A 53,405-nucleotide genomic window follows, 5' to 3' on the forward strand; every position below is an offset into this window, starting at 1 on the left:
TAAAAGACAACCTACAGAATGGGAGAAGATATTTGCAAATGACGTATCAGATAAAGGGCTAGTTTACAAGATCTATAAAGAACTTATCAAACTCAACACCAAAGAAACAAACAATCCAATCATAAAATGGGCAAAAGACATGAAGAGAAATCTCACAGAGAAAGACATAGACATGGCCAATAGGCACATGAGAAAATGCTCTGCATCACTTGCCATCACGGAAATACAAATCAAAACCACAATGAGATACCACATCACACCACTGAGAATGGGGAAAATTAACAAGGCAGGAAACCACAAATGTTGGAGAGGATGTGGAGAAAGGGGGAACCCTCTTACACTGTTGGTGGGAATGTGAACTGGTGCAGCCACTCTGGAAAACTGTGTGGAGGTTCCTCAAAGAGTTAAAAATAGACCTGCCTTACGACCCAGCAATTGCACTGTTGGGGATTTACCCCAAAGATACAGATGCAATGAAACACCGGGACACCTGCACCCCGATGTTTCTAGCAGCAATGTCCACAATAGCCAAACTGTGGAAGGAGCCTCGGTGTCCATCAAAAGATGAATGGATAAAGAAGTTGTGGTTTATGTATACAATGGAATATTACTCAGCAATTAGAAACGACAAATACCCACCATTTGCTTCAACGTGGATGGAACTGGAGGGTATTATGCTGAGTGAAGTAAGTCAATCGGAGAAGGACAAACATTATATGTTCTCATTCATTTGTGGAATATAAATAATAGTGAAAGGGAATATAAGGGAAGGGAGAAGAAATATGCGGGAAATATCAGAAAGGGAGACAGAACATAAAGACTCCTCACTCTGGGAAACTAACTAGGGGTGGTGGAAGGGGAGGAGGGCGGTGGGTGGGGGTTAATGGGTGACGGGCACTGAGGGTGGCACTTGATGGGAGGAGCACTGGGTGTTTTTCTGTATCTTGGTAAATTGAACACCAATGAAAAATAAATGTATTAATAAATAAATAAATAAATAAATAAATAAATAAATAAATAAATAATTAAATTACTATCTTAATGCCAGCCCTTAATTTTGGAAGGCCATCATTCTGCCTAACATACCATATAACACAAATTTGCCCAATATATGTGAACTGAAATCTGTTAGTGGAGGTTTTAGGGAAACACATATTTTCCTACTGAAAGAAAAATATATCTTCAAAATGGTGAAATAGGAATTTTCTCATATCTTTTCCCCAAAGAATACCTCTGTTGACAGTAACTCATGGTTGAAAGTACCTTTGGAAGTCCAGGGGTGTTACGAATAAACTGAAGCTCAAGGAGGTGCAAAACACACCCAGTATTGAACACACTGAAGAGAGTAAGAGGAACAATTACACTTACCCACATACCCTCTATCCCAAGGAAGCACACTCAGTGCCATGGGAGATGTTCTTGGCCAGAGACTTCTGTGGATAAATGTGAATGCTGTCAGTGGATGCCTGACTTCCCCATCTGTGCAAATGCTGCCAATGATACCCACTTCATTTTCGACTCACTCAGAAAAATGTCCCAGAGGCAGAGGAATCCCGAACTCACTTCCTGTCCAAGAGGTCTGTTTTGATGTCATCATGAGCTGAGGAAATGTGGAACTTAGATGATCACAATAGTCCCCGTGGATGAAGTGCCAGCTCCTGCTAGGGAATTTTCCTGTGAACTCTAAAATATTACTAAGTTCTCAGACAAAATCCTTAGATGGAATTTCTCCAGTTTACAGAAAAGGGAACAAAAACTTACAAGGTTCATGTCCTTCCCTGAGGGAAAAAGAAACACCTGTAAACTTGTTTGACCTTCTAAAGTTAGATATAAGGTGGGTGGGGGAATTCTGGGAGAAGAACACACCTGACACTGACACTGGACAACAGTCTTACCACACAAATATGTGTACAGACTGAAAAAGGCACCATCAATGCATGGGAACTTGTTATAGATGCAGACTCTCTGGGCCACCCCAGACATGTCAAAGAGGTAGTAGCGCTTCCCAAGCTATGATAGTAAAAAATTTCTCCAGATATTTTCAAGTGTCCTCTTGAGGCAAAATCTTCCCTGGTTGAGAACCACCTGGCTTATTTGTTGCATTCCAATCAAAGCACATCAGTTCATAATGACCCAGTTCATAATTCTGGATTGATCACTCTACTCCTCCAAGTCACACTTCTATAAATGTGGAATGAGGCTCATAATTTTACTATCCTCATAGAATAGCTTTTGCAAAAAATAAATGAGACAATCCATATAAGATTCTGAAGTCAGCCCATGGTGCATTAGAAGGTCTAAATAGATTTCTTATAATATCAAATATTTTTAAAGTGAAGGACTAAATGCCAACTGTTTTCCCCATCTTTTATTTTATTTTTATGATCCTTTTTCTTTAAGGAATCCTTATATGAATTTCCTTATAATAATCCACAGTTTTCTCACTTAGCTCACATTTCAAGATAGAGGAGCAAACTGTGGAAGGAGCCTCGGTGCCAATCGAAAGATGAATGAATAAAGAAGGTGGTTTATGTATATGATGGAATATTACTCAGCCATTAGAAATAACAAATACCCACCATTTGCTTCGACGTGGATGGAACTGAAGGGTATTATGCTGAGTGAAATAAGTCAATCGGAGAAGGAAAAATATTATATGTTCTCATTCATTTGGGGAATATAAATAATAGTGAAAGGGAATAGAAGGGAAGGGAGAAGAAATGGGTAGGAAATATCAGAAAGGGAGACAGAACATGAGAGACTCCTAACTCTGGGAAATGAACTAGGGGTGGTGGAAGGGGAGGGCGCAGCGGTTTGGCGCCCTGCCTTTGGCCCAGGGCGCGATCCTGGAGACCCGGGATCGAATCCCACGACGGGCTCCCGCTGCATGGAGCCTGCTTCTCCCTCTGCCTGTGTCTCTGCCTCTCTCTCTCTCTGTGACTATCATAAATAAAAAAAAATTAATAAAAAATAAAAAAGAATGACTCATGTCTTTGGAAATAAATAATTAAAATTAAAAAAAGAATATTAGCCACAACCCACTACGTATCATTTTCTATAGTGACTTGTAATTACGATAAATGCCAACTTTTTACCTTTATTAAAACACTAAACTTCTAATTGGTTTGTCAAAAGAATTATGAATTCAAGGACTGTTGTACGTGTGTTTTTATCGCGAAGGAACCCATTTTTGCTTGCAGAAGGAAGAGCAATTTCCTAGAGCTATCAGGAGTTGTGCTCCCACCACAAGCCAATGTTTTACAGACCCAGGGAACATGGTCAAGATAGGTTCCTCAATCTTAGATTTGGGAAAAAAATTTCACTCAGGGCTGTGGAAAATTTCAATGTTAGAGCTCTAGAAGCCAGGCAAGTTCAGGGAGGAGTACTAAACATTGGATGCACCTGAATTCTAGCCTGATCTCTTGGGAACAGAGATTCTACAGGAAAAAATTCCATTCTGTCCAGATAAGTTCCCATGGGGAGATGTGCTCAGGGGTTGGAGTAGTAATGGGAAATGTGTGTAATAAGCAGGGATGGGGAATAGATACAGCAAACAGAGGGAGCTGTAAATATCTCCTCTGCTGCAGCCCCTGGGCATGTTCAACCTTGAGCTGGAGGAGACATGGTTTTTGTATTTGTATTTCTAAATTGCTGGGAGATCCATGCTTCACGGATTCCTGCTCCTGTCTGGGAACAGAGCTTCAGTCTCTATCACCAACCATCCAGGAAGGAATTTGGACTTCCACCTGGAGACCTTCCTTTCATAGACTGTATCCAGATGAGGCTCAAAGAGCAGCAGGTATTTCAGGAAAGGTTCAGAGAGAATGGAAACTGAAAGCTTTTTTCTGAGGTCAACTGACAGCCTAACCAGCCTCTCCTGGAGCCAAGGGATCATTGTGCTTGTTGGTGTGGTGAACTCATTCATTTATAGTCAGTTTATTTAATACGTTAAAGAAAGAAATGTCTGTTTAACAGCATGAAAATGATTTACTATGCACCCTATGTATGACACACAAAACAAACCCTCATATTTTCTATATGCTTTATATATTCTAGTCTACCCTTTAAATATTTCTATTTAAATTCAATTAATTAATGTCTAGTGTATTATTAGTTTCAGAGGCAGAGTTTAGTGATTCATCAGTTGCATACAACACCCAGTGTTCATTACGTCATGTGCCGTCCTTAACATCCATCGCCCAGTTATGTCATCCACCCACCACCTCCCCTCAGCAACCCTCAGTTTGTTTCCTATAATTAAGAGTCTCCTATGGTTTTCTTCCTCTCTGATTTCATCTTATTTTATTTTCCTCTTCCTTTCACTAGGATCCTCTGTTTTGTTTCTTAAATCCACGTATGAGTGAAATTATATCATAATTGTCTTTTTCTGATTGATTTACTTTCCTTCCATATTACCCTCTAGTCCATCCATGTCATTGCAAATGGTAAGATTTCATTTTTCTTGATGGCTCAGTAATAGTTCACTGTGTGTGTGTGTATATATGCATATATATTACATATATGTATATTACATATATATTACATATTCTTTATCCATTCATCTATTTTTACAAACCACAGTCTGGCCTCACAAACAGTACCAATCTCAGAATCTGGAAAACATTCCTCTTCCACGTTCTCCATTTCTGTGTTAGTAGCTCCCTGCTTCTGTTTTCTCTCTCATCATTGGCAACTTCTGTGATCAAAGATTCTCTCATTCTTCATGCAAGTTGTATTTATTCCTAAAGTTACCAACCAAACTATGTCTTGGGGTAAAGGGCAGGAGTATTTATAACATGCCCCAGGAGACTCATGTTCTACCAGGGAAATATACATAAAATTCAATAAAAACTATATAATGATAACCCCTTGATCTAAATTATTGCAGAAAAACATGTTATTTTTCTATGGGAATATTAAAAAACAAAAAAAAAATAAAAAGGAGGAAGGAGATGAAAGAGATGAAGGAGATGACTCCTTGTAGTCTGAAAGAGGAGATGGGATTGTGAAGATAGGAGATGAATGATCCCAAATAGACCAGTGGGCAACTCCAAGCAGAGAGCAGCAGGTGTATGGAGGCTCTGAACCTGGAGACTGGGGCTTCAGGTGAAGATACAACTCAAGTTCAGTGTTTGTGACATCAATGTGGGTGAGGCAGCATGATTAGGGAGCTGGTGGGTGAGTCAGGGGAGGCAAACCAAGTGTTGGAAGCTATGGAACTGGGGTTCAGTCTCCAGGAGGGAGTCTCTGGGAAGGAGTTAAGGTGGGGAGTTGGATAGTAAATTAAGATGCAATATAGAAAGATCTCTCTGGGTGAATATTAATATGGCTAGAGGGCACAAGCCTGTAGTAGGTGGAGAGCTGATGAGGAACTGAATTAAGGCTGTGGAATTGGGGACCCGGGGTGAGGAAGTGATGGGGACTTTGGAGATAAGGAAAAAAATCAGCCACATCTCATCACCAGTGATAATAAGCACTCATTATCAACAGGGGGAACTATGCTAAACTCTGTCTACATATTCACTAAATCTGTCAACCACCTTAAGAGGATGAACACCTCTAGCCCTCCTATATTGCAGAAGATGCTAACATTTAGTAGAGGGTGGTTGCCCTCCAGGTGCAAACAGCAAATATGCAGACATCCAAAATTCAAAACCCTGCTTTCTAATTACAAAGTTTGGCATTTTATATCATTTAGTAAAGTTATTTTAGCACATAATCTTTTAAAATCCCACTCTTTTGTTGTACCCTGTATATTTCATTTTGTGAATTGTGGGTGTCTCCTTTTGCTTTTTTTTTTTGCCAATTTTAAATACAGTTTTATTTAAGACATTGCATTTTCCACTTAACAATACAGTGCTTATAAAGTTCAATGTTTAATTTCCTTTCCCTGTGCACATTTTCCATATTCAAGTATCAAGAATGCCCAGTATATTTACTATAGCAGCTTGAGTTGAAAACTGCCATGGAATTTGTTACAAATTTGGGTCCTTCAAATGTGTGGAACAATGCTAGACCTGTCATTAGGTTGGCTTAATCAACCTCTTCAATGGTAGGCCCAGAGGAGGCACCACCAGAGGGAGGAGCTCCACCACCAGGAAAGCCTCCAGGCATTCCTCCTCACATGCCTCCTGCACTCTGGTATAGCTTCGTAATGATGGGATTGCAGATTTTCTCCAGCTTTTTCTGCTGATGTTCAGATTCTTCCTTCTCTGCAGTCTGGTTCTTATCGAGCCAGTTGATGATTTCATTGCACTTGTCAAGAATCTTCTGTTTGTCTTCATCATTGATTTTGCTCTGAAGTTTTTCATCTTCAACAGTTGCTTTCATGTTGAACACGTAAGACTCAAGTGAATTCTTGGAAGACACCTTGTCTCTCCGCTTCTCATCTTCCGCTTTGTACTTCTCAGCTTCCTGGACCATGCGCTCAATGTCCTCCTTGCTCAAGCGGCCCTTGTCATTAGTGATGGTAATCTTGTTCTCTTTTCCTGTGCTCTTATCCACCACAGACACATTGAGGATACCACTAGCATCAACGTCAAAAGTGACTTCAATCTGAGGAACACTACGAGGAACAAGAGGTATGTCTGTGAGTTCAAACTTGCCAAGTAGGTTGTTATCCTTGGTCATAGCATGCTCACCTTCATAGACCTGAATAAGCACACCAGGCTGGTTGTCAGAGTAGGTAGTAAAGGTTTGTGTCTGTTTGGTAGGAATGGTAGTATTGCCCTTGATGAGCACAGTCATGACTCCTCCAGCAGTTTCAATACCAAGAGAAAGTGGGGTGACATCCAATAGCAGCAAATCTTGAACATTTTCAGATTTGTCACCAGAAAGAATGGCTGCCTGGACAGCTGCACCATAAGCAACGGCCTCATCAAGGTTGATGCTCTTATTCAGTTCCTTTCCATTTAAGAAATCTTGCAGAAGTTTCTGAATCTTGGGGATACAGGTAGAACTACCCACCAGGACAATGTCATGGATCTGAGACTTGTCCAGCTTGGCATCCCAAAGAGCTTTCTCTACAGGGTACAGGGTGCCACAGAACAGGTCAGCATTTAATTCTTCAAACTGGGCACGAGTAATAGAGGAATAGAAGTCGATTCCTTCATACAGAGAATCAATCTCAATACTGGCTGGGGTGTTGGAAGAAAGTGTACGCTTAGCCTGTTCACCTGCAGTATGGAGACGGTGGACTGCCCTCTTGTTTTCGCTGATGTCCTTCTTGTGTCTGCACTTGAATTCTGCAATAAAATCGGTTGACCATTCGTTTGTTAAAGTCTTCTCCACCTAAGTGGGAAGTCTCCAGCTGTGGACTTGACCTCAAAGATCCCATCTTCAGTAGTAAGGATCGACACATCAATAGTGCCACCTCCTAAATCAAAGATCAACACGTTCTTTTCAGCTCCAACCTTTTTGTCTAAACCATAAGCAATAGCAGCAGCAGTTGGCTGGTTGATGATTCGAAGTACATGAAGACCAGCAATAGTTCCAGCATCTTTGGTAGCCTGACGCTGAGAGTCATTGAAGTATGCAGGTACCGTGACAACTGCATTGGTAACAGTCTTCCCAAGGTAGGCCTCTGCAATTTCCTTCATCTTCGTCAGGACCATAGAGGACACCTCCTCTGGATAGAAACTTTTTGTCTCCCCCTTGTATTCTACTTGGACCTTAGGCCTGCCAGCATCATTCACCACCATGAAGGGCCAATGCTTCATATCAGATTGGATGACAGCATCATCAAATCTACATCCAATCAGCCGCTTAGCATCGAAAATAGTGTTGGTGGGGTTCATCGCAACTTGATTCTTCGCAGCATCACTGATCAATCGTTCAGTGTCCGTGAAGGCGACATAACCTGGGGTGGTTCGATTTCCCTGCTCATTGGCAACTGTTTCCACTTTCCCATGCTGGAAGACACCCACGCAGGAGTAGGTGGTATCAAGATCGATCCCGACTGCAGGTCCCTTAGACATAGTTGCTTATGTGGGGGCCGGACTAGGCTCTCGGAGACAACAGCCATCTGCAGATCCGGCGCCACGTGCAATCCCTTTTGCTTGTTATTATTGGGGGGGGGGGTGTTCAACGGGTCAGATGTCTTGATAACATAACGTCATCCCTACATTTTCTTTTGGATACATTGCTTTTTGCTGCTTTATTATTCTGGGTATCAAGGAATATAACTGGGGTTCGAGTGTTGCCAGAACCAAGGACGTTTGCTCCTCTTCCTCATCTCTAGGAACCACCTGAGCTTATTAGATCTTTCTCCCCATGTTCCTTCCTCAATGTTTTTGGAACTTATTTTTTATGTTTCTTTAAATACTGGACACAAAATGATCACATTAAAATGGAGACCCATGGTGACATGCTCATAGGAGAAGTAACTCCTGGAATTTGGATGCATTTTTATATTTTTAGAGAAAGGACAATCTATGTGGACAGCTGGCCTTGTATCATTGCTTGCCTAATTATTATGATTGGAGGTGAGAATAGCCTGGTGGTGATTTTTAAAACAATAAATGAGTAAATGAAAAACAGACTGGTGAAGGGGAGTGGGAGATATGGTTTCCAGGTAAGAAATGAATGGGAATAAAAGATAGCCTCGGGAATATAGTCAGTGATACTGTTATAGTGTTGGGTGGTGACAGATGGCAGCTCCAAATGTCGTGAGAGCAGTGTAATGTGTAAACTTGCTGAATCACTGTGTTGTGCGCCCAAAACTAATGTAACATGGTGTGTCAACCACAATCATCTTTTAGAAATCAATTTTAAAGACTCAAGTCATTTTTCAGAGTTTTTGCATGGTTGTTCTCTGACAGGCAAACATTTCCCCAGGTAACCTTATGTCTCCTGCTGTCTCCTCCTGAGGCCTCTGTGTAAATGTGTGCTGGCCTACCTGAGCAAACAGCAAAAAAAAAAAAAAAAAAAATAGCACCTCCATGCACTCTTTACTTTTTCCCAGCTTTTTCTTCATAGCATCTGTTACCTTCTGTATTCTATTTGATCTTATATTTGTTTATCCTCTCCATCACTGAACTGATTTGCATTAAAAGTATAAAACACGTGAGTACTTGGGGAAAAGGCCAAGTTTGGGATGCACATTCCTTTTCAGATATCCTATGGGGGATCCTGACAGGAGACAAGTTCCATACAAAACCTATGGATATTGACTTTTTGATGCAAAATAAAAAAGTGGGAAATATCAGAAAGGGAGACAGAACATGAAAGACTCCTAACTCTGGGAAACAAAGTAGGGGTGGTGGAAGGGGAGGTGGGCAGGGGGTGGGGGTGACTGGGTGATGGGCACTGAGGTGGGCACTGACGGGATGAGCACTGGGTGTTATTCTATATGTTGGCAAATTGAACACAAATAAAAATAAATTTATTAAAAAACTAATAGAATATAAAAATTGTAGAATTTCAATGATATTTGTAATGTTCATTATTGAGAATATTAGTCATATTTTTTCCCCTGGTAGTTACCTCCACCACATGGAACAAGGAAATGATACACAAATTTCAGCATTTCTTCTTCTGGGATTATCAGAGGAACCAGAAATACAGCCCCTCCTATTTGGGCTTTTCCTCTCCATGTACCTCATCACTGTGTTTGGAAACCTGTTCATCATCCTGGCTGTCAGTTCTGACTCTCACCTCCACACCCCCATGTACTTCTTCCTGGCCAACCTGTCCTTTGTAGACATCTGTTTCACCTCCACCACTGTCCCCAAGATGCTTCAGAACATCCAGACTCAGAGCAAAGTCATCACCTATGAAGGTTGCATCACTCAGATATACTTTTTCCTACTCTTGGCTGGATTGGACAACTTTCTCCTGGCTGTGATGGCTTATGACAGGTTTCTGGCCATCTGTCACCCCCTGCACTACACAGTCATCATGAAACCCCAGCTATGTGTATTATTGGTTCTGGTGGCCTGGATGATGAGTGCATTGAATTCCTTATTACAAAGCCTAATGGTGTTGTGGCTGTCCTTCTGTAGAGAGGTGAAAGTCTCCCACTTTTTCTGTGAAATCAATCAGGTGGTCCAACTTGCTTGTTCTGACAACTTTCTTAATGACAAGGTGATGCATTTTGCAGCTGGATTGTTGGGTGGTTCTTCCTTAGCTGGGATCCTTTACTCTTACTCTAAGATAGTCTCTTCGATACATAGAATCTCATCTGCTCAGGGAAAGTATAAAGCATTTTCCACTTGTGCATCTCACCTCTCTGTTGTCTCCTTATTTTATTGTACAATCCTGGGAGTGTACCTTAGCTCTGCTGCTCCCCAGAGCTCCCACTCAAGTGCAGTGGCCTCGGTGATGTACACAGTGGTCACACCTATGCTAAACCCCTTCATCTACAGCCTGAGGAACAGAGACATAAAGAGGGCTCTGAAAAGAATCATTGGGGCTCCAGTGATATAAGGGCCCATCATCCTGGGGCTGAAGAAGTGCTCATGATTGCAGGGCTCACAGCCTCCGAGCCAGGAATTGCCATTCTTTGATCGGGCTGTAAAAATAGAACCTTCTCCTTCTATTTATTTCCTGAAATTTCTATGTGCTTGAATTCAATTTCTCCACACATATAAGGAACTCACTTTGTCTGTTTTCCTTTTTGTCTGTATCTTACATGGGACAAATAGGATTTGGAAAGCCAATTTTATTTCAAATGATTTATAGCATGTGATGTAAATTTTCCCTACATTTCCCAAAAGAATAATAATTAGTTGTATAGTTTATATGGAAGAAACTACATTGACCACCAAGCCCTTCACATAACTTTATTGTAGAGGAGAATACAAAACCCCAATTTTCATCTTGAGTTTGCCAATCTTTTTCCATCACTACTTTCATTCCTCTTCTTGATAATGTGGACTCTAACTTTATTCCCTTTAAGTCTCAAGCTCCTGATAGGGATGCTCAGGCTAGGAGAGTCTAGGCACTCACCTGAATCCATGTACTTATGGACATTCCCATAGAAACTTCCTTGACCAGATCCTCTGCTGTGGCTGCAGCTGTACTGGCCCTTGGGTTCCTACTGCAATTTCAAGATATTCCTCAACAGCATGCATCAGAGAACTCTAACAAAACAAGATTTAGTATTTAGTATTTAGTCATAGGACCTTTCTGCCTCTGGTCCTGTAGGGCAGAGGCAGAAAGGTATAGGGGGATAGGGAGTGCAGAATTTCAGAGAGAAAGTGATAAAGGTCAGAACTGGGCCCTGCCTTTCTTGGGATCTATGGGAAGGTGGCTAGTGGTTTGCAGAACCACTCTTTATTTATGATTTTTAAACATAATAGTGAAATTATGGCACAGAAAGGGAAAGCAAGGTCACTCATGTCAGTTTGGAGGTTACCCAGGACTTTCTGAAGAGGTACTTCACAGCTGGGGGCAGCCTGAGTGCTTATCTGATAATAGTGTCACACACCTGACAATATGTGTATTAACATGGTTTTCCTTGAATTGGATGCCTCAGAAATCAAAAGCTTAGTGTCAGGCACTTACTCTACCAACATGCTACCATGTCTTATAACTACTCTTGTTTTATTTTATTATTCACCTAGATGTCCAGAATGTATATCTTAGCCACTTGCAAAACCTGTTAGCAAATATATACCTCCCAGTGGAGTCTACATGGAAAGATAAATTTGAATAAATAGAGTGACCTCATATGTTGTCAGTTACAGAGATGACCATAAATATGAGGATGCATTGTATGGTTAATGCCCAGTAGTGGAATTACTGGATCATATGGTAGTTTATTTTCAATTTCTTGAGGAACCTCTATACTGTTTTCCACAGTGGCTGCTCCAGTTTGCATTCCCACCAATAGTGTGCAAGAGTTTCTCTTACTCCACATCCCCAGCAATGCTTAATGTTCTTGGGGTTTTTGACTTTAGCCATTCTGACAAGTGTCAGGTGATCTGTGGTTTTGAATTAATTTCCCTGATGATGACTGCTGTTGAACATCTTTTCATGTGTCTCTTGGCCATTTATACATTTTCTTGGGAGAAATGTCTTCCTGTCTTCTGGCCATTTTAAATTGAATTATTATTAATTTTTTAGGTATTGAGTTGTATGAGTTTTTTACATATTTTGGATATTAAGCCCTTATTGGATTTTCATTTGCAAATATCTTCTCCCATTCAGTAGGTCATCTTTTTGTTTGTTGATTGCTTCCTTTGCTGGAAGAGCTTCTCACTTTGATGTAGCCATTTACAACATGGATGGATCTAGAGAATACAATGCTAAGTAAAATTGGAGAAAAAAATACCATATGATTTCACTCATATGTAGAATTTAAGAAACAAAACAAACAAATAAAGCAAAAAAGAGACAAATGAAAGAACAGACTCTTCAATACGGAGAACAGAGAGGTGGTTGCCAGAGGAAGGTGGTTGGGGGGAATGGATGAAATAGGTGACGGGGATTAAGAGTGCACTTAAAGTATTAAACACTGAGTAATGTAGAAAATTGCTGAATCACTATATTGCACACCTGAAACTTATAAAACTGTATGATAATTATACTGGAATTAATTTAATATGCCAGCCATTGTGTATAGAGAAGTGTAAATTTTCCAGATGATACACTTCGTCTGAGAGAATACCTTCTTTTTCTCATCAGGCAGATAGAATAAAGTGACTTATCATATTCAACCAAGGGTTGGAATTAAGTTTAAATTTTGGTAAAACTACTAAATTACCTCCAGATTACCCCTGTCCCTAAGCCATAGTGCTTTTAAATTTTATGTGGGAGCCTGGCAGATATGCAGCTCTGCTTTTCAGATGTTTCCAACTTAATTCTGTAGCTTCATTTCCTAAGGAGCTTCAATATTTGTCAAAAGTTTTAGGAGAAATATCAGCCATTTCTTTGAGATCCCATGAGTTTCCAATATTATCATGCTAGCTCTGCACAAAGTCTCTTCTGGTTTTTATATTCCATGGCAAAGACTTCTGCTATGTACTAGGCCTGTGAGCTATTAGCTTTCAGCAGTACTGGTAATTAGTAAGTGTCCATAGGTCAATAATGATTGTTTACCTTCGTCTTAATTCACCCTTCCCTTTAGGACAGTGGTTCTCAAACTGTGGTTTAGCAGACCAGCAGCAGCACCATTACCTGGGAACTTGGTAGGAATGCAAATCCTCAGGTGACATCTCATACCTACCAAATCAGAAACTCTGGACTTAGGTTCAAAAATCTGTATTTTAAAAAGTCCTCCGAGAAAAAAATGAGTGGGAAATATCAGAGAGGGAGACAGAACATGAGAGACTCCTAACTCTGGGAAGTGAACAAGGGGTGGTAGAAAGGGAGATGGGTGGGGGTGACTGGGTGACGTGCACTGAGGGGGGGTACTTGATGGGATGAGCACTGGGTGTTATGCTATATGTTGGCAAATTGAACTCCAATAAAAAAGAATAAAAAAATAAAAAGTCCTCCAGATGACTCTGATATACTTCAGAATTTTCCAAAATTTCTGCTTCAGTAGGTTTGAGTGGGGCCCCAAAACTCAAATTTTAAGCAAGTATTCAGATGATGATGATACTGCTGGTCTATAACCAAGCTTTGAAAACCATTGCAATAGAATTTCATGGCGTGTCTGATTTATTTTCAGATTCCCTTCCCAAGCTGGTCTTTGTTAGTTAGATGGAATAAGATTTTATTCTGTCTTTAAGAAATCTTTTTTTTTGTATAAATTTATTTTTAGGGGATCCCTGAGTGGCTCAGCAGTTTGGCGCCTGCCTTTGGCCCAGGGCGCGGTCCTGGAGTCCCAGGATCGAGTCCCATGTTGGGCTCCTGGCATGGAGCCTGCTTATTCCTCTGCCTGTGTCTCTGCCTCTCTCTCTCTCTATGTCTATCATAAATAAATAAATAAAATATTTTAAAAAATAAATTTATTTTTATTGGTGTTCAATTTGCCAGCATATAGAATAACACGCAGTGCTCATCCCATCAAGTGCCCCCCTCAGTGTCCATCACCCAGTCACCCCCAACCCCCCCCCGCCCACCTCCTTCCACCTTCCTAATTCCCTTCCACCACCCCTAGTTCGTTTCCCAGAGTTAGGAGTCTTTCATGTTCTGTCTCCCTCCCTGATATTTCCCACTCATTTTTTTTCTCCTTTCCCCTTTATTCCCTTTCACTATTTTTTATATTCCCCAAATGAATGAGACAATACAATGTTTGTCCTTCTCCGATTGACTTATTTCACTCAACATAATACCCTCCAGTTCTGTCTTTCAAATTTTGGCCTAGCTCTTTATGATTTTGTACAACCTCAGAATTAAGCAATGTCATTGCAGAGAAACCAACGTCTATTTGAAATTCTTCCTTTCAAATGTTGTCATTCTAGTCGTGTTCAATTGCTTAAAGTTTTGTTCATTTCTCTTTTCCTGGAAAGCTTCCTTCTGCCAAGATCATAACTAGCTCACTCCCATAATTGACAAAACTCCTCAGGGAATATAAGAGTTTCCCTGAGTCTTCAAATCATCCTTAATGTTTGTCCCCTCTGGGGATTTTAGCCCATTGGTCTCTGTGGTTGACACAGCTCTCTGGTACTTTGTAAAAATAAGACTTTTATAATATATTCCATTTTTTCTAGCTGTTTTAAGCAGGAGTATTGCTCTGTCATGACCTACATGCTATTCAGAAAAGGAGCCAATTCTTAAAATTTCAAGTTTAATATTTTTTTATAAATTTATTTTTTGGACTTCTTATTAAAGAGGAATTTTAAGAGCCCCCCTTAAAATTTCTTGCAGAGCTGGTTTGGTGATCACATATTCTTTCAGTTCCTGCCTATCTTGGAAGCTCTTTATCTCTCCTTCTATTCTGAATGAAAGCCTTGCTGGATAAAGTATTCTTGGCTGCATGTTCTACGACCCAGCAATTGCACTGCTGGGGATTTACCCCAAAGATGCAGATGCAATGAAATGCCGGGACACCTGCACCCCGATATTTCTAGCAGCAATGTCCACAATAGCCAAACTGTGGAAGGAGCCTTGGTGTCCATCAAAAGACGAATGGATGAAGAAGATGTGGTCTATGTATACAATGGAATATTACTCAGCCTTTAGAAACGACAAATACCCACCATTTGCTTTGACGTGGATGGAACTGGAGGGTATTATGCTGAGTGAAATAAGTCAATCAGAGAAGGACAAACATTATATGTTATCATTCATTTGGGGAATATAAAAAATAGTGAAAGGGAATAAAGGGGAAAGGAGAAAAAAATGAGTGGGAAATATCAGAAAGGGAGACAGCACATGAAAGACTCCTAACTCTGGGAAACGAACTAGGGGTGGTGGGTGGGGGGTGGGGGGGACTGGGTGCTGGGCACTGAGGTGGGCACTTGACGGGATGAGCACTGGGTGTTATTCTGTATGTTGGCAAATTGAACACCAATAAAAAATAAATTTATAAAAAAGAAAAAGAAATAAATAAAAAATAAATTTATATAATAAATGTATGTGATCTAAAAATTTTAAAAAACTATAGAAGTTTAAACATTGGAAATAAAATCTTTTAGACTCCACAACAAATAAAAAATAAAAATAAATAAAAAATAAAAAACCTGAAGAAATACAAAGGTATAATATTTCAAACCATTCACTTTATTACTATCCAAAATATTTTTTTTATGCTGTGTATGTATTTGTGGAAGCATAGAAGATTAGTGTCCACACGGAAGGGGTTTATTCATTAAGGCAAAAGATTCCTCGGTGTCTTCTATGTTTTATCACAGAGTTATCTTTCTGTTTCTACTTGAAAACTTCCAATGCTACCTGCTAATATGAATCTATTGTTCCATGAAATAACTCCCTTTACCCATTATTTGTCACAAATACTAAGGGATGGCAATGAACAGTATCAGTATCATCCATTTTGTACCTCCTTCCTCCTCAGAAGTCTTACCCCCTGCAAGATCTGAGGATGCTTCACACAAGAGCTGGATGTCTTGCTGCTGGTCCCGTGGTTTAGACTCACCAGTTCTTCTGCACAAACATGCATGTCCTTCAAATTCTCAAAGTGACCCAGAAGGGATCCCTCATATAGTCATTTGTTCATAAAGTCATGGGCAATAAACTTGAATAACAAAATGATCATGCCTGCTCTCCTTAAGGCCAGATCATATGCCACAAGTAAAAAGCAGCACATGTTCTAACTACATCAAGTCTGTTCACTTGGATTATTGTGTCAGTCAGCTTCTTGCTGTTTAACAGACTGTCCTTGTCAAATGGGATATCATAATACCTTTACAATTTAATGGATTTATATGCGGGGGTAGGGGCATTTCTGATCTCTGCTGGGCTCCTCATGGATCTAGAGTCAGGTGTGATTCTCTACATTGTGTGTCTAAGACTCAATTCATGATGTTGTGTGTGGCTGTAATGCTCTTCTGTCTCAGCCACGTCATGGCTCTTGTTACTTTCCATATGTAGGTTATTCTTGTAGTCACAGGATTTTGGCTTATCATATGAATTACTTAAATTTAATTCCATTGTTCCTACATCCATAATTGACACTTGAAGTTCTTCCCCATTAGAAGTGCTATCTCCCATCTGTCTTAAATGAGAATCTCCTACCTGTGCTCTATATCCTAACTATAGCCATGCACCATTAGATTTGTTCCTCTGAATAAATCATTAGAGTATAATTACACATAATAGCCTGAATATGTAAAGGGTACCCTTTGTTGCATTAAAGGACATACACAAAAATGAAGGGTATGTAGTATAAATTTCTATTTGTTATCATTTAAGACTGTACATAAATTTTAGCTGCTCTGTTAGGCAATTACTAAAAATTTAAGCATCCTGAACATCATATTCCCTATTTTTGAAGGTAATGTGGGATTCTAAACATAACTTCAAATGGACATTTTTGGGAATAAATAAAATGTGTGGAACTTCTTTTTTTACTTCAAAGAAAATATTTGAGAGTAATGGTTGTGTCTTGGACATGTTTGTCCACATATATTTTCTTTCAAATAAACTCACCCACATGTGTACACACAGAGATGCATTTATGATTTCATCTTTTATGTTGACAGGACTCTTGAGAATGCTCAAGAAGATATCGCTAAAACAATGAACTTTTCAATTTGTGTGAAATAAAAGGATAAAGATATACAGCAAAGATTTTTGATATTGAGTTCCTTTTCCTATGTCAGTGCCACAAAGGCTCAGAGTCAGATGCCCTAGGAGTTCACTGTACAAGCTGAGGGGGCAGAAATCTCCACATGGATTTTAAATTTCCTTTCTACCTATTTGGTGGTTTTCAGTGTAAATTGTCCTTACCCAAGGGTAGCTGATGAAGAAATCGAGAAACCTAAACTTATTTTTCCCAAATAGTTTTATTGACTATATTTATATGAGATTCCTCCTGCTGCTGTAAAATATCCCCACACTACTTGCTTAAACAAGTGTGCTGAATGTTCTGGAGTTAGAAGCTTGAAAGGAATCTAATAGCAACATGTATGCAATGTTGAGTTCCTTCTAGAGGCTCAAGGGAGAATCTGTTTCTTTTCCAATTCCTGGCATTGCTGGCTGCCTGCGTTCCTGGGCTCAGGGTCCTTCCTCCACCTTCAGAGCCAGCAGGGTAGGATTTTCAAAGTCTCTCTGACACCAACTCTTTTGTCTCCCTCCTCAACATTTGGAAGACTGTGGTGATTACCTTCCTACCCGGACAGTCATGGGTAATATTTTTATTTTTTTATCTTTTTAAAAAGTATATTTTATTTTTTCTTTAAAATTATTTTAAAGTTGAAGTATAATTAACAACAGTATTTTATTCATTTCAGGGGTAAATATACTGATTCAACAATTCTATACATTTATCAGTACTCATTATGATAAATATAATCTTTTTAAATTTTTTATTTAAATTCCAATTAGTTAACAGACAGTGTAGTATTAGTTTCAGGTGTACAGTTTTGCGATTCAGCACTTTCACACATTACCTGGTGCTCATCACAGCAAGTGCCCTCCTTTTTAAAAGATTTTTATTTATTTATTTATTTATTTGAGAAAAAGAGAGCACAAGCAGGGGGAGGGGCAGAGGTAGAGGGAAAAGTAGACTCCCCACTGAGCAGGGAACCCAATGTGAGGCTCTATTCTAGGACTCTGGGATCATGACCTGAGCCAAAGGGAGGTGCTTAACTGACTAAGCCACCCAGGCACCCTCTGAAAGTGCCCTCCTTAATCCTAATCTCCCTTTTCACCCGTCTCCTTGTCCCCTGCTGTCTGGTAACCATCAGTTTGTTATTTATGGTTAAGAGTCTGTTTCTTGGTTTGCCTCTATTTTCTTTTGCTCATTTGTTTTGTTTCTTAAATTCTACATATGAGTGAAATCCTGTGGTATTTGTCTTATTCTGATTGATTGATTTTACATAGTATAATACTCTGTAAATCCATCCATATCATTGCAAATGGCAAGATTTCATTCTTTTTTAATGGCTGGGTCATATACCATTGGATTGAATATTATATATTCCACTTTTTCATATACATATGAAAAAAGAAGACTATAGAAAAGACCAGAGGAAAAAATAGAAGAGGCATGTTCCACCTCCACAACCTGATCAAATATCTTAACATTTGGCTCAGATTTTGGGTCCCTACAATCATGCGTGGTTCTTCAACTCCAGGATTGTTGTCACTTTTAGACCTGCCATCCCAGAGAATCTCATCAGAGCCTTTTTTATGTCTTTGTTCCTCAGACTATAGATGAAGGGGTTCAGCATGGGTGTGACAACTGTGTACATCACAGAGGCCACTGCAGTTGAGTGAGAGCTCTGGGGAGCAGCAGAGCTAAGGTACACTCCTAAGCTTGTACAAAAAAATAAGGAGACAACTGAGAGGTGAGATGCACAGGTGGAAAATGCTTTGGATTTGCCCAGAGCTGATGATATTCTACGTATGGAGGAAGCAATCTTAGAGTAAGAGTAAAGGATCCCAAAGAAGGTACCAGTAGCCATAAACATAGCTGCAAAATACATCACTATGTTACTGAGAAACGTATCAGAACAGGCAAGTTGGATCACTTGATTGAGTTCACAGAAAAAGTGAGGGATTGCCATCTCTGTACAGAAGGACAGCCGCAACACCATGGAGGTTTGTAACAAGGAATACAAGACACTCACAATCCAGGACAGCAGAACCAGCAGTGCACAAAGCTGGGTTTTCATAATGACCATGTAGTGCAGTGGTTGACAAATGGCCACATACCGGTCATAGGCCATCACAGTCAGGAGAAAGGCATCCAATACAACAAAGAGTATGAAAAAGTACATCTGTGTGATGCAACCTGCATAGGTAATGACTTTGCTCTGAGTCTGGATGTTCTGAAGCATCTTGGGGACAGTGGTGGAGGTGAAACAGATGTCTACAAGGGACAGGTTGGCAAGGAAGAAGTACATAGGAGTGTGGAGATGAGAGTCAGAGCTGATGGCCACGATGAGGAGCAGGTTTCCAAACACAGTGATGAGGTACATGGAGAGGAAAAGCCCAAATAGGAGGGGCTGTATTTCTGGTTCCTCTGATAATCCCAGAAGAAGAAATGCTGAAATTTGTGTATCATTTCCTTTTTCCATGTATTGGAGGTAACTACCAGGGGAGGAAAATAACATGACTAATTTTCACACAAATAGTCATTGCTTACATTGTGGAAATGCTACAAGGTATATTTTCCAGTCAAGAAACAATTTCAGTATTTTGTGAATGGATGTAGGCCCCTTGAGGGGATCCCCAATTCCTTTCTGATTATCGGTTTCCACCTCAGCATCAACATTCCCCCCAAAGTCAGATATTTTACAGTTTCAATAAGAAACTATTTCATGAATTTGAGGAATATAGAGTGTCAACCATATTTCCAGCATTTCCTAGTCATAAAGTAGAAGGTGCTAAAAAGCAGAAGTCCCTACAATTCAATGATGGTGATAGGATAGAAGCAGATATTAAGATTAAATAATGGTGAGATAGGGACAAGTGCTATAAAGAACATAGAAGTATGTTAAAGGAGAGAGTGGGTGGGGTGTTATGTTGGGTGTTCAGGCAAGATTGGTTAAGAAATTGACTTTTGAAGAGAGACCTTGAGGTGTAGAGAGGGTAGAGGCCTGGAGGTCTTCCTGGTAGAGGGAACGACATCTTGAGGATCTGTTTTTTCAGAATCAAGGCTCAAAAGGAAACCAGTGTATTTAGGGGAATGGACAAGGGGGAGAGTGGTGAGAGGTGATGGCAGTGAATTTTATAGAACCATTGGCCTCATAGGTGGCTTAAAGTTCAAGACATGGGGACTTCCTTGTCCATGCTATGTATCTCTTGCACTTTATGAATCTGTCAGGTAACACATCTGTCAATGTAATAGCATCCTGTCAATTGAACATCCCTCCTTAGTACCATCTATTTATTGAGTTTGGACTGTGTATTATAAGATCACCTTATTGGTGTTCAATTTGCCAACATATAGAATAACACCCAGTGCTCATCCCGTCAAGTGCCCACCTCGGTGCCTGTCCAATAAAAAATAAATTTGTAAGTATAAATAAATAAATAAATAAATAAATAAATAAATAAATAAATAAATAAAAATAAAAGAAAAAAAATAAGATCACCTTAGAATAGAGGAGCCTGAGTATCCTGGCTCTGAGATCTGCTCTCACTCATCAAGGTGCACACATGCATGCACACACACACAGAGACACAGACTGTCATGTATACACAACATAGCACACCATGTCTTCCTGGGATGTGTTACTTCTATGTACTTCTCACCACCTCATCCCCTCCCCAACACACTGTTTAGGATATGAATGTATACACATTATATTACCCTTTCCATAAGGAATGTAGAAATAGTACCCAGAAATTCCTATTTATAGCTTCCCAGGGACAAATCATCTTGGGGCTCCATTTTGGAATAGCTACTTTCTGACCTGTATGTAAGGAAACATAACACTTGTGTTCAATAAACAGAGAGATAAGAGAGACAGACAGAGAAGGGAGAAATGAGATAGACATAAAGAGTAAAATGATCTAATAAGCTCAGTTGTCCTGAGAGACTGTGAGCAAGAAAAGCTTCCTTGGTGCTGGTGTCATCCAATCTTGGCTTTATCCCATACATAGCCACCAAAAATAATAAAAGAGAAAAAAGAATTGCCCAAAATACAAAAGTAATGACATCATTATGGTATGAAACACCGTACAGGTGGAATATCACAAGAGAAGAATGAATAAGGAGAATAAGCCAACACTTCACAAAATTTGGTGTTTTTATTACTAGATAGCAGAGGACTTGTTTTTCCTTGTCTATTCCATATTTTTTGACCAGCTGGGTTTTTTGGTCCAATAGAGGATGAGGTGAACCTCTTTATTATTTTTCCTATGTGACATCTTTTTTTGTGTTTATTTATCATTCTTAGCCTTTGAGTTTTAGTCACTTTCTTGACAAGTCCCAGGAGCACAAATACTCATGGTTCTGTTCCTCAATCAACATGCAAGGGCTTCCCCAGACTCTGTAAATCCTAAACATCCACGGCAATTTATCCCCTTACTCTGAATATTCTTTATGTGACTTATCCAAAGACATTATCTTGTACTCACATTTATCTCATTGCACTCTCATCTGTTACTGTGGCATAAGGACCAAAGGAGCAGGGACTTCACCTGCACTGTTTATCTTCTTCTTTATGGGTGTGGATGTATATGCACTTATATAGAAACAAATTCAAGGAAATGAGGCATTACGAAATACAGAGAATGACAGAAGAGAGAAAACCAGGTTAAAAAGAGCAGCTTTAGTACAACTGTGTCCAACAGCATTGAAGGAAGTTTTGAGAACTAACTGAAACAGGATCTACAGGTGCCATAATTCCACATAATCAACATGGATGAATAAAAAATTCCCCAAGTCCTTGAAATAGAAGGGAATAAGATAAAAAGTATTTAGGAATTTCTGAAACATAGAAGATGCTTTTAGTATTTGTGGAATGAATCAGGAATTAGGTCTCATTATACATGGACACTTAATACACGACAAAGCTGCATTTGGATTTAGTTGGTAAAGATTTGATTGTTGATGGAAGTTGGCACAAAAAGCCTTCTACCTGGAAGGAAGTGCAGTGGCTTCTTATCTCACACATCTCACAAAAAATTAAAAGGAGTAAACCTTTTAGTAATATTCATTCCATTTTATATATACTTCTAGAGTTTTACATATAAAAACTACAGTAAGGGAAATCATTATAATTGAGGCAAAACCCCCAGAATTAAGAAGATAGATATATTTAAATAAAATGTAAAACTATATTATGACCAAAAATATCTAACTGGAAGTCAATAGAGAAGCTATGATTTACAATTATTTGAAATGCTGATAATTATAGATAAATAGGCATATAATATGTAGACATATAATAATAGGCAAATAAACATGGCAATCAAATATAGGAATCTTTGTTCAAACTCACTAATAGTTAAAAAGCCTAACAAGAAATCTCTATCATACCCATCACCCCAAGAAAACAGTCAATGTCATTGGGGTGGGAATTTATAAACAGGTAGCAAAGGGATACATTCTAATTTTGCTGTCAGAATTGTTAAGTGTTGGGCAGCCCTGGTGGCTCAGCAGGCTTAGCACCACCTTTGGCCTGGGGTGTGATCCTGGAGTCCCAGGATCAAGTCCCACGTCAGGCTCGTCGCATGGAGCCTGCTTCTCCCTCTGCCTGTGTCTCTGCCTTTCTCTCTGTCTGTCATGAACAAATAAAATCTTAAAAAAAAGAATTGTGAAGTGTTACAACATCTTGAGCAGGCTCTGAAGACAGTTACAAATATTAATAATAGAGATGCTCTTTGGGGTGGCTGGCTGGCTCATTTGATAGAGCATGGGACTCTTGAGCTTGGGGTTGTAGATTAAAACCCATGTTGGGTGTAGAGATTAATTTAGACAAAATATTTTGAAAATACAGATATGCTTTTATAAGTGTTAATCAGTCTCTGCTCTATGGACATTCTGGACCAGATATTTCTCTGTGGTAGGATGTATCCTGTGCATTGTAGGATGCTTAGAACATCCCTGGCCTCCACACACCCTTCCCAGGGTGACTGCCCAAAATGTCTTTGGAATATTGCTCAATGTTCTGTGGAGGACAAAATCACCTTTGATTGTGACATACAATTTTAACTATTAAAATTTTTGTAGAATTGATATAATTTAGTGAGAAAAAAATATAAAGACTATAAGTGTAAATGTCATGTAGGCATTGAAATAGTGAGTCAGCATTACACTGATTGACTAAAGGAATAAGGTACCCCTAAATCAGAAAGATGGGAGAGAAAAGCTAGAGAAAAAGATTGTGCCAGAACATAAAGAGTACTTACAATATGCATAGGTGTCTTTTCATACTGTGCAATTGAAAGTGTGTGAATGTGTATTTGTGCAAAATACAGAATAGTTTTATTTATTTTTTTAATAAATTAATTTTTTATTGGTGTTCAATTTACCAACATACAGAATAACACCCGGTGCTCATCCCGTCAAGTGCCCCCCTCAGTGCCCATCACCCATTCATCCCCACCCCCCGCCCTCCTCCCCTTCCACCACCCCTAGTTCGTTTCCCAGAGTTAGGAGTCTTCATGTTCTGTCTCCCTTTCTGATATTTCCTACCCATTTCTTCTCCCTTATATAACTTAGTTGTTAATGTTGAACCTTGCATTTCTGTATTCAATATTCAATTCTATTTTTAACACCACAAATACATAAATCTATCAATCAATAAATCAATCAATTTCTCAATCAAGCCAGCAAACAGACACAGCAAACTCTCAGCTCTGGGCTAGGCTGGACTGGCCCTCAGGTGACCTCAGGTAAATTCTCTTTCCTTCTCTTTACCTTCTCTTGCAGTCCCTACTGAGCAGTAAAACTCATCTAGGTGGGATCTCAAAGTAGAAGGTCTCTACTTTGAAATCAAAATACCTGTGTGGTTGGTAGATGATGGAGGATGAAGCTGTGCCCCCAGACAAGAGAGCAACAATGGGTCAAATGTCAGTGTCCCATCCAGACTTAGGACTGCACAAGAAACGACCAGGTCTTATCCATCCCAAGGTTGCCTGAGCTGTGGGACTGCAGTGGAGGAGGTATTTACACCTGCTTCGATCTGCTCATTAGTCACATTTCCCTCCTATTCCTCTTGCCATTAGGCACATGATTTCCCTATGGGACACTAGTGTGGACAGAAAGGAACTTTTCCTGTTGAATTTCTGTTCCTAGAAGACCAGGTGATAAGACAGGTGAAATCAATGTTTCTTACTCTTTTTCTATGACTTCTGTCTTTCAGTGAACTAAATCCCTAGCACCTTATCCCACTCCTGAGTGAACATTTTCTCCTGTTCATGACTGAGGAGTCAATCTTGACTAGAATGCTTGGGTCCTTCAAAGCTTTGACTTGTGGTGGAGACCCAATCTCTGATATCTCTAGCAAGTTACATTTCCCCTTTCAAATGATAAGTTTGTTTCTTTAATATAAAACCTGGGCTCCTCACTCCTTGAATTCATGACAATTTTGCTAAAACAATTAGGAATTTCATACTTCTATCACAAGTTCAGAGCTATGGCTTAAAATGTCATTATAAAATGCTTGTTAATTTTAAGATCTATATTGAGGTATTTTATGCACTTCAATCCAAATTTTGCACTTTATAGGTGTTGCCTGATTTAATTTTTATAAAAGCCCATTCTGTGAGGAAGCATTGGTGTGAACTCTGCTCCCCACGGATGTCTCCATGGCTTGAAGAATTTAGAGATCTTCTCAAAGTTATCATTGCAGAAAGGGATGGGTATGGATTGTATTCTGTTAGCTGCTCCCAGTTTTCAAACTCTGTGCCAGTGGTCCCAACCAGAGGTGGTTCTTTTCCCCTGGGCATATCTGGCAATGTCTGAGGGATGCCAGAATCTGGCAATTCTGAGGGATGCTGCTTAATGTCTCCAATAAAATGTCTCAACACACACAATGACCCTGCCTCAAAGGTAAAATTGAGAACATGAGGAAAGGTAGTCTAAACCAGTACTCCCTTAACCTCAAAGTGCATAGGAATCACCTATGAGTCTAGTTTATTTTTATTTTTTTTAAAAGAGTTTATTTTAATGAGAGATGCAGAGAGAGAGGCAGAGACACAGGCAGAGGGAGAAACAGGCTCCCCATGGGAAGCTTGATATGGGACTTGATCCCAGGACCTTGGGATCACAACTTGAGACAAAGGCAGACAGACACTCAACCACTGAGCCACCTAGATGCCCTGGATATTAGTTTAATTACAGCACCTTTAGCAGGTGCTGGTGGGTCCAGGAGTTCAGTGTTTCTAACCAGCTCCTGAGTGATGTTGCTGCTGGTGGTAGTCTGTGGACAACTCTTTCAGTAGCAAGGCTGTGGTCTTGTGCTAGAGTAAGGTGCAGGTGGGTGTAGGTCTTCTTCACATACACATGAATCATGTTTGCATAGAATTTTGAATGACTAGTGTATTCAGTCACTCTAGGGGCTGCAAGAAATTCTGTGTTTGTTTCTTTTACATAAGGACCCTTGAGTGACATCCAATAAAATACCGTTGAAAAATACTTTTTAAAAAACTATATAGAAAGACATCTTGTGGGAGCCAGGAAGAGGGACAGAGAGGGAGAGAGACAATCTTAATCAGGCTCCATACCCAGTGTAATGCCTGATGCAGAGCTAAATCTCAGGATACTTAGATCACGACCTAAGCCTAAATCAAGAGTCATATGCTTAACTGACTGGGCTGCCTGGCACCCTGGAGAAGATTTTTAATAGTCAGAATAAGAACCTCCTGAAGTTGTCCACATTCTAATCTTTAGAATACTTGAATATGTTATTCTTTATAGGAAAAGGAGAAATAAAGTAGCAAATGGAATAGGGCTGCTAATAAGCTAATCTTAAAGTAAGATTGGCCAAAATCATGCAGATGGAACTAACCTAATCATCATGGTCCTCTGAATGTGGGAGAAGAAAGAAGAATAGTTGGATCAGAGAGAGATTTAATGATGCCACATTGCTGGCTTTGAAGACAGAGAAAGGGCAATGAGTCAAGGAATGCTGCTTGTCACTAGAAAATGCAATAGGAAAGAAATAAGAGTTTCTTTTGGAGCACCCAGAAGGAATCAGGCCCAGTAGACATCTTGATTTTAGTCCACTGAGACTTATTTCAGCTTCTGACCTCCAAAACAGTAAGAATATATAAATTTGCTTCTTTGAAGCCTCTAGTGTGGTAATTTGTTACAGCAGAAATAAGAATGTAATATAGACATTTATCCAATTAAATTGTTTTGGAGGAAAGCAAATTTTAGTCTCTCAATTAATTCATTTCTTTTCTCTTGGGTAAGGGCTATTTGTATTGAAGACCAACCTTAACTGGAAGAAAAAAACTCAATTTGGAGCTTTTGCTCCATTGCTTAAATGGAATGGAAAAAAAATGAATTCTCCATTGCTAAAATATAAATGGGATTTTATTTATGTATTTGTGTATTTATTTATTCATTTATTTATTTACTTACTTACTTATTTTGTAAGTAATCTCTATGCTCAATGTGGTACTTGAAATTACTACCCCAAGATTAAGAGTTGCATGCTCCACTGACTGAGCTAGCCAGGGACCGTATGACTTTAGATTTAAATATAAATTCTGACTTTGAACCCTTTCAGCATTAAGATAAAAAATGTGGTTCATTATTAAAATTAAGTTCATGGGGTGACTGAGTGGTGACGTGGGTGAAGTGTTGGACTCTTGGTTTGGTCTAAGGTCATGATTTCTGGGTCATGGGATCCAGACCTCCGCATAAGGCTCTGATCCATGGTTAGGAATAACTGTAAGAAGATATGAATATGGACCACGGGGAAACATGTGTATATCAGACAGAGCAGAAAGCTTAGTAAACAGAGTTTTCTGAAATTGTACAGAGAAGTTTAATTCTTTTTTCTCAATTTTATTTTATTATACTTCAATTTATTTTTTTAATAATAAATTTATTTTTTATTGGTGTTCAATTTGCCAACATACAGAATAACACCCAGTGCTCATCCTATCAAGTGTCCCCCTCTGTGCCCATCACCCATTCACCTCCCCCCCCCGCCCTCCTCCCCTTCCACCACCCCTAGTTCGGTTCCCAGACTTAGGAGTCTTCATGTTCTGTCTCCCTTTCTGATATTTCCTACCCATTTCTTCTCCCTTCCCTTCTATTCCCTTTCACTATTATTTATATTCCCCAAATGAATGAGACCATATAATGTTTGTCCTTCTCCAAATGACTTACTTCACTCAGCATAATACCCTCCAGTTCCATTCACATTGAAGCAAATGGTGGGTATTTGTCATTTCTAATGGCTGAGGAATATTCCATTGTATACATAAACCACATCTTCTTTATCCATTCATCTTTTGATGGACACCGAGGCTCCTTCCACAGCTTGGCTATTGTGGACATTGCTGCTATAAACATCGGGGTGCAGGTGTCCTGCCATTTCATTGCATCTGTATCTTTGGGGTAAATCCCCAGAAGTGCAATTGCTGGGTACACTCTCACCACTGCTATTCAACATAGTACTAGAAGTCCTAGCCTCAGCGATCAGACAACAAAAAGACATTAAAGGCATTCAAATTGGCAAAGAAGAAGTCAAACTCTCCCTCTTCGCAATGACATGATACTCTGCATAGAAAACCCAAAAGCCTCCACCCCAAGATTGCTAGAACTCACACAGAAATTTGCAGTGTGGCAGGATACAAAATCAATGCCCAGAAGTCAGTGGTATTTCTATACACTAACAATGAGACTGAAGAAAGAGAAATTAAGGAGTCAATCCCATTTACAATTTTACTTCAATTTAGTTAAAATTCAGTGTATTATTACTGTTAAGGGTAGAATTTAGTGATTCATCAGTTGCATATAACACCCAGTGATCATTACATCATGTGCCCTCCTTAATATCCATCACCCAGTTATGCTGTGCTACCACCAACCTCCCCTCCAGCAACCCTGAGTTTGTTTCCTATAGTTAGGATTCTCCTATGGTTTGTCTTCCTTTCCAATTTGTTTTATTTTATTTTTCCCTCCCTTCACCTATGCTCCTCTGTTTTGTTGCTTAAATTCCACATATGAGTGAAATCATATGATAATTGTCTTTAGAGAAGTTGAATTGTAAGAAGTAGAAATTTCAAGAAACTCATAAGAGCAGACTCTATTTTCACAATGATCAAAGAATCATGTTTTACACAAAAGATTCATAGCTGCCATGTTTTGGTTTTGAAAAGGAAAGGAAACTTTATTGTTATTATTATAGAAACCTAATAGAGACAGGAGAGGAAAGGAATCTACACACAGATGATAGTAATAGTAGGTAATAAATGATAATAAGGTAAGTTACATCAAACCTAGTACTTACAACATCAAACCTCAATAGCTGGCGAAGCCCGCAGAAATAGCCAGGCTGGAGTCCTGATTGAGAGGCCTGGGCAGAGCATCCTCCCCTCAGGTGAGACTTTCAATTGACCATCTGCATAAGGGCCATATTCATAGTGCACATGATAGAGTTTGAAATTAAGCATGCTTGTCTACTTGCAATTTGGGGTAAGCTGCATTTCCATGTTATCATGTTTCCATATTTTCAATGATCCTGGACTTTGTGTGTCTGTGTCCCAGAGTCCACTTCAGGGGTCCAGCCTAGCCTGGAGCAGGAGGGGGTGTGAGACAAGATTTAAGCTCTTGGCATCCAGACCAGAATCGTCAGTTCTGACTTGGAGGCCAGATAGAATACACAAGTAGGCTCGCAAGGTTATTCACATAGCAGGAGTCTCACGAACAACATTCCTTAGCCAGCTGTGTACATGCAGATCTAGGTGGCCGGTTCTGAGGGACAAGTCACAAAAACATTTACCCATACAGAACAAATGGCTTTGAGCTTTGCAGTCAATGGCATTTCTTTGCTACCAGGACAATTGTCCCTTTTAGAGCTGTCCTTCTGAAAAACCTCATCAGAGCCTCCTTTATATCTCTGTTCCTCAGGCTGTAGATGAAGGGGTTCAGCATGGGTGTGACCACTGTGTACATCACCGAAGCCACTGCACTTGTCTGGGAGTTCTGGGTAGTAGCAGAGCTAAGGTACACTCCCAGGACTGTGCAATAAAATAAGGAGACAACTGAGAGGTGAGATGCACAGGTAGAAAATGCTTTATATTTGCCCTGAGCTGATGAAATTCTATGTAGGGAGGAAATAATCTTAAAATATGAATAAAGGATCCCAGCAAGGGGACCACCAGCCAACAGCACAGTTGAAACATATAGCACCGTGTCATTAAGAAATGTATCAGAACAGGCAAGTTGGATCATCTGATGAAGTTCACAGAAAAAGTGGGGTATTTCCACTTCTCTACAGAAGGACAGCCTCAATATCATTAAGCTATGTAATAAGGAATTCAGGACACTCATGATCCAGGACACCAGAACCAGCAGTCCACAGAGCTGGGGGTTCATGATGACCGTGTAGTGCAGGGGGTGACAGATGGCCACGTAGCGGTCATAGGCCATCACAACCAAGAGAAAGTCATCCCAGCCTGCAAAGAGTGTGGATAAAAAGATCTGGCTCATGCATCCTGTATAAGTTATAATATTGTTCTGTGTCTGTATATGCACCAACATCTTTGGGACAATGGTAGAGGTGACACAGATGTCTAGAAAGGAGAGGTTGGAGAGGAAGAGGTACATGGGGGTGTGGAGGTGGGAGTCAGAGCTGACAGTTAAGATGATGAGTAGGTTTCCAAACAGAGTAGTCAGGTAAATGGAGAGGAAAAGCCCAAATATGAGGGGCTGTAGTTCTGGTTTGTTTGTTAATCCCAGAAGAAGAAATCCTGAAATTTGTGTATCATTTCCTGGTCCCATGTCGTGGTCTTGATGACTACAAGTTAGGGGGGAAAAGATGAATTTTAATACAAATGTGCATTATTAACGTGGCAGAAATGCTATAATTATAATGAGGAAAGTTATATGGGGGGGGGAAGCAGGCATAAAAAAGTGGATGGGATGTTCTCTTTACTGGGAGCTCAAGGGGACCTAAAACAAGGTGACACTTGAGGAGAGACCACAGGAAGTCTGCATGGGAGACACGAGATTACCTGGGGATGGTTGTGCCTTGTAAGAGAAAGAACCAGTGCAAAGTCCATGAGGAAGTCACCTGTTTCAGATATTTAGGACTCAAAATGGAGCCAGTGTGGTCAGGAGATGGAACAAGAGGGAGAGTGATGAGAGATGTTGTCAGTGAATGTTGAGGAATAAGGTGGCCTCCCCACTGTAGCTGAGATTTCAAGATACAGGGAGTCCTTCATTCACATAGTGTTTCTTGCACTTCAGTAATTTGTTTCTAAGGAATCCTGTCAATAAAAAAGGATCCTTTCTGTATTACCAAGTATTGGTTAAGACCCTGGAGTCTGTATTTTAAGGGTCCTATATTGCGCACTATAGACTCCTTGGGCTATGTGACTACCAAGCTCTTCTCAGCCCCAGCTACAATATTTAGGAAAGAAATGGTATTAGTCCCTAAGACATCATGGTGATGAAAAAGTTTCCCTGGTTCTGGCTGCATTCCAACCCTAGGTATATCCCCTTGATGCAGGAGGTCCCTAAGACATCATGGTGATGAAAAAGTTTCCCTGGTTCTGGCTGCATTCCAACCCTAGGTATATCCCCTTGATGCACAGAATAACTAATAAAGATGCAAAAAGTAATTTCTCCAGAAGAGGAAAGAGTGACATATTTATTGTGTTACGACACCATACTGTACTAACATCTTCTAGAAATATGAGTAAAAGGGGGACACCTGGGTGGCTCATACAGTTAAGTGTCTGCTTTCAGCTTGGGTCATGATCCCAGAGTTCTGGAATCGAGCCCCACATTGGGCTGTCTGCTCTGTAGGGAGGCTGCTTCTCCCTTTTCCTCTGCCTGCAGCTCCATCTACTTGTGCACTCTTTCTCTGTCTCTCTGTGTCAAAAAAAATTAAAATCTTAAAAAAGAAATATGAGTAAAAGGAATAAATCCACAAATGACCCAAGAAAATATGCAATGTACCAAAATAGTGGATATTTATCAAGATGAAATAGTAGAAGACTTTTCAAAATTATATTAAATGCAAAATTTTGGAAATAGGGAATTATTTTTGAACTTTGGATCTACTACACACTAGCTGTTTGGATTTGGGAAGACAACCTATTTATTCAGAATAGTGGGGTAGTGGTATTTATCCTCCTAAGGTAGTTGACTGATTGAGTCCATATATATAAAAAGTTGAGCATGGTTCCTTCCTTTAAGTACATGAATGATTGTTCTTCAGTCATGTTTGTATGTGTGTGTACATATATATGGATTTGTGCGTTTGCATGTACATACATGCTTGATCATAATGTAAAAGGCATATTCGCTGTGGATGGTTAAAAAAAAAACTGGGATCCAACGCAGTAAAGGAAAAAATGATTTTAATAGAAAGACAGTACCTGCTAATATGGGGAAACAGTATGAATGTAGAGTCCATCAGAAGACCAGGTTGCAGAGGGAAAAGGCAGTCAACGTGGGTGCTGATGTGACGTCAGACTCCAGGAAGCCCACACTGATTGCTCCACTGGTCTCATCATAGGGTCCACCTCAGGACCCTGATCTAATTGTTACTCCTGTCCCTATGCTCTGTTTATTTGACCACACTGGTTTTTGTGTGGATAAGAGCAGGTAAGGCTGGCTTCTTTTACTTTCCTTGGTGGCATTTGTTCCTTTTTTTATCTTGGGCTTTGGGTTTGATCTTTGATACATCAAATGAGTACTCACCTGTCTTGGTTCTCCTTTCCTTGTCTGCCATGCAGAAACTTTCTCAAACCATACTCTGCAAAATCTGGCATGTTCCATAACAATCTATCCCCTTTCTGTATATGACTTATGGTTGAAGACCTTGTGTCATATGAGCATTTATTGCCCTGTTCTCCATTTTAATGTATGATCCAGGGAGCAGAAGCCTCACACCTGCTTTGTTCACCTCTTTGTGTTCATAAAGGTGTGCATTTGTATAGAAACAAGTATTTTTTAAAAATGGGCATTCATTAAATAGAAAGAATGGTAGGGAAAATAAAATCATGTTAAATATGGTGGTTTCCAATAACTGTCTTGAACAAAACTGGACAATAGTCTAATACTAACATCTTACAGAAAAGATAGACAATGGCAACAATGACGTCAACATGGGCCTGTAATTCAAGATGAAATGGTGAAAAGTTTGGAAATAGAAGAATAAGGAAATATACTTTTTATTTTTATTTATTTATTTATTTTTTTAAATTTTTAAAAAATTTTTATTTATTTATGATAGTCACAGAGAGAGAGAGAGGCAGAGACACAGGCAGAGGGAGAAGCAGGCTCCATGCACCGGGAGCCCGACGTGGGATTCGATCCCTGGTCTCCAGGATCGCGCCCGGGGCCAAAGGCAGGCGCCAAACCACTGCGCCACCCAGGGATCCCGAAAATATACTTTTTAATATACAGTGCAGAAAGCAGTATCCCAAGTTATAATTTGGGCATATGTAACCATAAATGGATTATTTAATGCTTAGGAAAAAGATGCAGGGATCTTTAGTTGAATACAGAAGAATATGATTCACATAATGACAGGAGGTGATTGCTATTTAAAAAAACAAATCTGGGATCCCAAGGATTAATCCCAAGGATTAAGTGGCAAACAGCAAACTTGGTGAAAAAAATTGCCATTCTTTTCTTGAAAGAATGGGATCAAAACTCAATAAAAGCACACAGACCCCAGTACATGAAAGCAATATGCTTGCAGTAAGAATTTTCACATCTGAAATAAATAGCTAACAAAGTCAAAAATATATTCACTCAGCATACGGGATGAGCACTGGGTGTTATACTATATGTTGGCAAATTGAACACCAATAAAACATAAATTTATTAAAAAATATACTCAGCCTTCTTGATAATAAAATAGTTGCAAAGTGATGCTCCTTGGCATATTTCTTCATGCATATTAGGCACATTTTTTTCCCAGTGAATACAATGGGCGAGACAGTACTGTGAAATATATGTCTTAAAAAATGCTGTCATAAGGTAATATTTACCTCTATGGACCTGGATCCTTCTAATAAATACAAAACAAGCTAAATGCACCCTACCTGAAAAATTTTTAAAAATGCTCTCACTCCACGGCACACCTCCAAGCCTAATACTGTTTTCCTACTCCCCTTAGCTGTAAAACTCCTTGAATATGTTCTAATTTCACTAAGACCACTAAGTTCCCCATTCCTTTCTCTGTCTCATTCAACTGGATTCCCATTCCCACTACATATCAACAGTGATTCCTCTATTGCTGAGTCCAACTAGCACTTCTTTTTAAAACATATTAGGTGAATTATTTTTATTTTTTTGTATTTTTTAATTGGAGTTCGATTTGCTAACATATAGCATATCACCCAGTGCTCATCCCATCAAGTGCTCCCATCAGTGCCCCTCACCATCACCCCAACCCCCCTGCACACCTCCCTTTCCACCACCCCTTGTTTGTTTCACAGAGTTAGGAGTCTCTCATGTTTTGCCATCCTCACTGATAATTTCACTCATTTTCTCTCCTTTCCCCTTTATTCCCTTTCACTATCTTCTATATTCCTCGAATGAATGAGACCATATAATGTGTGTCCTTCTCTGACTGACTTACTTCACTCAGCATAATACCCTCTAGTTCCATCCATGTTGAAGCAAATGGTGGGTATCTGTCGTTTCTAATGGCTGAGTAATATTTTTAAATTGATAGTCAACATGGTAAACAAACATGCAATCTCATGGCTCTGGGATAGGCTGGTTAGACTCTCAGGTGAAGTCAGGTAAAGGGTCCCAGTTTCCTTCTCTCTGATCCTTTCCTGAAATACCTGCTTAGCTCTCAGACTCACCTGGGTGGGGTCTATAAGGTGAAAGTCCCTGTGTGGAGGTCCCAATTCCTCCCTGGTTGATGAGAGACAGGAGCTCTGTTCCCAGACAGGACAGCAGGAAGCAGTGAAGCGAGGGTCCCTAGTCAGACCTAGGAACTCTAAAGGAACAACCATGTCCTGTCCTGCACAAGGATGCGTCACAGTAAGGGACTGCAGTGTAGGAGGCATTTACAGCTCCCTGTGTCTGTCTGCTCATTAGGCACTGTTTCCATTGTTACTCCCACCTCAGAACATATTATTTCCCCATGGGCCACTGGTCTGGACAGAAAGAAATTTTTTTCCTGCCAATTCTCTGTTCCCAGGAGACTAGATTAGAAGTAAGGTGAATTCAGTTTTTATTGCTTCTCCATGATCTTGCCTGCCTTCTAGAGCTGTAATTACCTTGCATCTTATTCCAATTTTGAGTTCATGATTTCTCCAAATCTAAGACGGAGGAACCTGTTTAATCAGGTCTGATGGACCCCCAAAGTACTGTCTTATGGCAGAGAAGATCTGATAGCTCTAAAAAATTGCTATTTCTCTCTTTAAAAAGAGAGAGAGGTACCTTAATTTGGTATAACCATATGGATACGGTGCCCTGGTCTTTGTGATGCTTCTGACAAATCAATTAGGTAATTCATGCTTATAACACAAATTCAGAGCCTCCAATTAGAGCTCCATTTTAAAAAGTTTGTTGAGCACCAGGTGTTCTACCCAACTGATAAATTATTGAACACTAAAAAAATATACCTCTACTATATCCCCCCCACAAAAAATTTCCTGGCAGATTAAAACACTAATTGGAAAAACATAACATTATTAGAAAAAAAATATAGGAAAATGTGTGTATGACCTTGGAGTAGAAATGGTTTTATTAAATAATGTGTAAAGAATGAATAAAATATATATAACATATGATTTTAAAGTTTATTAATTATGAGATATTTAGATCTTTTTAGGGTTCATACACTGAGCTTAGAATCCTATATCGATTGTTTTTTCACTTTTACAAGAGTCCACACTGTAAGGACAATACTGTAGTGAACCTTAATCTATACTTGTTTTTTTTTTTTTGATAAATTTATTTTTATTGGAGTTCAATTTGCCAACATACAGAATACACCCAGTGCTCATCCCATCAAGTGCCCCCCTCAGTGCCCATTACACATTCGCCCCAACCTCCTCCCCTTCCAACACCCCTAGTTCATTTCCCAGAGTTAGGAGTCTTTATGTTCTGTCTCCCTTTCTGATATTTCCTACCCACTTCTTCTCCCTTCCCTTCTATTCCCTTTCACTATTATTTATATTCCCCAAATGAATGAGAACATATAATGTTTGTCCTTCTCCGATTGACTTACTTCACTCAGCATAATACCCTCCAGTTCCATCCACTTTGAAGCAAATGGTAACTCCAGGATCCTAATGTGTAGAACAATCCCCATGATCAGCTACAACAACCAGGACATCAAAGTCTGCATTCTCATGAAGAGCAGTTAAGGTAATGGTATACAAAGGAATGATCACAGAGTGAAGCACAGTGGTCTCAGATTTTCCTCTGTTTTAAACTTATACAAATACTTGTGGTTGCCAAGAGTAGATTTTCCATAGGAGTAGTATTCAGTCAAACAAAACAAAAAATACTCACTATGATATATTTTATCTGAAAAGAAATTATTCTTAGCAGATCCATATAGCCCTTTGAAATAAGTGAGAATTTCCAAATATTTCACATCCAAGGTTAGGAATAGCATTGAAGGAGTAGGGAATGACAAAGAGAAAATCTCTTTTGTATCATAAATAACACAATGCTTAATAAATTGAGTTATATATATTGTACAAGAGAATGAAATTTAAAAAAAAATAGAAATTTCAGGAAAAAAAATAGAAGATGAACACTCCACTTCCACAATCTGATCAAAGAATCCAATGTTTGGCTCAGTCTTCAGGTCCTGCAATCATGGGACTTCTTCAGCCCCAGAACGATTGGCCTTTTTAGAGCTGGCATCCCAGAAAATCTCATCAGAGCCTCCTTTATGTCTCTGTTCCTCAGGCTGTAGATGAAAGGGTTCATCATGGGTGTGACCACTGTGTACATCACTGAGGCCACTGCACTTGAGTGGGAGCTCTGGGTAGCAGCAGAGCTAAGGTACACTCCTAGGATTGTACAATAAAATAAGGAGACAACTGAGAGGTGAGATGCACAGGTGGAAAATGCTTTATACTTGCCCTGAGCTGATGAGATTCTATGTATGGAGGAAACTATCTTAGAGTAAGAGAAAAGAATCCCAACAAAGGGACCACCAGCCAACAATACAGCTGCAAAATACATCACCATGTTATTGAGAAAGGTGTCAGAACAGGCAAGTTGGATCATCTGATTGAGTTCACAGAAAAAATGAGGTATTTCCAACTTTGTACAGAAAGACAGCCGCAAGACCATTAAGCTTTCTAACAAGGAATGGAGGATGCTTATAATCCATGACATCAGAACCAACTGCCCACACAGCTGTGGATTCATGATGACCATGTAGTGCAGAGGGTGACAGATGGCCACAAACCTGTCATAGGCCATCACAGTCAGGAGAAGGACTTCTAATCCTGCAAAGAGTATAAAAAAGTATATCTGGCTGAGACAGCCTTCATAAGTGATGACTTTGCTCTGAGTCTGGATGTTCCATAGCATCTTGGGGACGGTGGTGGAGGTGAAACAGATGTCCACAAAGGACAGGTTGGTGAGGAAGAAGTACATGGGAGTGTGGAGGTGGGAGTCAGAGCTGACAGCCAGGATGAGGAGCAGGTTTCCAAACACAGTGATCAGGTACATGGAGAGAAAAAGCCCAAATACGAGTGGCTGTAGTTCTAGTTCCTCTGAAAATCCCAAAAGAAGAAACTCTGAAACTCCTGTAAGGTTCCCTGGTTCCATGGGTTGAAGGTAACTACCAATATATAGAAAAGTAAATGATGAATTTTTACAGAAGCAAGCATTAGTAACCTAGCATCAGTGCTACCGCTTACATTTTACAATCAGGAAATTAGTTTCAAAGTATGCGTGTGGTCTTGTCCCCATTAGGGCATCCCTAACACCATTTCTCATCAGGAATTCTGTTTCCATCTGTCTGTTCCTCAAGCATAATGTAGATTCTGTTTTTATTGAGAATATTTTTCATTCCATTAAGGAATACATACTGAATACTGACCATGTTCCAGGCACTGCACAGACAATGTATATAGAGTGCTGAGGAAAAAAAATGTCCTTATAATTGTATGATGGAGAGAAAATATAAGGAAATACAAATAAACAAATAGCATGTCAGATGGTGAGATGAGCTCTGAAGACAAGAAAAACAGGTATAAAGGAGAGAGTTGATGGGGTGTTATCTTTTTTTTTTTTTTTTACAGGATGTCCACATAAGACCTACAAAAAGATATCAGGTGAACAAGAACTCGAGGGAGATAGGAGGGTAGTAGAGTTTATCTCAGGAAGTGTGTATCCATCAGAGGAATAGCCAGGGCCAATTCCCCAGGGAAGCTGTTTGATTAGGAAAACCAAGGCTCAAATGAAAGCCAGGGTGTTGGGAAGAAGCAAGAAGGAGTGTGATGAAAGGTGGTGGCAGTGCGTGTTGAGGAAGGAGGCAGCCATGTACTAACTGAAACTTTAAGACACAGGGAAGTCCCTCACTTTATTAATTTTGCAGGATTTTCTTAATTTTGTTATAAATATGTCCTGTGAATCAAAATGGACACCCCCATTAGTAATTTCTGTTGATTGAGTTGTGGCCTCTGAAAATGTGAATATGTGAACTGCGGTACCCTTGCTCTGAGGACTGCCCTCAGTTCACAACACACACACACACACACACACACACACACACACACACACACACACACCATGACCCCCACTGTGGCCTCCTGGGCTACAACTAACATACCTTTTCACCCCTGGTTATGATAGGTAAGCCAATAGTGGATACAGATCAATCCTGCCAGATTTTGTTAATTTTGTAATATTTTCCCTAAAAATGCAGAAGTGGTACCCAGAATCTACTGTGGACAAATAAAATTGGGGATGCTCATTTTCTGCCTAGTCATCAATCTAAAGAAACATGGGCAATTTGCACAGTAAAGACAGAGAAAAAAGAGAAATGGCGTGGACATGAGAGGGAAGACAAATCCAATAGTGTAGGTGACCCCTGAGACTGACCAGGAGGAAGAAGAATAGTCTTTGGTTCTGGTGACAGTCCTGACCTCCTTAGATCCTCTTGATGCCCAGCAAAAATAATAAAGGAGTGAAAGCCACAGTAGTCTTATTTTCATGGTGTGAAACATGTTATAGATGGAATGTTCATAGAGACAAATGAGCAAAAGATATAAACCAACTCTTTACAACAAGAAATAGAGAAAGTAGAACAGTAGCTGGGCTGTTTAAATATCATGGGGGAGAAGACTTGCTTTGCTGTGGCCAGTGTGTACTTATTTAACTGATCACTGTTTATTCAGCCCAGTGTGGGGTGAAGCAAGCCCCTTCCTCACTTGTCTATGTGACATATTTTCTTTGTTATTCCTGATCTTTGAGGTTTGATCATTTTGACAAGTCCAGTGGACACTCTCTGATCTTGGTTCCTTCCTTAACCCCAGATCCTGCTGTCTACATCCTGCACTTGCCATGACAATCCATCTTGTTGCTCAAGATAGCTTTTTCACGTGATTTTTCCATGAGGCCATTATATGACACACACATTTTATTGCACTCTGCCTTTGCCCCAGTGTGCAGTACGAGCAGGCACTTCATCTGCATTGTTGTTCACTTTTGTTTTTCCCAAACTATGGGGGTATATGAGCCTTTTTATAAAAATACATTGAAGAAAATGAGAAGTTATAGAACAAGAAAGGGCAAAGGAGATGAAACCCATTAACTAGGGTCATTTTACACAGTTGTATTAAGCAAAACAGAAAGGAACATGAAAAACAAACTGAACATGAAATACCACACACTAACTGAATAATATCAACATGAATTAGTAGCTTATTTAGCAAAGAGAATATAATATAAAATGTATCTAGAACTTTCTGGCACATAGTGATTGTTCTGTAATTATTTGCTGAATGAGTCAGGAATTAGGTCAGTAAGACATGGACATTTAACAGATGGGAAGGTTGTACTTTAATTGCAACAGCCTGGATTGTTGAATTAACACTGGCACAAATGACTGTATGGGAGGAAATGAAGTGGTTCCTTATTGTACCCACCTTTAAAAAAATCCAAGGAACTATATGGAGGCCAAGAAAATTGGGGCCATTCAAGTTTAACATTGGCACAAGTACAGCTATTGTAGCTTCGGTAGCCATCTCAGGCCACTGTGACCACGCCACTGTGACCAGGTACTGAACTCTACTTTACCCCGGCTACAGAAAAAAAACACAAAGCACGCCCTTATTGGAATAAGGAAGCAAGAGCTTGTGCCACCCCCACCCTTACTGAAAAACCTCACCTTACCCCTAGACCAGCCCATAAAAACCCAACTGTAACCCACCTCAGAGTCCAAGTCCCTGCTCTGCTATGTTGGGTATACTTGGACCCAATCTTGAGCTTGCTAATAAGACCCAGCTGTAACTCACCTCAGGGTCCAAGTCCCTGCTCTGCTGTGTTGGGTATACTTGGACCCAAGCTCGAGCTTGTTAATAAATCCTCATTGTACTTGCTTCAGTGTCGGCTCCTTGGTGGTTTTCTCAGATTCGCAATCTTGGGCACAGCTAAAGACACCAGCGTAAAAGTAAATGATCCTTTGTAGATGAACATAGGAAAAAGTGCATATAAACTTTACAGGTGGGTAATATAATTATGATTAAGGTGAGAAAATAAGAAGTAAAATGGAAAGCATACTTAACTCCATACATTTTTTAAAAATTATATACCAAAACACCCAACCAAAAATTGATTTAATAATAACAACTTTGTAAAAATAATTTGAAATGCACTGAAGTGTGGGAAATAGGCATGAAATGTTTGAAGAGATAAAAATAATGGACAAATAAATGTGGATTCAATACTTGAATCTTTGCTCAAGGTGAATGATAGTTGGAGAAAAAAACAAAAAATATTTTTCTCATACCCATCAGATAGGAAAGCTCATGAAGAGCTGCCATGTTGATTGGGGCTGGAACTTCTAATCTGGAAGTGAAGGTCACACTCCTTAATTTTGCTGGCAGAAATAAGAGGTGTGGAATGCTGGGAAAACAAACATTTATAGCTGAAGGCAGCTATAAATATTAAAAATACAGATATTCTTTAAGTTCCGGTTTCTCAGTCTCTGCACTGACTGACATTCTGGGCCAGATCCTTCTCTGTGGAGGGTATCCCTATGCATGATAGCATGTTTAGCAGCATCCTTGACCACCACCTGCTCCTCCCCAGTGTGAGTGAAACATGTCTAGATATTGCTTCAAAGTTCCCTGAGCGTCAAGATGGCCCCTGGTTTAGAAATAATTTTTAACATAAAAATCCCTAAATATTTTTGTAGCAAGGACACAATAATATTTCTTTGAGAAAAAATATGAACAACCACAGGTATGTGAATAGCCAAGTCACACCATGAAATGTTACACAGGCACTGAAATAAGGAGCTAGGATTATATCAGTTGATTGGGAGCAAGCTCTTTGTTGTTCCCAATCAATAACTTAATGACACCAACATGGGTCATTACTTCTCATTTAAGATTAAATTGCCAAGGACTTGGAAATAAAAGATATATCAGAAAGGCACTTAGGGCATGGTGGGGAATCAATAACAGATGTAATTTCATCTTATGTAAGTATCTATGAATTCTAATAGGCTTATAGAATGAAAAGATTATCTTTAGTCAGATGGTAAAGAAAAATGGCATTCAGATGGTGGCCAAAGGTGACCCAAACTTCAGAAAGAGATCTAACCACAAAAGGCCAAATAACTATACTAAATAATAACAGACATATTTGGAAACATGTATAAAAGATAATTTGTCAACACTAAAGATGAAGCATTTTCTTTTTCCTGTACATCAAGGAGTGATAATTGAATATTGAAGTGCCTACTCCACTCTTTCAGTAAGAAAAAGAAAAAGGAAAAGGCAACACATGAATGGAATGTGCAGAGTGGTGATTACAGTGAACAATAGCACGTTGCAAATTGGAAAGTCACCAAAAGAGTAGAGCTTAAAAGCCCTTATCACAAGAAAAACTTTGTGACGATGCATGGTGACAGGTGTGGCGATCATTTTGTCATATATACAAGTATGGTATCATTATGTTTTACACCCAAAACTAAGAGGATGTTATAGGTCAGTTATACCTCAATAAAAAAGAGTTAAGCAATCCAGAGAGCCCAGAATCCCTGACTGATCTATTTGACCAAACTAAATTCATAACCTTCATACCCCACAAATACATTTATATGGACATTAAATAACTAAATGGCCAACAGTCAGTTTGTATAAAAATTCCAAATCTTTGTTAAAAAGAATCAAATTTTTATTTTATTTTTTTAAAGATCTTATATTCAAGCAATCTCTTTGCCCAACATAAGGCTCAAAATCACAGCCCTGAGAACAAGAGTCACATGCTCACTGACTGAATCAGCCAGGAACCCCAAGGTTCAAATTTTTAAAAAAGAAAAAACCCACAATTATAACACCATCCAAAAGCAGAAGACTTGCATAGACAATTATTAACAGAAGCTACCAAATGACCAACAAACAAACAAATACAGTTAGCCTCACAGCCTCACAGGTTCTAAAATAATGCAAACTAAAGCTCATTAACATACCCATTTTCATCTATTACATACATTTTTTTCATGTGTGTTCCTAGAATGAGAGAAGATAACGTAGGTTTCACGTACCACTATTGCAAGGATGTATCTGCAATCATTGCTTGGTCTAGATCTTTCTCATCCATGTAGAAGCATAGTCTAAGATGCCCCATCTTAAAATAAAAGGACATGCCCTCACTTCACTGTATCTCTCTCCAGAGTTAATAACCTATTTGTGGAGTCCTGCTAATGAATAAGATCCTTGCAATTCTCTTCTGCCTTTACTGGAAGCACTTTATGCCTCCCAATTCCTTCTAACTGGGCTTCCACTTATACCATTTAATTATCAGCATTAATACTTGCACTTCTTTTTTTTTTAAATTTTTTTTATTTTTATTTATTTATGATAGTCACACAGAGAGAGAGAGAGAGAGGCAGAGACACAGGCAGAGGGAGAGCAGCCTCCATGCACCGGGAGCCCGATGTGGGATTCGATCCCGGGTCTCCAGGATCGCGCCCTGGGCCAAAGACAGGCGCTAAACTGCTGCGCCACCCAGGGATCCCAATACTTGCACTTCTGATTACAAGGTTCACTATTCTTTTCAGCATCCCAAATAAATGCATTCATTTACTGGTAAAGCCAGCAAACAAATACAGTGATCTCTGGCATCTGGGCTGGATGGAGTCTCAGTGACCTCAGATACAAGTTCTTGTCTTCTGATCCCTCTGATCCTCTCCTGCAGTGTCTGTTGGGCTCTTGAACTCACCTGCATGGGAACTCAGAGAGCAAGTTTTCCTCTTGCAAGTCACAATTCCTCTCTGGATAGTTGATGACAAAGATCAAACTCTTTCCCCAGACAGGACAGGAGGAAGGTGTCACTCATTGGTCTCCCAGCCGGACTTATGATTCCAAAAGCAGCAATGATGTTCTGTCCAACCAAAATGCACACTCTGAGGTCCTGTAGCAGAAGAGGTATTTACGGCTCCTCATCTCTGCTCATTAGGCCCATTTCTGTCTTGGTGCTCCAACCTTTAAGTGCATGATTTCTCATGGGGATACTGATATGGACAAAATGGAAGTATTTCTAGCTAATTCTCCATTCCTAGGAGAGTACATTTTACATCAGGTAAATTCAGTTTTTATTACTTTTTCTCCATTAATTCTCCTGTTTCCAGAGGTCTAAACTTCCCAGCACTTGATCACAACCTTGAGGTAAAGTTTTCTCAAAAATCTAATACCAAGGAATTCATCTCAGTTCATTTACGTAAAAGCATTGACTTATGGTGGGGATACAACCTCTGATATCTCTAGAAAATTACTATTTCCTTCTTCAAGAAAAGGGGGACATTTGTTTCTTTCCTATAAAATATTGGGTACTGCACTCCTTGGCTTCATGATAGTTTAGCTAACATATTTAGGAATCTCACAGTTAGGTCACAAGTTAAGAACTGTCATTCAGTCCCTCATATGAGGTGCTTATTAAATATAAGAGATACATTTACATTTCATGCACTATAACTTAGTTTAGTAAATATAGGGAGTGTGACATTTATTTTTTCCAAACATTCATTCCATAGGTAGGACTTTTTTTTTTAATTAATTTTTATTGGTGTTCAATTTACCAACATACAGAAAAACACCCAGTGCTCATCCCGTCAAGTGTCCACCTCAGTGCCCATCACCCATTCCCCTCCAACACCCGCCCTCCTCCCCTTCCACCACCCCTAGTTCGTTTCCCAGAGTTAGGAGTCTTTACGTTATGTCTCCCTTCCTGATATTTCCCAACATTTCTTTTCCCTTCCTTTATATTCCCTTTCACTATTATTCATATTCCCCAAATGAATGAGAACATACACTGTTTGTCCTTCTCCAATTGACTTATTTCACTCAGCATAATACCCTCCAGTTCCATCCACGTTGAAGCAAATGGTGGGTATTTGTCGTTTCTAATGGCTGAGTAATATTCCATTGTATACATAAACCACATCTTCTTTATCCATTCATCTTTCGATGGACACTGAGGCTCCTTCCACAGTTTGGCTATTGTGGCCATTGCTGATAGAAACTTTGGGGTGCAGGTGTCCCGACGTTTCATTGCATCTGAATCTTTGGGGTAAATCCCCAACAGTGCAATTGCTGGGTCGTAGGGCAGGTCTATTTTTAACTCTTTGAGGAACCTCCACACAGTTTTCCAGAGTGGCTGCACCGGTTCACATTCCCACCAACAGTGTAAGAGGGTTCCCTTTTCTCCGCATCCTCTCCAATATTTGTGGCTTCCTGCCTTGTTAATTTTCCCCATTCTCACTGGTGTGAGGTGGTATCTCATTGTGGTTTTGATTTGTATTTCCCTGATGGCAAGTGATGCAGAGCATTTTCTCATGTGCATGTTGGCCATGTCCATGTCTTCCTCTGTGAGATTTCTCTTCATGTCTTTTGCCCATTTCATGATTGGATTGTTTGTTTCTTTGGTGTTGAGTTTAATAAGTTCTTTATAGACCTTGGAAACTAGCCCTTTATCTGATACGTCATTTGCAAATATCTTCTCCCATTCTGTAGGTTGTCTTTTAGTTTTGTTGACTGTATCCTTTGCTGTGCAAAAGCTTCTTATCTTGATGAAGTCCCAATAGTTCATTTTTGCTTTTGTTTCTTTTGCCTTTGTGGATGTATCTTGCAAGAAGTTACTGTGGCCGAGTTCAAAGAGTGTGTTGCCTGTGTTCTCTTCTATGATTTTGATGGACTCTTGTCTCACATTTAGATCTCTCATCCATTTTGAGTTTATCTTTGTGTATGGTGAAAGAGAGTGGTCCAGTTTCATTCTTCTGCATGTGGATGTCCAATTTTCCCAGCACCATTTATTGAAGAGACTGTCTTTCTTCCAATGGATAGTCTTTCCTCCTTTATCGAATATTAGATGACCATACATTTCAGGGTCCACTTCTGGGTTCTCTATTCTGTTCCATTGATCTATGTGTCTGTTTTTGTGCCAGTACCACACTGTCTTGATGACCACAGCTTTGTAGTACAACCTGAAATCTGGCATTGTTATGCCCCCAGCTATGGTTTTCTTTTTTAAAATTCCCCTGGCTATTCGGGGTCTTTTCTGATGCCACACAAATCTTAAAATAATTTGTTCTAACTCTCTGAAGATAGTCCATGGTAATTTGATAGGGATTGCATTAAACGTGTAAATTGCCCTGGGTAACATTGACATTTTCACAATATTAATTCTGCCAATCCATGAGCATGGAATATTTTTCCATCTCTTTGTGTCTTCCTCAATTTCTTTCAGAAGTGTTCTATAGTTTTTAGGGTATAGATCTTTTACCTCTTTGGTTAGGTTCATTCCTAGGTATCTTATGCTTTTGGGTGCAATTGTAAATGGGATTGACTCCTTAATTTCTCTTTCTTCAGTCTCATTGTTAGTGTATAGAAATGCCATTGATTTCTGGGCATTGATTTTGTATCCTGCCACGCTACCAAATTGCTGTATGAGTTCTAGCAATCTTGGGGTGGAGGCTTTTGGGTTTTCTATGTAGAGTATCATGTCATCGGCGAAGAGGGGGATTTTGACTTCTTCTTTGCCAACTTGAATGCCTTTAATGTCTTTTTGTTGTCTGATTGCTGAGGCGAGGACTTCCAGAACTATGTTGAACAGCAGTGGTGAGAGTGGACATCCCTGGCTTGTTCCTGATCTTAGGGGAAAGGCTCCCAGTGCTTCCCCATTGAGAATGATATTTGTTGTGGGCTTTTCGTAATTGGCTTTTAAGATGTCGAGGAAAGTTCCCTCTATCCCAACACTCTGAAGGGTTTTGATCAGGAATGGATGCTGTATTTTGTCAAATGCTTTCTCTGCATCTAATGAGAGTATCATATGGTTCTTGGTTTTTCTCTTGCTGATATGATGAATCACATTGATGGTTTTACGAGTGTTGAACCAGCCTTGTGTCCCAGGGATAAATCCTACTTGGTCATGGTGAATAATTTTCTTAATGTGTTGTTGGATCCTATTGCCTAGTATCTTGTTGAGAATTTTTGCATCCATGTTCATCAGGGATATTGTTCTGTAATTCTCCTTTTTGGTGGGGTCTTTGTCTGGTTTCGGAATTAAGGTGATGCTGGCCTCATTGAACGAATTTGGAAGTACTCCATCTCTTTCTATCTTTCCAAACAGCTTTAGTAGAATAGGTATGATTTCTTCTTTAAACGTTTGATAGAATTCCCCTGGGAATCCATCTGGCCCTGGACTTTTGTGTCTTGGGAGGTTTTTGATGACTGCTTCAATTTCCTCCCTGGTTATTGGCCTGTTCAGGTTTTCTATTTCTTCCTGCTCCAGTTTTGGTAGTTTGTGGCTTTCCAGGAATGCGTCCATTTCTTCTAGATTGCCTAATTTATTGGCGTACAGCTGTTCATAATATGTTTTTAAAATCGTTTGTATTTCCTTTGTGTTGGCTAGTGATCTCTCCTTTCTCATTCATGATTTTATTAATTTGAGTCTTATCTCTCTTCTTTTTAATAAGGTTGGCTAATGGTTTATCTATCTTATTAATTCTTTCAAAGAACCAACTCCTGGTTCTGTTGATCTGTTCCACAGTTCTTTTGGTCTCGATATCATTGAGTTCTGCTCGAATTTTAATTAACTGTCTTCTTCTGCTGGGGGTGGGGTCTATTTGTTGCTTTTTCTCTAGTTCCTTTATGTGTAAGGTGAGGTTTTGAATTTGAGATCTTTCCAGTTTTTGAATGGATGCTTGTATTGCGATGTATTTCCCCCTCAGGACTGCTTTTGCTGCATCCCAAAGATTTTGAACGGTTGTATCTTCATTCTCATTAGTTTCCATGAATCTTTTTAATTCTTCCTTAATTTTCTGGTTGACCTTTTCATCTTTTAGCAGGATGGTCCTTAACCTCCACGTGTTTGTGGTCCTTCCAAACTTCTTGTTGTGATTAAGTTCTAATTTCAAGGCATTATGGTCTGAGAATATACAGGGGACTATCCCGATCTTTTGGTATCGGTTCAGACCCGATTTGTGACCCAGTATGTGGTCTATGTGGAGAAAGTTCCATGTGCACTTGAGAAGAATGTGTATTCAGTTGAGTTTGGACGTAAAGTTCTGTAGATATCTGTGAAATCCATCTGGTCCAGTGTATCATTTAAAGCTCTCGTTTCTTTGGAGATGTTGTGCTTAGAAGACCTATCTAGTATAGAGAGAGCTAGATTGAAGTCACCAAGTATAAGTGTATTATTATCAAAGTATTTCTTCAGTTTGGTTATTAATTGGTTTAAATATTTGGCAGCTCCCACATTCGGGGCATATATATTGAGGATTGTTAAGTCCTCTTGTTGGATAGATCCTTTGAGTATGAGATAGTGTCCCTCTTCATCTCTCACTATAGTCTTTGGGGTAAATTTTAATTTATCTGATATAAGGATGGCAACCCCTGCTTTCTTTTGAGGACTATTTGAATGGTAAATGGTCCTCCAGCCTTTTATTTTCAGGTTGTAGGTGTCCTTCTGTCTAAAATGAGTCTCTTGTAGACAGCAAATAGATGGGTCCTGCTTTTTTATCGGTCTGAAACCCTGCGCCTTTTGATGGGGTCATTAAGCCCGATCACGTTCAGAGTTACTATTGATAGATATGAGTTTAGTGTCATCATATCTATTCAGTCCTTGTTTTTGTGGATTGTTCCACTGAACTTCTTCTTAAAGGGGAATTTAAAGAGTCCCCCTTAAAATTTCTTGCAGAGCTGGTTTGGAGGTTACATATTCTTTCAGTTCCTGCCTGTCTTGGAAGCTCTTTATCTCTCCTTCCATTTTGAATGAAAGCCTTGCTGGATAGGGTATTCTTGGTTGCATGTTCTTTTCATTTAGGACCCTGAATATATCCTGCCAGCCCTTTCTGGTCTGCCAGGTCTCTGTGGATAGGTCTGCTGTTACCCTAATATTCCTCCCCATAAACGTCAGGGACTTTTTTTCTCTTGCTGCTTTAAGGATCTTCTCCTTATCTTTGGAATTTGCAAGCTTCACTATTAAATGTCGAGGTGTTGAACGGTTTTTGTTGATTTTAGGGGGGGATCTCTCTATTTCCTGGATCTGAATGCCTGTTTCCCTTCCCAGATTCGGAAAGTTTTCAGCTAGGATTTGTTCAAATACATATTCTGGCCCTCTGTCCCTTTCCATGCCCTCAGGAACCCCAATTAAACGTAGGTTTTTCTTCCTCAGGCTGTCATTTATTTCCCTTAATCTATCCTCATGATCTTTTAATTGCTTGTCTCTTTTTTCCTCAGTTTCCCTTTTTGCCATCAACTTGTCTTCTATGTCACTCACTCGTTCTTCCACCTCGTTAACCCTCGTCATTAGGACTTCTAGCTTGGATTGCATCTCATTTAATTGATTTTTAATTTCTGCCTGATTGGATCTAAATTCTGCAGTCATGATGTCTCTTGAGTCCTTTATGGTTTTTTCTAAAGCCACCAGTAGCTGTAAAATAGTGCTTCGGAATTGGCTTTCTGACATTGAATTGTAATCCAGATTTTGTAACTCTGTGGGAGAGAGGGCTGTTTCTGATTCTTTTTTTTTGAGGTGAGGTTTTCCTTCTAGTCATTTTGCTCAGTGCAGAGTGGCCAAAAACAAGTTGTATTGGGAAAAGGAGAGAAAGAGAGAGAAGGAAAGAAACGAGAAAAAGAAAAAAGAGAAAGAAGAAAAAAAAGAGGAAAAAGAGAAGAAAAAGGAAGAAAAAGGAAGAAAGGAGAAAAAAGAAAAAAAGGGGGGGTGGGGTGGGGGAAGCAATCAGAAATCAAGAAGAAAGAAAGAAAAAAAAGCACAAGACAAAACAAAAACAAAAACAAAAAAAAAAAAACAAAAAACAAAACAAAAACAAAAAAACAAAACAAAAAAAACACGGGCGAGTATCTTCCGATTCTGTATACTTTAAGTCCCTTCACTTCCCTTGGAACTGGTCCGTCTCCTTGGTCTTCTGGGGGAGGGGCCTGCTGTGCTGATTCTCAGGTGTTAGCACTTGGGGGAGCTGCTCTGCCCCTGCCTGGTGCAGGGCTCGGTGGGGGTTGTTCACCCCGTGAGGCCCCGGGAGGAAGCCACATTGGCGGGGGCAGCTCTGGGACCCTGGAGTCAGCTCCCGCAGTAGCTCCGGGGCTCTCCGTCTGCAGGGCCTGGAGGCCCCTGGGCGGGGCCGCTGATCTGCTCAGCTCGGGGCAGGAGCGTCCTTGCTGTCCTGGGCCCTCCCGGCCTCTGCCTGTCCCTGGGGGAGGCCGGATCCTGGGCTGTGTCCCAGCGCCCTGTGCTCCGGGGCCTGCGCTGTTGGATTCGCGCTCCCGCCCCGCAGCCCCCTCCGCGGAGCCGCAGCCCGAGCCCCTCCGAGCTGTTCCCGGAGCCGCGCAGCCCCCTCCGCGCGGAGCTTCTTCCTCCGCCCGAGCCGCCGCCGCCGCCGCTGAGCTGTTCCCGGAGCCGCGCAGCCCCCTCCGCGGAGCCGCCGCCCGAGCCCCTCCGAGCTGCTCCGGGTCCCGCCGAGCGCTGCAGCCCTTAGGGAGCTCGGCGCACTCTCCGGGGCGCAGTTCCTCTGTTACTGTCCCCGGGAGCCCGAGGGCATCCCCGCCTTTCTGGGGATCCTGCTCCAATTCCCCGGGAGGCCTTTCCGCGGGGAAGGTCGGTGCAGCTCCTGCTCCTCCGGGCCGGGGCTCTCCTGTCCTGGGGACACTCGCCCCGGCCTCAGCCCGGCTCCTCGCGGGCCCCTCCCCCTCGGGGGCCTTTTGTGTTTTTATTTCTTTTTCCCCGTCTTCCTACCTTGATAGAAGCGCGAACTCTTCTCACTGTAGCGTTCCAGCTGGTCTCTCTTTAAATCTCAGGCCGAATTCGTAGATTTTCAGGATGATTGGATGGTTTTCCAGGTAATTTGTTGAGGACAGGTGACCTGGAGACCCCGCTCTTCCGCCATCTTGCCCCTCCCCCCCATAGGTAGGACTTTTATGAACTCTATTCTCTATTGTAGAAATCAGCTTCAGAGAGATTTAATGTCCTGCTCTAATGTGTAATCCAAGTAAGGGATGGAGTTTTGGCTAGAATTATGTCAGGATGCTTTCAATTCTGAAATTCTGGCATGGTTGTTTGGTTCATGTCTGAGGGGCTGCTGCCAAATACCTGTAACCCACAGGCCAGCACCCAGAAAAGTAATTATCCAGCCCCAGTGTCAATAACACCCCTTTATAGTGTCTACTACACCCTTTTCATGTTTTTGATCATGAAAACTTTCAGAGTAGTATTTGTTTTGAGACAAGAGTGTCGATATTTGTGGCAACACACAAAGGAATCCAATACAGTTATATATCCAATAATATATTGTTTGCAGGAACTGAGTTTGAGCCTCTCAAATAATTCAGTTAGCTTCCCTTGGAACAAGGTATTTTTTTGTTGAAATCCCACATTAAGCAGAGATATTGGAGTTAATTTGTAGAGTTTTGACCCCTTTAGATGCTACAGAGTATTCCTCACTGCTTAATTGTAGATATGATCTTGACTTGAGGCTTTTGAGGCATTAAGAAAAAGTAAGGAAAAGTAAATCATTATTAAAATTAAGTCATCCTGGGACACCTGGGTGGCTCAGCGGTTGAGCGTCTGCCCTCTGCCTGGGGCAAGATCCTGGAGTCCTGGGATCGAGTCCCACATTGGACTCCCTGCATGGAGCCTGCTTCTCCCTCTGCCTATGTCTCTGCCTCTCTCTGTCTTTCTGTGTCTCTCATGAATGAATAAATAAAATCTTAAAAAATAATAAATAAATAAATAAAAATAAAAATAAAATTAAGTCATCCTAAAGTGTTTTCTAAAGTTTTATTTATTTACTTGAGAGAGAGTTAGGAGAGAGAGAGAGAGAGGGAGAGAAAGAGAAGAGAAGAGAAGAGAAGAGAAGAGGAGAGGAGAGGAGAGAGGAGGGGAGGGGATGAGAGGGGAGGGGAGGGGAGGGGAGGGGAAGGGAGGGGAGGGGAGGGGAAGGGAGGGGAAGGGAGGGGAAGGGAGGGGAAGGGAAGGGAAGGGAAGGGAAGGGAAGAAGAGAAGAGAAGAGAAGAGGTTAGGAGAGAAAGAAGGAAAGAGAAACTCAAGCAGTCTCTGCACTGAGCATTGAGCCTGACACCTGGTCAATCCCAGGACTCTGAGACCTAGACCTGAGCTCAAATCAAGAGTCAGACACTCAACAGCTGCACCACCCAGGTGCCCTACTCTAAAAATTAAGTCACTCATTCTACTTTAAATCTTTCTATCAAAATTTCTACATTCTTTCTGTTTCACGTTCACGCAAACATTCCTTTTCATTTCAATATTCTGCAACTTTCTCTCAAGTTTTCTTTCAACATGATAGATGGGATAATAAACCAGTGTGTGTATGTGTACACGTGTGTGTGTATGTGTTTATTTGAAAGAGACATGTGCACAAGCAGATACAATCATGTACATATACATGCTTCTCATTCTCAAATGTTTTCTTTGGACATGATAAAGAGTATCTAACATTTTATTTATTCCTCACAACATTCATTTCAAATTCCACATTACCTTCAGAAATAAGAAAATAGTATCCAGGTGAAATGCATTTTTAACAAGAACATAAAAATGCAGATAAAGCTTCCTGTGTCTCCTGAGTTATTACAAATGCACCCATACAGTATGTATGCTTAATTCAAGTGTGACACCTTCAATTCAGCAAATTGTACATTTAATATATGTACAGTTTATGGTGTACAATCATGCTCCAAAAATTAGTGAAAATTTAAAATTCTAATGGTGTATGACTCATGTTGGTTAAAAAGCACTTGTTAAGTCAGACCTGACAGGAGTGGGAGAAAAGTCTTATAACTGGGAAAAAGGCAAAATATCACATTTGGATATAGAAATAGCAAAATTAAATTAAAGCAATTCACATTTGGTGCCTTAGTTTTTCCATAAAGTGTAAGATTAGCCTCCATATATACATGGAGTAAATATGATATATTAGTTGAAGAAAGATATGAACTACAGCCCCACACAACATTGTGGATGACCTTTAGAAATACGATGTAGGGAATTATAGGAAGTGCAGAACAGATAAGAACAACTCCTCTCCAGACAATCTCATTAGATTATAAACTTGTCATATGAAGACACGTGTTTTCAGAATGGCTTGTATACAGTCCTAGTGAATAGATACAATGATAAAAGCAACCAAAACTGAGAACAGGAAGATAGTTTGGTGATAAAACATACAAGACACTAAGCAATCCTTCACCTTGGTGAATAACCCTTGCAGTGTGGACACCAGTGTTCCATGCTTCAATAAATAGATGCACAGTATGAACTATGATATAAAACAATGAAAAAAGAAAAAGATATTTTGTTTGGTGTTTCAAAATTTTGAATGAGTGTTTCAAAATTTTGCTTAGTCATATATATAGTCATCCCTGACACTAAGAACATACCAGGTCAATCTATTTATTGACATTTATCTTTCCATGTAGACTGCATATTTACTTCCATGTATACTTGCTAATCAGTGTTTGCAGTGGCTATGGTGGACTTTCTGGACCTCAGCTGAATCACAGGATAAAAACATGAGACCAGTTAGGAAACACAGGAGTATTTTTTTTAGAGTAAGTGCATGATATTAAGCTTTTGATTTCTGAGGCATTCATTTCAAAGACAGTCATGTTGAATAAACATGTTGTCAGGTGTGGAAGAGAATTACCACATAAACTGTGGAAGGAGCCTCGGTGTCCATTGAAAGATGAATGGATAAAGAAGACGTGGACTATGTATACAATGGAATATTACTCAGCCATTAGAAACGACAAATATCCACCATTTGCTTTGACATGGTTGGAACTGGAGGGCATTATGCTGAATGAAGTAAGTCAATCGGAGAAGGACAAACATATGGTTTCATTCATTTGGGGAATATAAAAAATAGTGAAAGGGATTAAAGGGAGAAGGAGAGAAAATGAGTGGGAAATATCAGAGAGGGAGACAGAACATGAGAGACACCTAACTCTGGGAAACGAACAAGGGGAAGCAGAAGGGGAGGTGGGCAGGGGGTTGGGGTGACTTGGTGACGGGCACTGAGGGGGGCACTTGATGGGATGAGCACTGGGTGTTATATGTTTGCAAATCGAACTCCAATTAAAAAATGTACTAAATAAATAAATAAATAAATAAATAAATAAGAATTATTAGATAAGCACTCAAATTGCCCTGGCCATGTTTCATGTATGTCTCCAGAAAGCCCTGTGTAACCTTGATACTGACATGTATGTGACTATTTTTAGCCCTTCAGCAGCTAAATTCTAATCATATAAAATTGTCCAATAATGTGTTAAATTGAAAACCCCTAAACTCTGGCCATGGACCCTAATAAAAGCAGATTCCCCAGGAGCACTCTCTCTTTCCTTCTGTCCCTTTCTCTGTCTCTCTCTGTGTGTGTATGTGTGTGTGTGTGTGTGTGTGTGTGCGTGTGTGTGTGTGTCTCAATGCCTTTTCCCACTCTGAGACCTCCCTGATTGGCCTTTGGGCACCCCGTGTGCCCTCCAGGACCTGTGAGGAATAAACCTGGTGTTGTTAGAGCTCTCTGATGAGTGTTGCTGAGGAA

General features: G+C 40.0%; 5 protein-coding genes across 5 annotated transcripts; 1 reads left to right on the top strand and 4 right to left on the bottom strand.

Annotated features, from left to right (window-relative positions):
* Positions 1–5,790: 5,790 nt before the first annotated feature.
* Positions 5,791–7,976, bottom strand: LOC121495586 (heat shock cognate 71 kDa protein-like). Its single transcript, XM_041763305.1, is given in 3 exon segments — positions 5,791–7,254; positions 7,256–7,300; positions 7,302–7,976. Coding segments are annotated over 3 exon segments (1,941 nt in total). The 3' UTR covers positions 5,791–6,033.
* A 1,615-nt stretch (positions 7,977–9,591) lies between these two features.
* LOC121495067 (olfactory receptor-like protein OLF4) lies at positions 9,592–10,425 on the top strand. The gene is made up of 2 exons (XM_041762362.1): positions 9,592–9,939; positions 10,225–10,425. Exons 1-2 carry the CDS (start codon positions 9,592–9,594, stop codon positions 10,423–10,425), a joined length of 549 nt encoding a protein of 182 aa, XP_041618296.1.
* An 8,198-nt stretch (positions 10,426–18,623) lies between these two features.
* On the bottom strand, positions 18,624–19,592 carry LOC121495068 (olfactory receptor-like protein OLF4). Its single transcript, XM_041762364.1, has one exon. It carries the CDS (start codon positions 19,590–19,592, stop codon positions 18,624–18,626), a length of 969 nt encoding a protein of 322 aa, XP_041618298.1.
* Positions 19,593–28,963: 9,371 nt separating this feature from the next.
* LOC121495069 (olfactory receptor 7A5-like) lies at positions 28,964–29,932 on the bottom strand. The gene is made up of 2 exons (XM_041762365.1): positions 29,479–29,932; positions 28,964–29,193 (listed from the first exon to the last, which is right to left on the bottom strand). The coding sequence occupies exons 1-2, from the start codon at positions 29,930–29,932 to the stop codon at positions 28,964–28,966; spliced, it is 684 nt and encodes a 227-aa protein (XP_041618299.1).
* A 6,012-nt stretch (positions 29,933–35,944) lies between these two features.
* Positions 35,945–36,826, bottom strand: LOC121495070 (olfactory receptor 7A17-like). The gene is made up of 2 exons (XM_041762366.1): positions 36,472–36,826; positions 35,945–36,186 (listed from the first exon to the last, which is right to left on the bottom strand). Exons 1-2 carry the CDS (start codon positions 36,824–36,826, stop codon positions 35,945–35,947), a joined length of 597 nt encoding a protein of 198 aa, XP_041618300.1.
* Between the last annotated feature and the right edge of the window lie 16,579 nt (positions 36,827–53,405).

The sequence above is a fragment of the Vulpes lagopus genome, chromosome 7 (assembly GCF_018345385.1).
Source record: "Vulpes lagopus strain Blue_001 chromosome 7, ASM1834538v1, whole genome shotgun sequence".
Classification (NCBI taxonomy): Eukaryota; Metazoa; Chordata; class Mammalia; order Carnivora; family Canidae; genus Vulpes; species Vulpes lagopus.

Bases quoted from the DNA above. Each gene is read 5' to 3' on its own strand.
- LOC121495067 (XM_041762362.1), top strand. From the start codon at position 9,592: ATGTACCTCATCACTGTGTTTGGAAACCTGTTCATCATCCTGGCTGTC. The intron at 9,940-10,224 runs ATGATGAGTGCA...TGTGCATCTCAC, and splicing joins TATTGGTTCTGGTGGCCTGG to CTCTCTGTTGTCTCCTTATT.
- LOC121495068 (XM_041762364.1), bottom strand. From the start codon at position 19,592: ATGGAAAAAGGAAATGATACACAAATTTCAGCATTTCTTCTTCTGGGA.
- LOC121495069 (XM_041762365.1), bottom strand. From the start codon at position 29,932: ATGGGACCAGGAAATGATACACAAATTTCAGGATTTCTTCTTCTGGGA. The intron at 29,194-29,478 runs GTGTCCTGAATT...CTCACCTCTCAG, and splicing joins TCTGGTGTCCTGGATCATGA to TTGTCTCCTTATTTTATTGC.
- LOC121495070 (XM_041762366.1), bottom strand. From the start codon at position 36,826: ATGTACCTGATCACTGTGTTTGGAAACCTGCTCCTCATCCTGGCTGTC. The intron at 36,187-36,471 runs GCATCCTCCATT...CTCACCTCTCAG, and splicing joins TCTGATGTCATGGATTATAA to TTGTCTCCTTATTTTATTGT.